Here is a 54,163-nt window from a genome sequence, read left to right on the forward strand (position 1 = left end):
GACTCTTGTGGAAGCAGCTGACCTTCCTCTCAGCAGAGCCCTCTCCCCCTGGTCTCCTACAGCTGCCACGCTCCCAAAAAACCTCCCCATGGCAGCACAGATGAAGTGCTGCCACAACATCCTCCTAACAGGGACCATATTTGAAAGGTGGAGAAGTGATTAGCCAAGATACCAACTGATCATTTCATCTCATGTTGAGGGCAGCCTTAATCCCTACCCTTGGGCAGAAGGAGCTCGGCGAACCGTGGAGGGTCCAGGAGAAGCCCACCCCAACAGCTGCCCAGCTGGCACCAGCCTGGCTGGTGGGGAAGGCAGCAAATGCCACAGAAATCAGTTTGGCTACTCACGGCATTCCTCAGGGCAGACCTTTTCCACCACCATCGTGGTGACTCTGAAATTGTCGGTCCCATGCATCTGAGTCAGAAGTCATCTAACCCTTTCTCAACAGGGTAGAAAGAAAAATTTTAAAAAAAAGTGAAATGCCCACAGATCAGATCTATGCTTAGTGCTTGCCAACAATTGCACGTGTTGCTGATGTTTTGCAAGCATTTGTCCTCTAAAAGGGTGCTGAGGAATGCTGTCTGTTCACAGCCTCAGGCACCCAGGTACTCCAAAGGTAGCAGGATGTCCAGGTCTGGAAGAAGTTTTAGCAAATTTATAATACCAAATAAAATTCCCATGAAGAAGTATTCACAGATTAATTTGCTCTTCACTTTTACTAGTGGTTTCTGCTCTCAGTGCCTCAGTAACTGAAATATTGCCAAAGCTTTTACCACTCAAAACCTTGCTTGGTCTAGAGGCTCAGTATCATCTTATGCCGGTCAAAATCTATCCTGCAGCCCCCCTCTTCTTTATCGGTGTTGGCACAAGGAGAACTGGAAACCATTCTTGCTGATCATTGTATTTTGGGTTTGGGTTCTGTGGAGGTTTTGGCTAGGTCAGTTTTCAAGTACGTGAATGCTCTGCATCTTATCCTCCCCACCCCAGCAGTCACTAGCAGCGGCATGGGGAAAAGAGCAGCAACACACACCTGGAGGTGGGATGCTCCTTTTGGCAGTGACACAAACTGAGAGTTGCAGAGAGTGACCCTGAAACAATGCGGGCTCCTCGAGGAGCGCTTCTGCTTCAGATCTGCCACTCCAGCGCCTACAAAGCCAACAGCAGCTACACCTCAGCGGTCCCACGCCACAGCGCACCGTTACAGCTGCACCCTGCCTGATCTTCTCAATATAATACCTGGCACCTAATTGCTGGAGGCTTTGTGAACTCTCCCTACAGCCAGAAATAGTTTTTACTATTGGAAAATCTCTTTTTCTTCCAAACTCTGCATGTTTGCACCTGTCCTCTCCTCTCTGCCTGGTCTCCTCTTTTTTCAGACCAACAAAAACCCCTTTTTCAGTGGCTGGCCTGGCCCTCCGCAGGCTCTCCCTTACCTTCTCCTGCCCTCAAGGAAGTTGGCAATCACACTCCAAAGCCCACCTTGCTGGAAATAGCTTTCTCCCACACGATGGGTTTTCTTCTGTCATGGCGGAGAAGAACGGGGGAAGGTGGTTTGGACAAGGGCATCATTTCACAGACCATTTTTCTCTAATAGCAAAACTCTTCCCAAACCTCCCATCTCCCAGCCCCTGACCTGCCCAAAGCCCACACTTGCAACCCTCTCATAAATGGAGCAAATGGATGCACCGTTGCAAGGACCAATGCAGAGTGACAGCTGGAAATATCCATTATTCAGTCCTTTCCCGGCCTCACGAGCCTACATCTTGGAGGCAGGAAAGGGAGGGCGATTGCGGGGTGAAGGCTGCTCACGCACGACACCCACTGGGTGCCACAGCCAGGCAGCAAGTCTGTAAGCTGAACAAGATCTCTATATAATCCCACCTATTTGTAAAATTAACATCTTAAACCAAACTTTCTGTTATTGTTTGTGCAAATATTGCTCAGATTCACATTTGTGCAAAACACAGGATGCAGATCTATGACACATGACAAACCCTAGCCAAACAGCTCTCCAAAATCACTGCAGTTTTCCAATGCAGCGGTGTTGATAGCACAGGAAAGCAATTAACTCTTGTAAACTACTTTCCTTATTGACAAAGGTGTGCGGCAGGTAACTTGTTGCCGTTTGCCTTTTTTTTAAAAAAATTTAAAAATATCATATATTCAGGAAAAAGTCAGTTTAAATTACTTTCACTTTTACTTCCTGACTACACAGAAAGATCTCTCCTCACCTGTGGCTGACAAGATGAGGTCACTAATTTGCAAAAGAACAACCTTTAGGCTCCCACAAAAGAGGTGGGATGTGGAAGTGCACTAAATATGGCAGCTCAGGGACTCATCGCAGTCAGCTGCCTTTCTGACATTTTCTAAGGGCACTGGTTGTGCCTGAAGATAGCTTTAGGAAAGCAGATGAGATCCAACCACGTCCCTACTCTTGGTTCCTCCCACTCGTAGCACGCACAGCTGAACCACTTGTGACTCTGCTGAGTTACAACAGCTTATACAGAAAAACTATTTTTAAATAAACCATTAATTTTTGTTTCCATGCTATCAGTCATCCTGAATGTTATCCCACCATCCATCAAGTTTCAAGTATCATGTCCATCATCCAAGCTTTCCCCCATCCATCTCAGTCGGAGCGCACACCACTGGGGCCCTTCTCAGTCGCCAGGAGAAGTGCCAGGCAGCAGAACAACAATTCAAAATAGCCACCAACAACTTCAGCCTGCAGGCTGGGAAGGGGCACGGCCATGCCAGCGGCCACCCCTCTCAAAGCTCCTTTGCCTCACCGCTCACCGCTGGGAGCACCGGCTCTGCAGCCCCGGCGGGACACTGCCGTGCGCCGTTATTCGGCTCACCATGAACTTCCTCGCTGCTAGTGTCACGGCATGGTGGGGATCTCACTTCTGCAGCTGTGATATCCCTGCTTCTCTTGACCTAAACCAAGTGGGGACAGAGCAAAGACAGGGTGTCTTGAGGATGGGCAGACTTGACATAGAAGAACAGGGTGAGGAGAGCTGTCAGCAATGCAACTAGGAAACAAAGCAAAGTTCATTAATTACAAAGCCTCCAGGATGCAGGAGCTTCCTGCCTTTTACTGGAAGGACAGGCCATGATTCCTGTCTTGTGCACCATGATGTAGGTACTTTCACTTTTCCTCCTTCCCCACCCACTCTCCCTTTAGCACATCAGCATCATCCCAGCAGGAATCATGCCTAAGTGACTATATCAAGTTAACTGTATGCTCAGCAGTGCCACTGTCAGCAGCAGCAGGTGTCACTGCATCAGGGTACCCAAGGCAGGTACATCGCAATCCCAGGCTAGAGATAGGTGGAGGTTAAAGTTTAGCACTTTCTGGTGGCAAAACAATAGCCCCTACCAAAAAACTATGCCCCAAAATCCTTCAGGGGTTGATATTGGTTGGCTGCATTACAAAATCTTCTAAAGCTACTACTAAAATTGAAAAAAAAAATTAAAAAAAGATGTACTAAAGTGTAATTTATTCAGTGTAAATTCAAAGGAGATTCTGCCATTCATTACAGGATCATACACTGGGCCTCGCTGCTGTACTCCAATATATAGGCAGGGTAAATCTGGTGCTTCTCAAAAATAACAAAGATGGAAGGGTCTGTCAGATCATCCACGCAGCTGTCATAGAGTCTGTTTGAATTGCCAGGTCTGGGTGGAGGGCGAAGGTATTCGGGGTTTCCTTGAACAAAGTCTCCAACAAGAACGTGAGCTACAAACATGCTGTAGCGACCACTGTGAGAGGAGCAGTACTCGTGGGAATAGCTGGCATCTCTGGCAAAGTAGCTTCCTGGGGACCAGAAAAAGCCACAGGTAAGACAATACATCAGCCAAGGAACAAATATCTGCTGTCAGCACTTTGGCAGCCAGAGATTCAACAACCCCAGGTAGCTCTGCACGCAGGCGTTTCCACATTGGCTTATTTCAAAGCATCGACAGACTCTAGGCACATTTCACCATCAACCTCCCAGTCCCACCTGTCCAAGAGCTTTGCTGAACAGCAGGTACCTGAGGCAAAGAGGAGTGGCTTTAACCCCTCCCGAAAGGGGACTGCTGCTGATGCTGCCTGCAGCGATGCAGATGCACAGAGGTGAGAGTGCCCTAACGGCGGGAGTGCGGGGCTCAGGGACGGTCAGTCACCTTGCACCCACCCACCAGCCTGGCCGGGGTCTGCAGCCCGTGCTGCTACGGCCCCTGCACCCACACTCCTGCACTTGTACCTTTTCCGTATACTGTCCCGTGAGTCCCACAGATCCTCCAGTCGAAGTTCTGCTCACAGATGGCGGGCATGTGGGACGGACTTGTCCCATGGAACAGGAGCCGCTCATCCACCCATTTGGATTTATTGAGCTTCTTCATCTGCTCCTTCTGCCTAGGGACCAAAAAAAAAAAAAAAAAAAAACCAACAAAAAAACCCAAAACCCAAAAAAAAGTGACATGTTACCCTGGTTCAAATGAGGGCAATTTCCCAACTCAACAACTCCTACTTTTGGGTCATGGAGGAACAGTGACACAAACTACTCAGTGGGGTTGTGGCCTGCTTTTCACTTCTGTTGGTACCCTGCTGCACAGCTGGCTCCTTCCAGCAAAACAAAAAGTTCTCAGCATCGCTATGGACTGCGTCACCCACAACTTTATACCACATGAGAGAGTAAAGTGACAAACATCTCTTGACTGGGATTTGGTCAGTTCCCAGGTTATATAAATCCTGAATGCATAAATATGGTTATGAAACTGAGCTGTATGAAGCCACAGTGAAGATTGCATAATCTCTACCCCTATCTTTACCACATAAAAATTCCTTTTTTTTTTTTTTTTAAAAAAAAAGCCACCCATGTGGAAGAGGCTAAGAAACAAAAAGAATAAATTTGAGATACCATAGTTCAGTCATGATGAAAGAAAATAATTTTATTTTTTAATAACACTAGAAAGAACCCCACATACCACCTGTTAGGTTATGTGATAAAAACAGCACAGAGACAACCCCAATAACCTGATCACAGAGAGAGCACCCCCAGCCCCTACCAGGGACCAGGGGACACCCAGCACCATGAGCAAGGGGAAAGGCTCTGGAGCAGCTCATGGACAGAAGTGGGATACCGCCTACAAGAGCATGGGACTCCTTATGGGACAGCGGGGAAGAGCATTTGGGGATTGCACAGGACTTACAATGGGATGTTTAAAGAGGACCTGTAGGTGTAAGGGCATCTGGGTGCAGCAACTGGAATGGGACCTTGGATCACAGGAGCTGCATGTCCACAGCACCAGCAACTGCAGCAAGTGAGGGGGGGGGGGGGTGTGTCAGTGTGTGATCACCAGCCAATATCCAGCTGGACAGCCAGCGAGGAGGGTAGCTGCCCTGGGAGTCAGGTATCGGAGCAGTCATAAGCCTGGACCAGATGCTGGAGAGACCAGATGGTCTGAGCTTGCTTACTGGAGGGACCAGGAGGTCCAGGCCAGCCACTGAAGACACCATGAAGTCTATAGAGATCCATTTGCGTGTGTGTGTGTCTATGCAGAACATAACAGGAGTTAGGCTGAGTGTCTAAGACCAGCTCCTAGAGGGACCCGTACATGTTCGTATGTTCCAGTAACAGGCTTGCATCCCAATCAGCCAGAAGAGGGGAACAGGATGAGCCTGTTGGTGCCATTTATGATTGCATGAGTGCTGGTGCTGTCTGTGTTGGGTTTTGTGGCTATCTGTGTGCGTATTCATACGTTCAGTGTGTACGTGTGTCATTCTGTGTGTGTCCCTCTGGGAACGCTTGCTGAACCTTGCTACCAGCCGGACCCAGGCACAGAGATACGTGGCAGTCTCACCTCTGCTGGGCTGCTGGATTTGGCAACTCTAAATGCAGACTGTGGAGGACAATAGATCAGGAAACGCCAGTCTTCTGCTACCATAAAGATAATGAAATAAAATAAATACAAACCACTGAAAAACTTGCCAAAGTGTTGGATTCTGGATCCTCTGCAGCTGGCGGATGCAGTAATTTTTCATCGTCTTCTTAAAGAGAGTCTTAATTTTTCCGTATTCGTGGGAAGTGTAGCTGAGCTGTACCAACTGAAAATTTTAAAAAAACAAAAATAAGGTATTACTGACAGTAACAACTTCCAGTCCTTCCAAAGGAATCATCAACCTCCTCACAGCAGAGAAAAAGCCCTGCCATTAAAATCACGAGCTTCTCCTGTCTTTCCAGTTAGCCATCCTCTCCCTACCTTCACTCTCATTCCCCATATGGAAGCACAGGCACTGACTGAGGGAAATGAATGCAATCCCATGTGAGCTTCCTTCGGTGGACACACCCCTGCATCCAGATTATTTTTATTTCAGATTAACCTAAAGGTGAAATGCACAGCAGTATTCAGGCTGGAGAAGAGTGAATATCAGTTTCACCTTAATTTGACAGCCCAGCTCCTTCTAGCTCCTTTCCTACAGGGCTAAGCCCTAGTTTTACCACGAGAAATAACATTTTGCCTCAAATCCCCAGAGCAAATACTACAGCACCCCCTTAAGATGCAATTCATCCAGTTAATCAGAGGATCAGGTGCCTTGGGAGAGTGCAAAGGATAAGTCAGACCAGTCATGGCCAAAAGGGCCTTTCTTATCTCACGTGGTACACATAGGGGGTCTCAGAGAGCCTCCCAGGAGATATAGGTCTATTCTGAATGTTAAATTGTCAGTCTTGTTTCACCTCATAGTTGCTTATTTTATAAGACACGTTTAAAAGCTGGAAACATCTCAAGTGCCTTGGGTCATGTTCTCAGAGAAATCACCACAGGACACAGTTTGCCCTACCCGTTGGGGAGCTGGAGAGACCTACCTTGAACCCGACATCAGGCAGTGCAGATTGGTCCCATTGCGGAGGACAGACAAAACACGATAGAGCCATGTTTTGGCTGCAGAAAAGAAAAAGGAGCAAGGCAGTCCATCATACTCCTAACCAAATCCTCCTTCCAGAGATTCAGCCACTGGCTCTATGGCAGCCTTCAGGTATCCCTGGATTTTTATTTTTGTTTTACTTTCCACATAAACATTATCCCTTTCTCCACTTTAGACTTCCACACACATCCTGCATCTCTTGGCAGGTCAAGACACCATTAGAAGAGCTAACAAATGAGACGCTCCTAGCCACGTGGTTTATACGACTGCTCCAGCTAGCCCCTCACAGGTGCTGCCTGAACCTCTAGGAAACTGGAGCGTGAGCCCTCTCCCTCCATGTTCCACATCTCTAAATCGCTGGCCAGACGGGTGGCCTGACCCAGGACCAAGCCTGTCAGGAGGCTGTGGGTGGCCAGTTGTGCCCTGCAGGCACTACTGCACCAGCCAGTGCTCAACATCTTCCAGCACTACCGCCCTCCAGGCATGTATGTTTTAACCCAGGCAATAGAAGCATTAGCATCCATTCAGGAGCTACAGTTTGTTTTGGTTTTGAATCAACCCATCCTTGGTTGAACCAAGCCTTAAATTGAACCCCTGGCTTCAAATGCACTGTCTGTGAGTCTCTGAAGCAAAGGTGGCTCTTTTTAAAACAAAGCAGTAGCACAACTAACTTTTACAGCAGACGTGCTCAAGTTCTATTGAGCTGAACTTCCTTTAAAAAGTCCTCAGATAGGGTATCCCAAATAAGTGCATCCAGTTCACTTCATTTAGAGGGATTTGCTTCTGTGTTTTATTTTATCCTCAGCTTTCCAGGGGACGGCATCTATCCGCTCCACAGTTCTTGGGAGTGTCAGTGCCTTGCTCCTACTCTGTGCACAGCTTATTTAGTATTGTTGGGGCATAAATCAAGGAATAAAAATTCCTGGAACAGTTGTGTCAGCCCTATGTGGCCTTGCTCTTGCAGAGAGAACAAATCTACTCTAGGGGTCTCACAGCTGCCAGAGAATGCCACCAAACATCTCTCCAGCACACTTCACAGAAGCGTTGCATAATTTGCTAATACTGTCACTGCAGAATTTGCCATTAAACCAGTCAGCAAAAGGTATCTAAAAATTAATTTAAGAAATCTAAAATTGAATTCTAGACAGGTAGGATGAACTTCTTAGCAGAAAGGTGCTGTCATCTAGAGACATTATTAAATAATGAATGTATATTACCTTATGTCTTGTCTACCTTGAGAGGGCAGAAACTTTGGCAGTCGGGCAACTTTTCTTTGAGTTTCATAGATCAAATTTGTTTGGACCATGTCTTGAAATAAAAACCACATTGACTCAATAATTAGATAATTTATTGTCCAGGGACACACACTCATGTGTTCAGAAAAAAATAAAAAAAGGAGGTAGCCCTGAATACCACATGGTGATGCTCTCTCTACCACACCCACCCCACTCCGTACTTCAAAACCTTTCCCACTTGTGCTGCTTCTGCTTGGAGATCAGCAAGGACAACCACCTGCTAGCACAGGTTGTGAAGCTCAAAGGCAACCGACCACCAACTGCACCTGCATGTGCATTCACATCCAAGCTGTCGGCCAAAGAAAAACCACATCTGAAGTCAGGCCTACAGCAGGGAAGAGTTTCCAATACGATGGTGGCCATAGATCTAGCTTTCCCGGCAGTGCGAGATTGTTACGTGGTGCTCAGAGGAAAGTCTGCCCTCTCCTCTTGGTCCTATAACAATATCACAGAGCGCATGCTGTGTGACACGGCTAATTATCCATTGTTTCCTCCTTTAAATACCCCTCTCTTTATTCACGCCAGGAAACAGATTTAAAGTTTGGAAAGCTAACAGGAATTTTAAGATGGGTAAATAAATTAGAAACAGAAAAGCATTTCTCATTTTCCCATTCTCTCTCTATGCAACCAGCCCTAAATTTTCCTTCGCTGCACTGTGTGCTTTCTTCCCCCATGACTAGCTTGCAAGATGTCTACCATGGGCTCACTTCTTCACCGTTTGATTTTTCAGTGCTTATCTTTTTTGCTTTCTCATTTCTCCTCTTTAATTGCATGAACCCAAATGCATAAGCCAAGTGCCACGAAGTGTTTACTCTCAGCTCTTACTCTGAATATACAATATTGTCAGAGATTTTTTTTGACTACAGATGCACAAGTCTAGACGCTCGAGCATCTCAAAACTGCAGAGAAATGTACACACTGGTCACGTTCTGCTTGGAGAAAACTTATAGGAGGAAACAGACCCGTTCAAAGAAACCCAGAAAAATAAGGTGAAAACTCCACATGAAGGAGGCTACCTTAAAGCCAGCTACACTGTATAATGAACTTAAAATAAGGGGATGCTTCACCTTCAAAGTTTAACTCATACTTCTGAGATCCTGCTCTGAATAACACAATGCCTTTCTGGTCAGCTAAAAATTTCTTCTCCAGGTCTGCAGATGTTACCGTGGCAGAGCAGTGATCTGGATGCTATAGAAAGAACAAGGGAATTACACCTGTTAGAAACCAGTCTTTGGTTTAGGCGACGCTGTGGGGAAATACCAGTGTTTTCCCAGGCCCCTATCACGGGACACCATTTTGAACTAAGTCTCTAAGACTTCAAGCATTTTGTTCTTCAGCAATGGAGGGGTACCCCACGGAGAACAGCTGCTTGTAACAACAGCAACAAAGCAGCCTTCAGCCTGTGTGGTCAGCTTCAGCCAAGAGACGCCCATCATCTCTGGAAAATGCACTCGCTTTCAAAGGCAGTCCTTTGAAAGCTTTCACAGAGTAGCAGTACTGCTTTAAGGGACAATTAATAAGACAAATCCACCAAGACATCAGAGCAGCACTGCAAGGGCACCCAGCGGCACGTGTGAAACACACCAGCTGCAGAACAACGTGCCCTAAATAACTTTACAAAGATGGCTTAACAAGAGCTTTTGGCACCAACAGCAGCGGGATCTCACCTCTTCCCCATACTCAATCCACTGCCCAGAATCATCGAGCCAATACCAAGCATACTGCATTTCAGGAGCAGACGGATGAGTCAGAAGATACCACAGGTGCAGAAGAGCTGACCAATGCTTGGCTGATTGCTTGGCCCTAATGTCAGAAGAGAAATCCAGATTAAAGCATGGGTCTTTTCCAAAGGTGTCAAACTATGTGATACCCCTGATCTGATCAGAAGTCTAATCACTTCTCAGAAAAGGAGATCCCTCCAGTTGGGAAGTGCAGGTTTGACCCAGAACCGAGGAATTTATGTTTGTATGTTTACGCGTCATTGTAAGCATCACAGAAATGACCCTGACCTCTGTGGCTTGGACCTTGGTCACTGTTTTTCCCTAAAATATATATTTCTAAAATACACATCAAAGAAAAATACAACTCGACACAATAAACTCAGCTCATTACATGGAGGGCAGTGGTGCCACCTGGCTAACAGGAGTGAGATTTGTCTTCTAGGCATTGCGTGACCAGCTGCAGAAGTCAGAATGCCTTCAGAAGGCCCGGATAGCATCACCTTTAGTGTTCAGGAAAGCAAAGCTGCCGCTCACAGGTACTGCACTGGGTGCAGGTACTCAGGTGTTGGCACTGGGGGGGGCTGTGGGGGTGGCCTCTGTGAGAAGAGACCGGGGGCTGGACACAGCCAGCTCAACAGATCTGCTGCAGCACACAGCTGAGCCCATCAGCCAAGCTGGTGGCACCTCTGAGAAAGCTTCCCAGCAGTGAGAAGTGAGCAAAAATGTGAGAAATGGCCCTGCAGACACTCAGGTCAGTGAAGAAGGAGGGGAGGAGATGCTCCAGGTGCTGGAGCAGAGATTCCCCTCCAGCTCATAGAGAAGACCATGGTGAAGCAGATTGTCCCCGCTTCAACTGGTGGTGCAGACACCCACACTGCAGCCCATGGAGGACCCCACGCTGCAGCATGTGGAAATGTCCTGAAGGAAGCTTCAGTCTATGGAGAGGAGCCCATGCCAGAGCAGGCTTACCCTGAAGGACAGCAGCCTGAGGGAAGGAGCCATGCTGGAGCATGGGAAATTTTTGAGGATGATGGAGTGACAGAGGGCAACTCTTATGGACTGAGGCCAATGCTCATTCCCCATTCTGCCTGTGTCACTTCAGAGGACAAGGGGGAGATACAGGAGTCAGGAATGAAGGAGTGAAGTTGAGCCTGGGAAGAAGGGGGGATGAGGGGACAGTGGTGTTCTAATTTGCTCACCATCCAAATCTATTTTAACAGGCAATAAGTTAACTTTCCCCAAGTCAAGTCTGTTTTGCCCATGAGACTAACTGGTAAGTGATCTCCCTGTCTTTATCTCAACCCGTGAACTTTTCCATTTTATTTTCTCCCTTGTCCTGTTGTGGAGAGGGAGTGAGAGCGTGGCTGGGTGGGCATCTGGCAGCCAGCCGAGGTCAAATTCCTTGGAGATGGGGAAAAAAAATTTAAAAAATCACTTACCAGCAAAGTATCTGTTCTGTGCTCTACCCTGGAGACACAGCACCTACAGAGATAAGAAACTGAAACAGGTAGTCACCAATAATTCAAATTCAGAGGATCTTACTTTGCTTGCTGCTGTGCTTCAGTCTCCTTTGAATGTCCCCGTTTTGGACCCAGACAATACTTTTCTACACATCTCATCACTTTGCTGCTCCTACAACATTACCCTATTGCGGAGCACATAGCGCAGCCGAGAGCTGCCCACCTGCCCGCCACGGAGTTTGCAATGGTCTGTGGCTGAGCTACTCAGAGCTGCTTGAAGAATTTAAACACAGTATTCAAAGAAACGGGAAACGATCATTTATCCGGCTCTGACACCCTTCATGCTTTGGCAGGGATTGTGGGCATTCAGAGCAGGCTAATCAATGGGAATCGTTATAGGGAGAGCTCCCTTATAGAGCTGGTTACAGTACAAAGGTCCATAAACAAAGGCTTGGCAGCCCCTGGACTGCCAGAACAAAGAGTGAGGAAGGACCCTAGTCTCCTTCGCAGCCTTAGCTTGTTCCAGCGCTGTCTTCAGACCCTGGTTGCTCTTTATACGCAGTAACACCAGCCAGGCCTATTCCTAGAAAAACACTCCCAATGCATTTTCTCTCGAATCCCATTGCAGAAGATTCATGAGATCCTGCACTCTGGGGAGGTTTTTTTGGATGCGGCTGCTCCTTCTCTCCTCTCTGCACAGCAGCGTGCTGGTGTTGCTGCTGCCGCGGCAGAGGAATTTGAAATTGGTGGGTATCGAGCATAGGATTTGAGGGGGCAGAGGGGAAACAGAGAGGAAAGCGGGGGAGTGGGGTGGGGTGATGTTGCCAGGCACCTTTTCTCCACTGCTCCCCTCATCCCCGTTCCCTCTCTTCCCACTCCACGGATGGATGCTAACCCCTGCCGGCTCCCCTGCTGAGACCCAGGGCTCCCAGTCTGCCCTAACTCCGTGAGCTTTCCAAAATGTCCAGTTGTGCCCTACTTTCACTTTCACTTGACCAGTGTTTCTGCTCCGTGCAGGGATTTTCCACTGACTAACTAACCCCAACTAGAAAGAAACAAAGGTGGAACGCTTAATAAAGCAGACAGAAATATTTCACTTGCAAGACAGGTAGTGTCCTTCACCTTTTGCTGAAGATTTCGCTGTCTGGTCTCATGCAACTGAGAGATACACTGTAAATTTGCTTTTTTTAATATCTCCACAGGAATAGCTTTATACAGAGGAAATTTTATGCCTAAAAAGCAACCTCATGCCACCTTTTCTCTTACACACTTCCTCCTCATGCAGAAGAGTGAATTAACGAAGATACAAACGCTGCTTACGGTATGACTAACGGCAAAGAATTACCCTTCCAGCAGACCTTAAAGCCGAGCCCACAAACCATGAAATCCCCACATTCCTCTGTCTCCCTCCCTGCCCTCCCTCCCAGCTCAGCAGCACCCCAGGAACGCTGTCAGAGCCCGGCACGTGCCATTTCCCCAGCTCCCCTACTCACAGTCCTGCCATCGGGCTGCCCGGCCACCAGCCTGGAAGCTGAGGGCATTAGCCACGTGCCTGCCAGTCGGACAAGCCCTCTGAACCCTTGCTCCACGTGGTAAAGGTCCTCCGGGTGCAGTAAGACCTTCAGAAATAAAACACGACTGGCCTGTGAGAGCTCCTCGTGAACTCCCAACTGCACGCCTGGACCTCTCTCTTGGAGCCTCTCTCCGTGGGACGTCACGGATGCCTCTCCACTAGCCACGGACCCTTAGGAAATGGAGCTGAGTAACTTTTCGTTCTGGTTATTGCACCATACACATGCGCATCTGCCAGGCATGAGCAGAGCAGCCAGGCACAGCTGATGTTTTTGGCAGATCATCAGTAAAATCAACATCCCTACGAACCAGCATAGTTTATCCCTACTGCTTGGTTCCTGCTGTTGCACACGGACACTTCCCTTGCCCTGACTCTTCCCATCCTTCCCGTGGCAAGGGACATTCAGGACCTTCTCCTTTCGAGATTCCTGCCGGGAGCAGCTTCTGCTGAACATCATTCTTTGAAAGCCAAAAGCTGGTATTGCCTTGCAAAGCGAACCCCAAATCTCAATGCAGAAAGCGAGAGCATCTCTCAACACGCTCTCCGTGTTGGTTCTCGCACTGTTCGGGGGGGGGGGGGGTGCAGTACGCAACGCTGCATGGAGTGGCCCAAACCAGTGCAAACCAAGCGAGTATTTGTATTCCTTTTACCTCAAAGTGTGAGCCTCCGCTCTGTTCTTCCCCATGGAAATCAGAGAAGGCTTACGAGCTTTCCAGTCTGACCTCCAGTCTTTCAGTCTAAAAGGCGGAGAGCGTTTCCCAGCAGAGTTCTGAAGCATAAAGCTCAATGACAGCTCAAATAGTACTAACTACATAGACTTTTTCAAAGGCAAACATTTTCATATGATTTCTGTGTGTGTGTGTGTTACACAAATCATGTTCAGTCAAATTGCTCAGAACATTTTTATTTCCTGATGATCTAGTCAGACCAGAGCAGTAGTGGCTAAAACACATAAATCTCTGGTTTAGTATCTGGAAAAGCTGCACTCTGAGGGATTTTTATAGAAACAATTTTAAAGGAAAAAAACCCACAAATGTGATTATGAAGTTGAACTTTGTTTCTTCCCCATCTGGCCTTTTTTGACTGGCTTTTGACCTCCCATATAGTATCTGGCTCTCAGCTCCACAGTTGCACAACTTTTATGCTTCCCTTTGACTGATGAGATTTATAGGATCAGGTTCCACAGGTTCAGTTTTGCACATGTGAATTCTCTAGGAAAACACTTTTCTGTACCGAAGCGAAAAGCTTCAGTAGGCACAAGATATCAGCTCTAGGAAAAACATTCTGGCTCAGTATAAAATGTTTGTGTAGCTTTGCTGGGAGCAGGATACCATCCTCTCTAAAAACAAACAATTCACCACAAACTGGAAACTTCAGCTCACTGTAAGCTGATACCTTCTGAACATCATATTTTTTTTATTTTTATCACTTTTAATTGCAATGTCATCCGTGGAGCTGTTGAACCTCTGATTTCCACTGTCAATCTAACCGTGGTACTACATCTGTCTGCATTTCCAGTATCTGACAGGTCTTTAAGCAGACATCTTATATATATAGCCCTGCGAGATCATTTTCCTGCACAGTCAGCAGAGGCACCCAAGTGTGGTTTCCCTGCATATGTCAAATGATTTATCATTTATAAAGGAACTGTGGTCCAGCAGGTAGGATTACTTATTTTGTCCCTAGGAATTTCAATTCTCGTTCCCTTTTTCTCTTCAGAGGAAACAGATGAAAAAGTGATATTTCACTCTTTCTACGTGTCTATCTGCAGATACACAGCAGCTCTCTTGCAATTTCAGACCACTCCAAGGTTTGATGCATAAGTGCTGATGCTACAGCGTGGGCACGCTGTGCTCACAGGGGTCCTGCAGCACAGGACCAGGCTGGCAGCACCTCATGCTTTTACCTCAAGATGTGGAAAATCCCCCAAACCGGTACCTAAGGGGGTGTACTCAGGCGACGTTGGGGTGATGGGGCTCACTTGGTTCTGCAAGGTCTTCTGCAGGTTGGTTCGCCAGCCACCCAAACCAGGGCCCGGCCACAGGGTGCTGCGGGAAGGTGTGCCAGGGGGTTCAGCTTCTGCGAAGCCTGGCGCGAGGGGAGACCGACGCGTGTCTGCGGGCCCAGAGACATTTCCAGATCTCACTTGAAACCACACTATCATTTCAAGCTGGTACCTTCTCCTGTAGGTTGTGATGGTTTTCCCAGTAAGACTGGATTTCCTGTTGGACAATGTCCAGCAGCTTGTAAATTAAACTGTGGGAGGGGGGAAATGAGCCCTGCAACCCTGCTGCTGCTATCCCAGCTTAACTTAGCACGGGAACGGGAAGCAGTCATAACAAGAATAATAATTCTCAATTGCTTTGGGGAGAAAAAAACAAAAACAAAACAATGAACTTATTTATTTCCAAATCTTGATGGTGAATTTTACAAGTTTTGGTAGGTTACATTTGGTTTGTAAATGGTACTTTGGTTTTACTCTAAGTACCTAAATGCTTGACACAAAAGATTAAAAATGCTCCACGTTCTGCTCTTCCTCTCTCCAGCAGCCATTTAGAGGAGTCTCGGCACACTACTTCCCATCTTTCAGGAAAAAATTAACAATTAAATGATTGGAAATAGCTAATTGCTGTTTTATCTGGACATAACATTGCCACATTAATAATGTAAACCAAAGTACTCCCATAACAGAAACCTTTATTATGTCAATAGTTCAAATGAGCTTTTATGTATGGATTCAGCAAGTCATTTGACCGCAGATTTAAAGTTAAAGCTCTGACATGAAATCTTTCACGTCTTCTTACAGCACCAAAAGATGCACTTATTCAGCAATCTGCCTAAGTCTCATCAGTGGTCTTGTCTAACTAAAGAAGAAATTGTATTTCACTGGAGTGGGGCCAAAATCTGCATTTTCAACTTCAGTGGTAGTACTGGGTGAGGAGAGGGGCTGGGGAGTTGGGGGAGGCTTCAGGATCTACTTTGTCATCTTCTTGTTGATATTTAGCTGTTTTTTTAAAATGTGTTTGTACATTTTGAAATGTCATTTCAGAGAAATAAAATTCAAAATGGAAACATTATTTCAAAGCAAAACCAAACTTATTCTGCTTATATAACAATCAAAGCAAAACATTCTGACCTTACTTTGTTAATATTTGAATTTCAAAGGGGTTTCAAATATCTTCTCATTAACCTGAATCTGCACTTTCTTATCCCCCTGTCTCCTCCTTTCCAATTCATCTACCTTATTTCTAATTTGCTCTTCTTACCCATTTCCCTTCATAATACTTGTCCACAGCGTGGCTACTATAACACTTCAGTTTGAAACCTACATTTGGCTTCCATGTATTGGGCTCTAAGTTTTGCGGCGTGCTCCCTTCCTCTATTTGGCAAGTTAGGAAATTAAAAAATAGTGTGTACATACATATATACACACACATGCTATTTTATTGAGGACTGCTCTAGGCTGCAAAATTAGGATCTTGGTTTTGAAGACACTCTGCAGGCAAAGCAAGCTCATTTCAGAGAACTAGATTGTTCTGTTAAAAAAGAAAAGGGCAGAAACAGATGTGACACGCTCATCCCGACTGGTAAGCTTAGGAACACTTGCGGCAAGGTTTTGGCTCAGGCTCATCCTCATCTGCAGTGATTAAAAGAATAAGAGCACGGCCTGCTTTTGGTAGAGCGAAAGGTATCAGAAACTGAATAAGTAGATTTTATCCTCTCCTGTGAGTTCTGATGGTTTTCTCAGTAAGTCTTGATTTCTTGTTGGACTACTTCCAGCAGTAACTGTAGTTTGTGCGTAAGATAATCTGAAAGGGGGGAAAAGATGAAGAAAGCTTAGTCCGGAGGAAATCTTGAGATATGGCTGAAAATCAGAGAATCAGCCCCGATGGCTGGAGCACTTTATGTTAGCAGATCACTGTATCTGTTTCCTTTCTTGCTGTATGTTTTCTTTTATTCAGTGGTTACTGCTACACCTCAGCACAACATCAAATCAAAAGAAAACAAGACTCTTAACTGAAATTATAAATTAAACTCAAAACTGGGCTCTTGTTTCTGAGCAAATCATTGTGCCACCAAGGCTACACCCAAAGGAAATCTGTGCTGCACATTTCATGGAGAGGAGATGTATTTCATTTACACACCCACATCTGTGCCTATAACCACCCTGGCCTCTTCACCAAACAGATATCTCTCAGGCAGCACCGTCGTCTCCTACCAGTCCTCTCCCCAGCCTTTCAGCAAGGATGTTTGTGTGCGGGGTTACAGTGTCTGCCTGCCAGTCTCTCCATCCTTACTTTTGATCGTGTTGCTCAGTGTCAGCCAAATTTGCCCGAGAGGTGGTGATCTCGAAGATGTGGTAACGTTTAACAGAAATCAGGTCTGGGATGTGAAAGCGACCCTCTCTGTTCCCCCTGTTGATAGACCTCAGCCCTGTCTTTTTTAAAACAAAGCATCAAGCTGGCCATGCCTGGCTGCCAACCACCTGCAGCACAGCCTACCCCTCGTCTCTTTGGCTGCGGAGGTTGTGTCTTGGGAAAGCCATTGAAGGGGTGGCAGGGGTCATGATTTAGGTTTCATGAGGTCTGTTGGTCATGGAGCAATTCGTGTTAGAGATGGGCCCTGGGAACAAACCAACATCCCCACCCCTGAAAGCGTTTATATCTGCAACACAAACTCAAACACATACTTACAAAACGGGCTACGGCAACGACTTGACATTTGCCTGTGGATTATGAGGTAGTAGACTGGAAAACCGCTTAAAACCATGGTGCATCCAATGCTAATGTTCACAGGGTCTGAGTAGAAAGACATTGCCACTGTGAAGAGGCAAATGATGGTAAAAGAGATAGGAATGAACAGGGGAACCTGAGGGGAAAGAACACAGAAGACTCTCAGGCAAAACTGATGGCTGTAGCAAAACTGCCTCCATACATGTCAGGACACAGTGTATTCAGTTCTCCATCTTACAGATGAGAAAAATCATATAGCTGTCCTGCACACTGTTTCTGTACAATCAGTTGCAAATGAGTAGGATGCATAGAACAAAAATTGACTCCTACCACCTTTGGAGCCCAGTGTGCCCTGTGAGGTGCATGCCTCCTGTATTCATGCGCATCACAATATAAACCTCACTTGCAACTGGAAGCCAAGCAGGTGGAGAAGGCACCTGTATCCCACTGCTTGCTCAATGTACTGCTCCTGTGCATGCACGTGTACATATACCTACTTGCCACCTGTGGCAACTGCTGGTGGAAAATCTGAAGCCAAGAGTAGAAGCAGCACTTTGAACCAAACTGTTCTTTGGTTATAACAGTCATGACTCATTTTGACCTGCCTCCAGCTTGCCTGAGACCTATAGTGGCCAAAACAGGATAAACCAGACTCCCCCCCTCCACAGCACCTGCACCAAGAACATGAGCTTCGACGACACCCTGATGAAAGTCCAAAGAAGCACTCAGCACTTCAGCCTTACCCGGTTGGGTGAGCCAATTCATCTGGGTTATTTGGAGAGTAAATTGGAAGACTACAATAAATAATAAAACTATGAAACATTTCCTCAGTCTTTGGATCCAACCTCAGCCAAGTTACTCCTCACCATGGCTGACAGAATGAAGGAGCTGCTGGTCTCACCTAGGGTGACAATCTCTTTTCCGGTAACAGAGATCTTATTTTGGATGCTGACCATGCCGAGCTGGAAGAGATCAGTTGCTCTAGCGATGGCAGCTATCCAGCCACCAAACTTATGCGGTCTTGTTGTCTTTCCAGCCAGAGCATCCCCTGCCAGCCTCTCCTACACACACGCACTCATGCCGCACATCTGCTTGAGATGTGTGTAAGAGGACTGCTTCCTCCTCTTTCCGGTGTTTTCCTTACCGTTTTTAACTCAAAATGCTATAGCTTGGAAGTACCGGCAGAATCACAAGTATTTTATGACTTGTTCTCCGTAAGCTAGTGGCAGAAGACGACCTCTCTCTGGCCACTAGAGCGCAGCACATGCCCACACCACCTGCGCGCAGCCCTTACCTCTTCCAGATCACCGGGCTTCGGGTTTCAAGTGCTTATAAAAACTAGGGGGAGGGGGAGAAATCAACCAAACTGACCAAAAGCCCAGTATTTCCCCTCCCTCTGCCTTTAGGAACCCTTAAAAGCCTAAATCTCTGCCTAAAACAAAATGAGGCAAAATCTCAGCAACTGAAAACATCGCCAGTGCTATCCACAACTGAACTTTTCCTTGAGAAGCTTGGTATAAAAGACAAAGAGAAAACTTATTTAAAATCTGGTTCTGGGTAAGTACACAAGTGTAGCCAGCCGAACTGGGAAGCTTCAAGGTCTCTGCTAAACACGCTGTCTCCAGCAAAGACCAAGAAAAATTACCCCAAACTTCACATCAGGCCTCGCGGTGGGGAGGAGCCCCGGGAGCCTCCGGAAGTGTTTCTGTCCCCTGAGGTTCTCGCTGATCGGCTGCCTGGTGCCTGTGGCCTCGGAGGTCTCCTCTCCTCCCCAGGACCTGGCTAGAGCCACCGTGCAGGTGTGACCAGAGACAGGAACAAATTGTGCACGCCTCAAGCACCGCCCTGGCCGAACACCTTCTGCATGTTATCCGGCAGTGGGAAAGGTGCCCCGAGAACAAGCAAGCTGCTCCAGCACCAACTCCAACTTTCCCAGCCGACATGAAGAGGATCCCAGCACCCAGCAGCATAAAAAGGGCCACCGGAGGGGCCCAGCAGGAGGCTAGGGAAAGGCACAAGAGGACAAAGCGTCCTACACTTTGTGGTACACATGCACACACTGCGCACACCCTCAGGACCTGCAGCAGCAATAGCTGCACACAAGCTGCTTTACACTATACAATATTTTTGTGCCAGCAGATGATTCCCCTTAAGTCAGTTTTGCTCCCAGGATCCCTCCGGCCATGCTCTTTTCCCCCCAAACCTGATATCCTCCTGCTTCTCAGCTAGAGCTCAGACTTACCTACCACTGAAATAACATCCAGGCAAGGGTCCCTCCTTGCAGCCCACGAGAGATGAGCGTGGGAACTGCCTTCTGCACATCTCCCAGTTCCCAGCCCCCTGGAGCAAGCTGCCATCTTACAGATGTGACTGGTGACACCGCGTAGAACCGGCTTTACAGGGTTTACCACATCTCCTGTTCGGGCACATCAACCAATTTCAGGAGCTCCCCACATGCCTTACTGAGCAATAGAGATTAAGACCCCTTAGAGCCTAAAGGCAACCATCGCCATGTAATGCTCTAATTATTAGCAAATAAGAGAGAGAAAGGACAAGCCTGCACATTCCTGGCTGTTAGATACATGCCATGTGTTACCTTGAACGGGCTGCGCAGCTCCGGGTGACGGTGGCGATGGACAATGAGCCCAAGGGTGGCTAATCCTATGAAGAGCCATCGGGAAAAGCTGAAGAAGTTCATTAGATGGTAGATATCTCCGATACACACCATGGCAGTAACCAAAGGGAACTGAGCATTGTGAAGATGAAATACAGTCATTAAAGCCTTACTACGGTCCTTGGACTAGAAAGGTTAATATGGATCACCTCCTCCAGCCCCCCTGCAATCACAGGCAGCTACTTCACAGCCCCAACTTTTCAGAGGTCAGAGAGCTCTACAAAACAGTGTCACAGACTGAAGGCAAAAGGCCTAAATGTGCTATTATGATGTGCTACAGAAAGGAGCAACCCTTTCAAGATCAACAGCATCTTTGATGCTTTATGCCCTAGGCGGGGCAATTAAAACATGCATGATCCAAAAGCCTGCACTGCCGGTACAAAGGCTACCTACAAAGATACCTACTAGGTTTTTAGCAGGTCAGCCAAGCTGCAAGAGGCACTGCAGCACAGTTAGGATGGAGCTGAACCATTGCCAGGGAAAAAAACAAAAACCAAACCAAACCAAACCAACCAACCAACCAAAAAACAACCACACCAAAACTGACAGTATGTCTGCAAATGTTCATTCCCTGCATTTCCACCACATCTGGGATTTTCAGTTTTCCAAATAGCCAAAGCCTGGCAGAAATGTTTTCATAGGACAATATCAAGCAGCAATTGTGGTAGATGGTAGGGACATTACTTTTAAAAAAGGTGTCCAAGGCTATAAGGCAGGGACTTTGAGGTAGTAGGTTTGGATACGACTGCTGGCACAAGGGGACTTAATACTTTGCAGCAATTTCCAGTATTCCACCTTCTTAGGCTGACTTAGTGTCTCAACACCCTTTAAATTTCCTCAGCTTCTCCAGGCTTTGCAAGAAAGCCAAGACTGCAAGAACAGGGCATGTCACACAGCCAGATCTCCTTACCATTAACATGACAGCGGGAAGGGGTGTATGCCTTCGAATGTGGATCATGGAGAAGAGAGGAGGCCACTGTCCTTCCCTTGAAGCCACAAACAGCGTTCTAGGAAAAGACAGGGAGCCCTATGCATTAGCATCCTACATCCAGACTAGAAATGAGAAGATCAGTCACTGGACTGACCCAAGGCATGCCCCCGACCCCCCCCCCAGGTCTCTGTTCAAGGCCACAGTTCTACCTTTAGCTGCATTTTGGGGCATTTAGAAGAAAAACCCAATGTGGAACTCCCATAGCTCTCCCAGGACTAGTTAGTTCAACGCAGCGCAGAGCCCACCAGCAGGACCACTGACAGCATCCCCTTGGGTGGTCCGAGACCTTTGGGCAAGTCCAAAGTGACCGTGAATGAGTTCAGGCTGAAAACAGAAGCAAGAAAGTTTCTTGCCATCAGAGAAGGGGTTAATCTTTCCAGTAGGAAGTGGAGGGGTCACAAAATTCTTTATAAGAGAAGCTGGCCAGTTTGTGAAAGGGGATTGTAAGTCTTGATGCCTATTTTTTTTTTTATATATATAAATATATATATACACACATAAAAATAAAGTGCAATTTCCTCAAATAATAGAGGATTTTCAATCCTTTGGCCAGCTGTTGGACAATATAGTTTGGCGTACTGCCAAGAGGCCAGCTACACACAAGACCAGCTACAAAATGACAGCAGAGAACTGTTTGCCTCCGTCCCTCCTTTGACTCATGAAAGGGCAATTAGGGAGAAGGCATTGCATCCAATTTTATAAATTTAATATCCACAAACCATGCCAGAGCATCAGCTGGGCTGGAGCAGGGCCCAAAGCAGCTGGGGCATGAGTGTAAAAAACTGGTTTTATTACTGTCTCTGTGGTTTTGCAGGGGTGTGGCTGGCCAGCAGCCAGGGAGGCCCCATCGCTGTTTTATACGGCCTTTCCGCAGTGATTATGTTACTGGTGCCAGGATGGGGGAAAGAAAGGCGATAGGGACACGCAGAACCTTGGGGCTGTCCGGAGACTTCTCATCCTCAAGGAAAACCACGATCTAGAGGAGCTAACAGGGGAGGATTCTCCACACCTGTATTTAATACAGGACTTCAGGGTACGTGTGTTGGTTTTGCGTGGCAAGGTTTTGGTAGCGGGGGGGGCTACAGGGGTGGCTTCTGTGAGAAGCTGCTAGAAGCTTCCCCTGTGTCTGATAGAGCCAATGCCAGCCGGCTCCAAGACGGACCCGCCGCTGGCCAAGGCCAAGCCAATCAGCGCCTCTGTGATAACATATTTAAGAAAGACAAAAACAGTTAGAGAGCGCTTTTGCAGCCAGAGAGAGGAGTGAGAAGATGTAAGAACATCTGCAGACACCAAGGTCAGTGAAGAAGGAGGGGGAGGAGGTGCTCCAGGCGCTGGAGCAAGATTCCCCTGCAGCCCGTGGTTTGAAGACCATGGTGAAGCAGGCTGTCCCCCTGCAGCCCATGGAGGGAGGATGAGGGGGTGTAGCGACTCCACCTGCAGCCCATGGAGGACCCCACGCCAGAGCAGGTGGAGACACCTGAAGGAGGCTGTGGCCCCGTGGGAAGCCCGCGCTGGAGCAAGCTCCTGGCAGGACCTGTGGATCCGTGGAGAGAGGAGCCCACACCAGAGCAGGTTTGCTGACAGGACTTGTGACCCCGTGGGGGACCCACGCTGGAGCAGTCTGCTCCTGAAGGTCTGCACCCTGTGGAGGAGACTCACGTTGGAGAAGGTCATGAAGGACTGTCTCCTGTGAGAGGGACCCCGCACTGGAGCAGGGGAACGATGAGAGGAGTCCTCCCCCTGAGGATGAAGAGGCGGCAGAAACACCGCATGATGAACTGACCATAACCCCCACTCCCCGTCCCCCTGTGCTGCTGGGGGGGGCAGAGGTTGAAGCCGGGAGTGAAGTTGAGCCCGGGAAGATGGGAGGGGTGGGGGGAGGTGTTTTTAAGATTTGGTTTTATTTCTCATTCCTCTACTCTGTTTTGCTTAGTAATAAATAAGATGAATTCCCTCTCTAAGTTCGGTCTGTTTTGCTCGTGATGATAATTAGAGAATGATCTCTCCCTGTCCTTATCTCGACCCGTAAGTTTTCTTTCATTGTACCTTTTCTCCCCTGTCTAATGAAAGAGGGGAGTGATAGAGCGGCTCTGGTGGGCACCTGGCCCTCAGCCAGGGTCAACCCACCACAGTACGGGATCAAATAATTCATTAGCTCTCAGACATCCCTTTCATATCAACTGATTTTTCCTTTTGCAATCAAAGCTGTGAAACACAACCGGCTCCAGAGAGTTCGTTCAGCTCCTTGGGACCAGCACAACGTGCTTCTTCATGAGCTCTGCCCTCCTCTCCAGTTTCAAGGTTCCCATAAGGACATGCAGAGTAATAGCCAGTGAAGCTGGCAAGATAATTTTTCCATGGAACAAAGCTTTTCTTATTGCTACAACAAGACATGTTGACCCTCAACTACTGCTTTAGGAATAGCCTGTCCCCGATAACATTTCACTGACCTCAAAGCAAAGACCTCAAGGGAGAGTTTGCCTTTGGCCAGAGATCCTCACAAAGAGGGTCCCTGTGTCCTGCAGCAGAGTGGCTGGGTGAACCCAGTAAAAGAAGACTCGGTCTCACTGAGCAGCTGCCAATGTCAACAAAGCCTCTAGTTCACCAGAAACATTGACATTTCACTTTAAACTGGGGATTTAAACTGAAGGGTGCGGGGAGAAGATAAAAAACTTTGTTTGTGACCAGCCCTAGATATCAAAGTCTAGACCTGGCCAGAAATAGAAAAGGTAGACTCTTAGCCAACAGGGATCATCCTGTAGTTGACATCCTGGGAGTCAAACATCTTATTTTTCCCGCAAGAGTGGCTAAAATGCTATCATGTGGGTGGGCAGTTGCATGGGTTTCTGGTGCTTCCCTCGGATTCAGTAAGCCAAAAGAGTGATAAATTCTTAGGGACGTGACCTTGAAAACGTGAAGATTCCTCCATTCATGGTTCCAAAGCAGGACAGTGCCACAAGGACAGGGACCACGGAGATCAGGCTTTTGAATGCTTGCTGCACAAAGCTCTAGAGGAAGAGCAAGCATGACTTTAGGAACATGTGGTGATCTCTAAACAACATCAGATTCAAAAGAAAGAAAACTTCCTCCATCAAAGGAGTAAAATAAATCTTGCCTTTTCTACTGTCATCTGCAGGTTATTTTTCATTATCTTTTAGGCAAGATTAGAAGTTACTGTTGCCCAATAATCCAGAGAAATGACAAAACAATAAAGCATTTTATAGAAAAACCATCTCTGAAACACTTGCCATGACCACCCCCTTCAGCATAAGCTGACCACACTGAAGAAAGATAACAGCAGGGGTGACAACTCACCACAGCCACAGCAGGAGAAGCCAGAACATCTTGCGTTCCCAGGACGGTGTAATAGGAGACGTTGGTGAGCATGTACCCCACAATTACCGTGATCACAGACACGATGACAGCCAGGGGGATATTTCTATGAGAGGGAAAGAGACACACATAAAGAACAAGCTGTTATCCCTTGTTATGCACAGTACTACTGCAGATTGCATCTGGCGTTGGTTAGGTGAACCCACAAACTTATTTCCTCCCATACTGTGTTTGGGAAAGCCACAGTAGCACAGAGGCTGGTAACCCAAGACGACGTCTTCCCAGCCTTACCGTTCAGGTCTGACCAACTCCTCACGCACAAAGCTGGTCTGAAACCTGCACAGTGGGAAGAGACAAGGAGAGAGTTTGAGCCATCTCTCAGACACCAGTCTGCTGCCCACAACGTGCCCTCCCATCACACATACCAGCCTGAATATGCGAACATGCCTGCGTAAAAAGCCAGGGGCAGCTTATCCAAAACCAGTGACTCTCTGTCAAAAGCGTCCTGGAAGTTTTCAGTGTGGCCTGCAGAAGATATGAACAATAGACACAGAGCAGAGAAACATCGGAGACAGGCTTCCTTACCACGGGATAACACCTTGTACCTCTTGCCCAGACCTGGGAAGAATGCTTATGACTTCCTTGGAGCTAGGCATTCAGATTTGTTTCATTGCTTTAATTTATAGTGCTGTGCTGACCTGTTTACTTCACAAACAGTGACAGAACAAATCTGTCCCCCATCCAGATACAGGAGACATTTCAGGAAGGGCAACGGCGGCAGCTGGTTCTGTTTCAGACAGAGCCTGCTGTGGGAACAGGAGATCGTGGAGATGAGAGGACCCAAGGTGTCCTGTCTTTTCTTCAGGCCCAAAATTAATTCGCCGGGTTGATCCCCCTCTTCCCTCTGCCAGCCCCCTAAGCAGCTGGATGCACAATTCCTCTTTGATGCGGTGCAGCCAGCAAGGCAGCTAATTTGGCTCTCACTGTGCTCCCTCCTGATCCCACTGCCGAAAGCGCTGACCCCAGCCCCACGCTGGCCGGAGCATGGGAACCCAATCCGGGCACGCTCCCTGCCAGCCTGGCCCTGCCAGCCACAGCAACTCGCCTGCAGGAGGAGGATCTGAGCACGCAGAGGGCAAAGCAAATAAAATCTAAAAAAGTAGAGGTGGCTCAGATAAAGATCTCGTTTTACCAACTCCCCCAATTTTCCTGAAATTTCTCTGCTTGAAATAACAAAAAAACCCTAGGATTTTTAATATGAACCATATTTTATCAAACTCAAAAAAAAAAAAAAAAGCGAAGAGAGGGAGAAACGCTTAATGGCCTCTTATTCAAATAAAGACCAATAAAAAAACGCAGTCAAAAGGAGTTGTATTTAAAATATTTTCAAATCTGGGTGGCCCAAAATTTTGGTTCCACATCTATATTCACACACATCTATATTCTCCACATCAAAGTCTCTTTAAAAGTCAAAGCTGTAGAGCTCGCCTCGTTGAGCTTCACCAGGAAAGGGATGAAATGTCTCAGACCACATGGAGGAACTCAGGCCACTTCTATGGAGGTGTCTCTGCAAGGAAGGAGCTCTGCGATGAGATTTGGACATCTGGGTTTGAAACACTGGCCCAGCAAGTCTCTAAACCAAACCTGAGCCAAAGGGAAGGTAATGGCAGAGGAAAGGATAAGAGTGTAACCGAAAAAGTAGAACAAAGCAGAGGAATCAGGCAAGCTGATTTCAAAGTAAAAACTGATTTTTAAGCACAAAAAACAAGTCAAAAAGAAAAGAAATTTGAAGAAAACTAAACCAAAAACATGGGAGTGGGCCTATCAGGGTAGTCTTTTTATGTTCTAAAATGATTGCTGATAAGTGGTGGTGCATAAAAAAGGATTTATTGCCTGAAATACATTAATGACTTATTTACAGCCCCCCATGAGTCACATTAAATACAACCTGTCATATTGGGGTCTCTTGGTGAATTCTCCCTCCAGATGTCAGCAGCACTTATCCCCCTCACAGAAGGGCGGGTGCCAGGGCTCCAGATTGTCACTTGAAGGCATTCCGAATAATAATGGCTCAGGATTTCTAGCTGCAGGGCAGTCCTTCAGCTCAGAAGTGCTGCCAGCCTGAGGGGGTCTTCGCATGTTCAAAGGAGCCACCTCCAGACATCAGAAAAAAACATGAATGTGGAGCCTACTGCCTGTGTTGTTTCCTCCGCAGAGGAAGGTAATAGAGTGAAGAGGAAGCAGGCTCCATCCCCTGAGTGGGAATGCCTTGGGCTTTTCTATAAACTGAGGTTTGGATTAAAGTCAATACTCTTGTATCATTCCCAGAAGATACTACTGGTAGGGGTTTTTCCCCCACTCTGGATGCGAGCGTGCAATCCTGCGCAAGTCCATTGTAAGTTTACTAAGTTACCGCCAATCTCAATTAGGAGGTAAAAAACCATTAGCTTAAGCCACAGAAAGGTTAGAGATGCAGTTACCAGGGTTCATCTGAGATCTGGTAACTCATTACACAGCTGTGACTTGCTCGGGCCACCGCTGGACACTGTCACACATCCCTGATGTCCATCAAATTTGTGCTGCTTTGGAAGGATTTTGAGCTACACTGAAAACAAGCAAGTCTGACACCAAAGAAGGACCATCTGCAGAGGAAGGTGCCTGTACGACCCTGGGTAGGCTCACACAACCTCAGGCACTGAGACTCGCCCAGTCTTGGAAAAAGCGCAGCTGAGCCAGGTGCATCAGCCCAGCGCAATGATGCACCTTAGTGCCAGCTACCCCGGCCTCAGCTCCCAGCTAATTCGCGTCCAGCACGCAGGCAGAGAAAGCTCCTGCCAGCCAAAGGAGTGCCGATAAAAGGGACCGATAAAAGCTGTGACAGGTGGGCATGTCAAGCACCCTCCCTCGGTCACGCAGCAGCACACCTACCCTGGGCCAGCAGCATCATCCCTGGCACGATGATGAGTGCAAGAGCCAGGAGTTTGACAATGGAGAGAGCCGTCTGCAGCCGGGCACTCCAGGTGACGCTCCAGGAATTGAGGGTGAGGACCGTGTCTGGAGAGGAGACCACACTGCTACAGCTGTAGCCCATGTTGAACACACACAGGAAAAAATACAGCAGCACTCGTTGCTCTAGGGACACCGTGGAGAAGGCTGCATCTTTACAGAGGGGATGCTCGGGGTGAAAGACGTCAGAAAGCATTACAGGTGTGGCCCAGTGTATAGCATTTAAAGGGGGAGCTGAGCTACGCTCCTAGGAGCGCCCAGGAGCCTGGTTCCTGTTGGGTGATCCACACCTGCCTGGGGGGAAGGTGTGAGTTTTCAGGGACGTAGGTCTCAGCACCCCCCCTCACAGCAGTCCCTGTGCCAGCACACACCAGCTCGGAGCAGGCAGGACAGCTTCACCAGCTGGGTGCACCAGGCGAGGAGTCCAAAACCTGACCCTTACACCCTCAAACCAGGTGGCATTTGGACAATTGTACATGAACAGTTTCTTCCCCCGTACTTGGCACAATCCCCTTCTTGGAGAATACAGTGGCCCCAAAACAGCACCTTGGATGAGGAAGTTTTGGGTGGTCGAGGGGGTCCCAATCCCACGGTTATCCCAGAAGATAACACCCCGCAAGCACCCCTGGTCTGGGGCAGAGAGGCTCCAAGATTGGCAGTCCTGTGAAAGCTGGTACTTACAGTACCCCAGGAGAGACACAAGCTTCACAGCAGGGACAGGCGCTGCACAGGGGGCGAAGAACGGCTCCAGCATGTAGCGTCCAAACGCCAGAGAAACCACAGCACTGTTGGCAGGCCTGGCGGGGGGGGGAAACCGAGCACAAACTGTAGTCTGCGGACGGCCAAAAAATGGCATGATGAAAAACTGCGCAATACTCGGGAGGGGGGGAATTTTCCCAACCCAGCTTGATCCTGCTCTCCCATGCTGATGGCGCCTTCCCGTAGGGTCTTTTTCATAGGTTTTCTCAGTAAACGGGTTTCAATCACATGCTGCAAGAAGATTTATTCCCAACTTGAAAGCAAAAGTTGAGATTAATCATACTGAGCAATGCAGTGTGGTTCATATGTCCTGCTTCATCTCAGCTTGCATGAAGGACACAGGTTATTGGGAGGGGAGGACTTTCCTTTTAAAGTTAAAAAAGAAGAAATGTACAATATCCTAAAATATTATTTAACCCAGGGCTAAGCCAGAAAGTTGTCTCCACGGGAGAATCTGAAGAAGTTTCACAATGAAAACAGAAGATCTGAAATAAATCTGACATCTATTGTCGGTCTCTAAAAATTACCACGGCTCTTGGAGGATACCAGCTGCCAGGGGAGAAGAGGGATATTCTTCAAGTACAGATCACATTGAACATGTGTAACTATTTCCTCATTATGCCTTCTTCCTTTTATCACTGAAAATCTTTAAAAGTTGTTCAGATTGTTTCTACTCTTTCATTTAAAAACTGCCTACCTGGCACTGTAACTTTTGTTTTTTTAAATTATCACAGCATTGAGCAAAAGACAAACAAACAAAATCTCTTACCTGATAGCAAAAAACTCTGCCCACAGGAATAAGAAACTTGGCAGAGGCCCTAGTGTCTCCAAAATGTAGATATAATGTCCTCCAGACTTGGTGATTCTTGTTCCAAGCTCTGCATAACACAAGGCACCTGGAAAAGTTCAGGTAGAAGTGACCCGATTAAATCATCCCATCTCTTTGCTGTACAACTTTTCCAGGATTGAATGAATCTGTTTAAAATAAGTAGTGAATTAGAGGAAGAAAAAGGGGTTTAGCAGAACCTTTCTTTTCCCTATTTTTGTGTGCTACAGTGTTTTGAATTAAGTTCACTTTTTTGTCAGAATGAAAGAAATTCACTGTTTTCTGGTTAACGGTACAACTTTTCCATGGAAGTTATGTGGAAAGGTGTTTGAAAGAAATGTTGCATGAAACTACAAGAGGTTTTCTTTGGAAAACGTCCTGGAGGTTTGGGTTCTCTTGCTTTTCCTCACAGTTAGACTGGCATAACACTGCTTAAAAGGCAGTTACAGCAGCTTAGCCGACAGGCTGTGGCTGAACTGATCGTTTCAGTCGTGGTTTTGATCACAGACCCACGTTCCTGTGTCTTTATCTTGCATCTTCACACAAATCCCTTCCTTCATTCAAAGACACCGGACAGAGGACCTGGAAGGGCATCTCCTCCGAGAAGGAGGACTTGCCACTGGAGGAAAACACGGCCCTGATGGTGCAGAGCAAGGGAAACGTCCACGTGAGAGGCTCGGTCAGTCTGTTCTCACATGTTCACGTACAAGTGCACCAACAGACCTGGGGACTGCCTGCTCCTGCCTGCACAAGCACCTCTCGCCTCCCTGCCCCTCCACCGGGGCACAACGAGAAACCCTGGGAGAGGTGTGACGGAGAAGACAGCTTAAAACTTTAAAAAGACGGCAAACGGATAGAAACCTTTATGTCTCCGCCTGTGCCAAGAAAATCCCATCTGTGTTTTCTTTTTAGAGCAATTCATCATGACATTTGAACGTGCCTAAGTACAAATCTTAAGCCCTGCCTAGACTGGATTCGCTTGCTAGGTTAAACATCCTTTCTTCACCAAAGGATATCACGAAACCCTTCACTTCTTTGAGCACAACTCTCCTTGCAATGGGGCTGAGTGCTGTTGGGATGTGACACTGTGGGGTAAGACCATCTCTAGCTGTGCTGTCTACTTCTTTGCCCACCCCAGGCAGCTGCAGAGGAACCCAGTGGTGATACAAGATGCCTCCAGGTCCCGTGGCAATTGTGCCATATTCAGGTCATGCCGATGGTGAGGACCTCAATTTTTCCTGCTTCTCTGTTGGCAAATTTGTGCAGAATCCCTGTTCAAAGTCTTGAACATAGGCAGACACCTCCTCTCATTTATCCCAGTGGGACTCTTTACATGCTTCAAGCGTGCATTTAAGTGCTTTGCTGAATTCATGCTATGGGACTCGTGTAAATGCCATACTTGAAAGAAAAAAAAAAGCATAAAAGAAAGCAGGACTTTGTAATGTGCTGCAAAAAAACATGTTGGAGAAATGATCAGGGGAGGTCATCAAACTGATAAAAAGGAAGAACAAACCAATAAATTTGGCTACAAACCACAATAACTTGATTGTGAGAGGCTCCCAAGGCCCTTCCAGAAGAAGCTATCAAAGGATGCAACGGAGAGAGAAACCTCTCCAAGTGCCGAGCTTGGGCTATGTGACCGGCACGTACATTATCATTTATTGCTCTGCTCAGTTAAAAGAAATACCATGGTCACATTATGTTTTAAGATTTTCTTTAAGCAAAATTATATCATTCACCAGCCAACCACACACAGGCTGCATCCCACATGTATGGTAAAGGAGACCTGCACTTAACTGCATATGCAACAATGTGAAATATTGGTACGCATATACTAAGACTAAGAACCACAACTGTTGCCATATTAACAATTGTATGTCCCAATTTCTAAACTTGCATGCTCATGTCACAGTGCCAAGGTGTTTTTTTTTCCACATGGAGTATTTCTCCTTTCTTGTTTTTTTTCTCTAAGTTACTACAGAAGAAGAACTTTAAAGTCACCCACTGAAATAAGCAGCCGATTTCTCCACAGAATTGAGAGATCTTGCAGTTCTCCCGACAGCACCTTCAGAGCATTTCTGAGATGGTGCTTTTATACAGCTAATCAGGAAAACTAAAAGGGATTCATTTTATTCATTGTAACTTTAAGAGCTAAGTTATTTCAGAAGAACTAGGATGAAACTAATCATCAAAAAGTCAACCCTTCGTGAGAAAAGACCGGTATTAATTGCCAGAAACCGAGCCAAGGGTAACGCACAGCAAGCAGGGCTGAACTGATCTGCTCCATTTCTTTGCTCCAAGGCAGCAGCAGACATATCCAAACCATTTCTGACAGACACCCAGACACCCACCCCTGGCTGGTGGATACTCTGCAGCTCCCCAGGCAATCTGCTCTGGTGCTTCTCTCTCCTCACTGACAGAAAGGGGATCCCTCACGGCATGTTAAGACTGGCGCTTCTTGCCCTTTTCACAGTGTCCATGAAAAGCACTGCATAGCCCTGTACTCACAAGTGCCTTTTAGATGCCTACGTCTGTCTTCCACCTTAAGGAGTCAAATCCCCTCATTTTCTCTCAGCTCTCCTGGCAGAGACTGTGCTATCCCCATCTGCAGCCGTTGTCATTGAGCTCACACATAATTTCATATTCACAGACCATAAGTGATGGGATTTGCTTAGTCATCACAGGGGAATAATTTGAACTAAAGACCACTGGTGATCCTTCCCCCTCCAGGCTTGTTAAACCTGTATTTCTGTTGCAATAAGAACTGGGAAATTTTGGTCTATTCTGCCCCCAACCTTTTATACATAAAAATGTGCTGGTTCCCCTCACCTCCCAGGTGCTTAAGCAAAGGCTGACAAAGCTCACCACCACTCACCAAACATTGAGAGGACCCCACAGGCAAACCAGACAACCAGGGAGAAACCCACACTGCCAGAGTTTTTCAGTACTCCTTTTGGGGAAATAAAGATGCCGCTGCCAACCATGCTGCCGATGAGGAGCGAGAAAGCCCTCAGCAAAGTTATCTTTTTCCTCAGAAAGACAGCCTCCCCTTCTTTCTTGTCTTTCCCCATAGCTCTTCTTCTAATCCCAGGGGAAGCTCATGCGTTCAGGAGCTATGGTCTCCCAGGTGTCCTCCAGGCTCACCTGTAAGATGAGGAAAGAGTTCGGGATTCGGGGGTCTTCTTTTCTAGATATGATTTTTTTGTAGAAGCCTGTCAAGATCATTTGAATCTGTTCGCAGCTGTTGGATGCACCAGCCAAACCACAGGTACATATAACACGCTCAGCATCACCTCTCACATCAGTACCGCTCCTGCGAGGGACTGCTAGTGTTTTCTGCCTCTCCTGCCAAGGAGCACAGGTTCTACAGGAACTACGCAGGCACAGGAGCTACAAGTTGTGTGCCACACTTCAGGATACGAATTCCAAATGTGACGTTGATGTCCAGACTGGAACTGGCCAGGTTAGGGTTAATTTAATGGGACATAAGTTAAGGGAACATTGATATCAGCATGCTGGCAGAAAGCAGATTTCAAGTTGCAAACATAATAATCAAGACCTTGAGGATCTCTGAGGTTAAAAAAAAAATGTAGGGTTGTTTTTGAGGAGTAAAGAGGTACACAGATTATTTAAGCTTTTTTAACTTCCTATCCATCCTTGCTGAATGAACAAACCCTGATTTTCTCACTAGGGCTTTGTTTTATCAGTGTTTCTTAATATACTGTCAAGCCTTTCTGCTATCAGAGTATTGAAGAGTCAGGAATAAGCACTGTTTACAACTGCAAGGCAGAGCATAGTCATTAATAATCAGCCATGTCATTTCTTCTATTAATATAAAAACTTTCTTGGTAATAACAGCAGGAGTGAAGTTTTTTCCTAGAAAAGAGGGAACTTCAGACACTCCAGGGATCACACGAGCTGATCTAGATCTAGTTCTCTTGTGCCGCAGTAACCTCCTACTTCACCGTCTTGTCTCTCCAGTCCCTCTCTCAGTGCTAGGCTGGCACCTTACCAGGAAACTCACCTTCTGCTTAGGTAGGTAAGATGAATTCACGTCAGTTACTACAGTCTAATTTGCTGTAGTAAACCTGTTTCTAGTTTTCCTAACAGCAAGGCAGACATTTTACACTGCTAGTTAACCCTGGTATAGCAGACAAGTCTGGAGTCATTTGGCTCCTGTCCCTCCTCCTGCCCCGCATGGGGATGCTCACACACTCGGCTTTAGTGGTTTGGTTTTTTTTCATTTTTCTAACACTGTAAATCACAGTCGTAGTGAATAGTTGCCCCAGCCTCATGGCTGTATACTATTGTAAAGTTACACTGTACATGAAACCATATTTTATGGATTTCTTAAATTTTTAAATAATTGCAGTGCTGTGCTCCAGAGCAGGCAGCAGTCACCTATAGAAGCAAATCTAAGCAGCCAGAAGTTTTCTTGATAGTCTGTATTTTCCATCCATAGATGTAAGCGTCCCCATAAATTTGAGGGGACAATTCTTGTTACAACTCCCCCACAATACCTCTTTAGATGCCCTGTATAAACTAAGGGCTTCTCTCCCTCATCCCCAGCTATTTTCCCACCTAGAAACTGGCAGGAAGAAGCAGGGGTTATCACTTTCTCCGCACACATATGAATAGCACATGCAGAAAGCCCTCTCTCCTGCCAGCAGCGTTAGCTGGTTTCTCTGAGACTGTGCCAAGCCTGCACAAGCATCTTCTCAATCCAACCAGCCAAGTTTAGTTATTGAACCTCTAATGAGTCCTGGAGGACTCTTTAAGGCTCAGATGGGTCACATCAGCCTCATCTGATCCCGCAGAGCTTCTCCTCAGAGTCCCAAAACCTCACAGGGCTGCCAGAGACGGCAGGTCCAGAGGGGCATGGAAAGACCCCCAGGAGCTTTCTGAGCCGTCAGCTGCAGTTCCCTCAGACGTAAATTAATTAGCTCACGTGAAATACCAATATCATCGGGGATTTCTCAGCCGAAAGGAGAACCGCAGAGCATTCATTTGCAATGGTGAAACACAGGGCTCACCGAATTGAAACCGAAGAGAGACATTATGCACAGCTATGTCTAAAATGCTGTTGTGAGATAATTAAAAGGGCACTTATCTGCTTGGCTGGGTTTTAAACAGAGCAGGTGCATTTACAATCCATCAGACTCCCATTTCTCGCTGGGATCCCGAAGCAGCAAAAGACTGGGTCTCTGCAGGCTCTGAAATTACAGAAGGGGGGGGGGGGGGGGGGGGAGGAACAGAAAAAGGAGAGATCAAATCAAATTTACAGACCAGGTTAATGATCCAAAGTAAATACCAAACTCCATACTTCTGTCCACGTGCTTCTTTTTTTTTTTTTTTTTTTTTTTTTTTAAATACTACTGCCCTGCTAAAGTATTTGGAGATAAAACAGTCTAGCCCAGTAAATGTCAGAAATGTGAAATCTATCAGGATTTGTTCCAGACGCTGTTGAAGGAGGGGAGAAAAAAGTAGGAGGGGGGAAGAAAGAGTAACAGAAAGCTATTGAATATCACTTCAAAGAGACACCTAGCAGAGCCCACTGCCTGGAGAGACCATTCCTGCCTGCTCTGCTTTCCAGCTACATTCCAGCACCAGGCACATTAAAATGCAGAGATGTTAATCCTTGTGGCAATGCTTAAGAATATTCACAATGTGCTTAGCACAAAGAAAACACACAAAGCTGCTTTTTATTCACCCTTTTGACTTAAAGAACAGGCTCAAATCCTTCTCGATCCAAAACACGGTACCTTTGCATGAGATCATCAGCCAGCAGGACTGGAGAAAAACAAACCCATTTCACAACTTTTCACACCTGCTGGATCTTTACTCCCTTGTTCTTCATCTTCACTGATTGCTTTGGTATTTTTATTATTTTTAGCTGTTAATCTTACCTCACAGGCAGTGCAGCATGGATGGAGATGAAGGAGACAAGCGTAAAGGGAAAATCATGTTTGTTGTTCATAGTGGTGTCTAGAGGCCCCAGCTGAGAGCGGGACCCATCGTGATCAGCGCACAGGCAAGAGTAGATGTTACTCTGCTGAAAAGCTAGCGATATAAACAAGCAAGTTGGAAAAAACAGAGGGAAGAGAGCATCATTCTCAGCTGGGGAGCTGAGACCTAGAGCAACTAGTGACCTTCCTCCTCCTATCACGCAGGAAGCATGTGGCATCCCTGGGAAACAGCGTACCTCCAGAGTCCCAGTTCAATGACTTGCCCGAAAAAAACCCCACCCCAGCTACTAGGGAATACTCCTAACTATTCACAGCTGTATTTTCTTTGAGTGAGCCTCAATCAATACCATACAGCCAAAACCAGGTTAACCCCTTCCTCTTCATACTGCAACAGAAGCAGGCATCAAACTGTTCTCCACAGTCCCGCTATTAGTTTTTTTTTGATGCCAAAAATGTCACTCCGATTCAATGTCCACCACAAGGCACAAGATCTAACTAAATAAAATCAGCAGTGAATGGGAGCTTTTTTTATTCATGCATGAAAGTAGCATAAATAAGCTTTAATGAGACTGGTGGTGGTCTGTTCTGGGAACTCAATTGGAAAAATCTATTTAGGAGACCTGAGAGATGTTTGTTTATAGACCAAAATGAACACAAGAAACAGGCTGAAAAGACAAGACATGCAGCTCAACTTCTTTTCAGCTTTCTACAGCTGGTTTACCACCCTGGATAAGAAACCAAAAGGGACAGTAGTTAATAAATCAGACTCAGGCTTGCAGCCCAAGATGTAGTAATAAATCCAGGGTGATTGCCTTAGGTGTAAATGTAAGAATAATTTCCATCAGATCCTCTTTCTAAAGAATTTCACCAATTTAGTCTTGCAAGTTGTATATCAAAAGGCTGCCATTTCCTAACATTTCTTTCTTAATGAAAATATTTTTTTAAGCCTTGACAGCAAAATGGTTCTTGGCTCAGGTCACGCTTACCACTTTTATCATCTCATTTGGGCATTTCCAGTCGTACTTTGGACAAGAGTGATTTTTTTTTTTTTCTGGAAAACAGGCAGATGATGTGGTGAGTCTGGACCTCTTGATGATGACCTTTTAACTGAGAACCTAAAAGTGTTGAATTCACACTTTGGCTCTTTGGCTAGAAATTGGACTAAACTGCGCCTGGTTTTCAAGCAGCAAAATTCCTGTTGCTTTTAGAGTTCCTTTCTACCAGGATTTATATCCTACACCAAGTTTAAAATTCTTCATTACACCAGTCTGCCAAAGCAGCCATTACAAGTGGAGATGTTTTAATAATAGTAGTGCACAAGATGTACAGATCATATGATGTCATCTCACTTTTCTAAGCATCTGAGTGTGACTCTCCATCCAACTGCCACAAGAAACTCACACTTCTGTGCATCCAAAACTGATTTTCCATGAATGTTGTGCAGGAACAACATTGGCTCTTTCACGAGCATGTCTTCATTTCATGTTGCCAGTAACACACAAAACACAAATATGGGAGAGACGTGCACCTGATTAAAATAGACTCAACTCCTCTTCTACAGCGCCAGCTATTAAAAAGCTTCAGAAAGGTGCACCAGCATCCCTGTGAAATGAACTAACACGATTTGCCTTTCTTACAAGCAGGAGAAGGGAATACCCCAGGCACTTGCCTCCCTGCCCATCACACCCAAAAGAGGTGCACCCAGAGGACCAGGTACTGGAGCACATAAATCCTAGGAAAAAAAGCCACTTAACAAGGAGACCGTCTTACATAGTAGTGCTTCCTGAGGCCAGCATCTTGGCTCTATAATATCTCTTGTGGGGCACAGTGTAGGGAACTGTCCTTAGAGCTTTGTTCTTCTGTGGACGGCTCTCCAAGTAGCAAGCTGTTTTCACTCTCCAAATCAGACCTCCTCCCTGGAACAAGACAATTTGTCCTATTTGAAACTGTTTTCTTAGCTGCGTAAGACAGAACACAAACAAAAATAAATCTAAACTTTTGTAGCAGAAGAGACCCAACAGAGAAGACTAATGCTGTAGCAAAGAACAGCCAAAATTCCCCCAAATGAGAATTCTTCTTAACCATTTCAAATTAAAAATTAATAACCCCGTAATAGAGCAACATCCCCCCCCCCCCCCCCCCCCCAGCGATTTGTCACACTGCATCAATGCTGCGGTCTGGGGGTTAGCCTGCCTTCAACATGGAGCTGGGCAGTGCCAACGCCCAGCAGCCCTTGCTCTTGCAGGAGAAATTCCTCCATGAACCAGGTCTTTGTTTTACCTCTTGCCCTGGCTGAAAGCTATAAAAGATGTTGCTTCCTAGCCACTGCTCGGTGATTTATCAAAAAGAAGTTCAACAGCTTCAGGTGGCTCCCTGGGGAACAGGGGTCCTCATGATGGTGTAGTGGGTACTAAACTGCCACCCACCCCTGGGGCTGTTGGTCTGTGGAGCCGCTGTGGTGGGGGAGCTTTATCAAGGCCAATATACCCATCGATGTTAGGCCAACGGCACCATCATCCAAAATCACCTGGTGCATTTGCTTTTGAGCAGCAAACTAATCCCAAAGCCTTCCCAGAAATGTTCTGCAAGAACAAGACATGTTTCCTGAATGGAAATAGCAAATGGCCATGCTTATCACCAGCTTTCCTCACAAAGAGGAAATTCTTCACTAAAGCAAGCTATTTTATCCTGCTATGGAGACAGCTCTCTCCAGGTGAAACCCTTTCTCAGTGCTTCTGCTATTGTTGTTAGGTGGTGGGCCCCGTGTGATGGGGGTTCCTGACCTACCCCCGCTTTAACCATCTGGAACTTAATCCTTTCAGAGCTGACCACAGTAATAAAACTCCTCTTTCCACATTGCTTCATATATTACACTAGTTCCCCCCTTAATCTCACTGCAATGCTGCTGATTTATCACCCCAGGCCTCCGGCTCCCCTAAGGCTTGACCAGAGTTCCTGGCTTTGTTCCTTCTCTTCCTGCCTTCAGGGAATTCGAAAGAAAATTTAAACATTAAAAAACCCCCCAACCCTTCACACCTGGATTAGCTACTCACTCTGATTGCTAGTCACTGTCTACATAGCTGTGTAATCCTCAGTATTTTGTGCTAAGTGCCCACTTCAGTACCTGACTTGCGTGCAGCCCAAACTCTGCCCTGAACGTACCTCAGGGTGGGGGGACAATCTTTTTGGCCTGTCTGCTCAGCTGTTACTCATTTATTAAAATACAAGCCAAATATACAATTACACTGGAGGGAACATGTTTCCTTGTTAACTCTTTCTGGCTCTTATTCAGAATTTCTCAGGCTATGAGGATTTATATTTTACTACACAGAATTTCAGATTAATTGCTCACCATTCCCCACGCCTCTGATGGAGGAAAGGGGGACAAGGAGGGTTTTCTCTGACCAGAACCTCTACCTCATCCCCTGTGAGACAATACAGGAATGCACGTCCAGAGCGTCTGGTGGCCCATCCCAGGTAACAGGGAGCAGCACCTCGTAAAAAGATAGCAAACCCTCTGGCCAGAAGGAAAAGGGGACTTATGCTGATCCCTCCCAACACTTACATGGCCTCTCTAGCCCAGCTGTGCCAGCAGCTGCCAGACAAGGGTCTTGGTGAGGCACGGGGGTGGAAGAAGGTTTGGTTAAGGGTGGCAGTTATCGGAGGGGAGAGGAGCATGCTCCATGCTGGGAGCAGCCTGGGCAGAGCTTTAGCCCCTGGTCTGAAAGGAATATCTCCAGTTGTGCACACAAATCCCTCAAAGGTCCTGTTTTGTGCCTGCAGAGAAGCAGAAACACATTACTACATCTCATGGTTTAGAAGAGGTGAGGGAATGAATGTCTGGCACCGGATTCCCCACCCAAGCCCTCGCTGGCTGCAGCCCGTTTTACCTGCAGGAGAAGCTGAAGTGCAGAGACACAGCAGGACTACATGCTGAAGGGCCATTTGGCTCCTGATCACAAGGAGTCTTATCCCAATAACTGCATCTATAGAGCTTGCTATGGGGTGACGTTTGGCACCGTGTCATCACAGGGATGAGTGTGCAGCCCCTGCCAGCTTTCCCAGAGCCTGAAGGATTGCACCAGAAACTAACCAAAAACCCAATTCACATGTTTTTTCAGGTAACATACAGGCCACCTCCCATTTTCAGTTGTATTTAGTGAGAATCAGATTCTAGGAACAAGCATGTCAACAAAACCCGATCAACATGCTCACTGGGAAGGTTAAGTCAACACAAGGGTATGTTTATTCAGTTTTAATGTAAGTACAGTCACAGAAGTATCTGCTGGGAAGGACTCCTGAGTGCCTCTGGTCCTGCCTCCCACAAGAAGCAGAACTGTTGCCAACACTAGCTCAGACCAGCCATGGCTTTGTCTAGCCAAGTCTTAAAACCCCTCAAGGTCAGAGAGACCCTGACCTCTCTGGGTAACCTGTTCCAGTGTTGCACCACTCTCCTCAGGAGAAGTTTCTCCCAATGTCCACCCTGAACATCCCAAGCCACCACTTATGTCTGCCAGACCCAGCTATATCATCTACCACTCCTGAGACCTGCAGGAGCTCAACCTCATGTGTCCCTGCATGGATAAGTTTTGGTGATGGTCCTTGCCACCCCTCCCTCTCCAGCAACCAGGGCTCAACTGGCCCCCAGAGACTCACTTCACTTTTGGCTTCTCTGAAGTCAGTGGACTCACGACAGCTGTGGGCTGTGATAGCTTAAGCACAGATAGCTATGGGTGAGTGAAAGGCACTGAGTGGATATTCCCTTCCAACCTGGAGGCTCCAGCATGTCTCTGATGTCCCCTAAGCCCCACACCCAAATCACCTCCAGTCTAGGAAACTCTGTTTTTTGCTCTTTTTTTTTTCCTTCTTTTTTCTTTTTTTCTTTTTTTCTTTTTCCTTTCTCCCTCTCCTTTTTCCACCCTGGACTTTGAATGTCCCTATGATCTCTTCTTGTCTGCATGATTGCATCATTCATGGCAGGTAAGGTTAGCATGAATAGAAGGAAATACAAACAACACTTCACACAGCATGACGGCAGCTGGGAGAACCTGCGGCCAGCAGAGGTTACAGACCCCAGTCAGGTCTAATAAAGACCTGCATCACTGGAGGGGCAGGAACTACAATTGTGATTATTCACGTTGAAATAGAGGTCACTGCGTCTTCTGCTTCAAAAGCAAATCTGAGTGCTGTGGGGCATCTCAGAAGGAGGTTTCTTTTGTGCATAGCGTTGAGCTCTGGGCCAGGGCAGCCCAGCAAGACTCTACTGCTGGCCGCTCACAGGAAGAAACACCACATGTTTTTTTCCTTGTTGTTGTGGCTCAGCACGGACACAAATTACAAGCAGAGAGAGGAAGGGAGAACCTTCCATCGCAGGATGAGGTCGTAGCCACATGAGGCACTGGGATTTGGGGTCGCTATGGCCAGCACCAAGAAGCTGCCATTCCGCTCCTCTGAATTCCTCTGAATTCAGCTCCTCTCCTGGGTGCCTTAAAGCAATGCTGGTTTGAATATCCCTAGCCCCCATCCTCTCCACACAACTACTCTTTTGCAGTACTTACTGTGTGGGGTAACAATCAAACCTTTGCTCGTTTCTGTCCCCAGCAGACTTGCCACGTAAGACAAGGAGAACAGGGGGATTGTGCAGGGTGACTACTGCTTACCCAGCAGCGGTGTGATGAGGGGGCTGTTACCTGGGGAAGCTCGCTGCTCTGGCAGGGGCTGCGGCACTATCAGCAATGCTGGCTGGCTTGCAGGATCCTCTCTGTAGAGTGAGTGGTTTGTGAGAGGTGCCCCATGCTAGTGAGAACATTGCAAAATTCAGGACATCTGTACAAATTCCAGAATGATGCAGCTGCTCAAATATAATTTTGAAAAATATTACCAATTGAATTGGGAAGGCATTGCAAAACAGCTAAGGAGAAAGAAAATAAACTGGCATGCTGCGACTGATGTAAGCATGTAACAGCCTCCACATGTCACTGGGACCAGCACGATCTGCACCAGTTGAGGCACTGCTTCCAGAGACGGAAAAACACTTCCAAGGGCAGTGACCGCATAGCCGGAGCCAAGCCCTCATTCCCTGTCACAGTGCCGGTGAACCCTGGGGGCCTCCCCTGCCACACAAAGATGGGTTTTCAGGGATACAAGGCCTCTGGTCACAATTGGGCTTCTGCGCTTGTTGAAGCTTGGGACTGAAGCATGATCAGCCAGGATGAGTTAACTACGTGTCAGGAAAACTCCTCAGCCCTGTTAAGAATTGGACCTCCGGGCCACCAAGAGTGCTTGCTTTCAACCAGCAGCGATGCTGAGCATCCCTAGACCTCACCACAACCAGCACGAGCTGCCGGTCCCTGCCAGGGGCTTCCCACCCAGATGCAGCCCCTGCTTACAGCTGACCTAGCCCATCGATGCTGAGCTCTGGAGAGGCACAGGGACAAATGAAGGAGGAGGTGATGGTCAGTGTTGCTTGCTGGACTCACCCATCATGACCAAGGTTGTCAAACAGTCACCCTCTCTGTTCCTGGTTTTGCTTTGGCTGCCACCTGCCAGGCACTCTAACACAAGTTTGGTGCAAAAAGCTGGGAAAAAGTTTCCATTCTAGATCAAACGGTGCATGTCATTCAGTGCCAGACCAGTGGGCCATATGTTGTACAACCGCATAGACATGCAAAACACATCTAGCCTCTTGCTGTACTTCCATAAAGCACATTCAGAAAGAAGATGTAACATATGGCGCATATCAACAGAGAGAAGTGAGTAGGAGCAGTATTAAGGATTATCCCACATGCATTTAACTGGTTCTATTTAACATGTGGCTACTCAGCAGCAGGTACAGAGGATACCAGGCCACTGTATTCAGGCAATTCCTGTAACTATCTCATCCCTCCCCAGCCAACTACTGCTGTTTTAGATGAAGGAAAAGGTTTATTATGGGTTTTTTTCCACCTCCTCCCCTATATTCTTTTTGCTTTATCCTAGGAAATTTAATTTAAAAAGGCACTAGCAGAACTCTACAGATATGCGGCTGACAGAGAAGCAAGCAGCAATTTCAGTCCTAAGACACAGGAAAACCAACATGAGTCTTTCCACAGGTTTCGGTGGGCTTTGGGTTAGACCTTCAGGGCAAGGAAGGAGAGACCACCACAAACCCTTGTGCTTTGTTCATGCCCTCAAGCAGCGAGGAGCCCGGGACACTCGAGGTGAAGCCTTTGGGGGCTTTCCCCATCCCCAGGGAGCAGCATGCTGTGCGGCAGACGGGGCGAGCTCGCAGGCACGTCCGGCACTGGATGTTCCCACCCAAGCGGGATGCCTGCAGATGTTTTTTTCCAGGAGGGCTTGGAGGCAGCTCGGGGATTTTGCTGCTGAATCAGGCATTCTGCGGCGCAGGCAGAGACCTCACCACTGGCGCTGAGCCCTGCAGCTGCACAACACCTGGCACGCGCCGCCGGGGCTGCGGAGCCAACACGGACAAGCTTGGGGCGACGTGGGCTCGCCGCGGACGCTCACTCACTTCCAGCTGATGGCATCACTGGAGGCTTGTGTCTCCTCGGCAGGAAAAGCTGAAAAATAGGCACTGGAGGACAAACCACAGGAAATGCGTCCCTATCTAGAAGAGAAAGGACTTCTTGTACAGCACACGCCGAAGATATCGGAGCACAGAGGAGGGGTGTAGATTTGGCACTCAAGTGCAAACAGTATGTCCCTGCTGTACCACATCACTGGCCTTAAGCATAACTATTTAGGTTATTGGTATAAGGGTACATGTCCCAAAACATGTAATTGTCAGGCTTTTCTGGGAGCTCTTCGAATGCAGTATGTCTCAGTCCTTTCTCCCAGACTGCTTCTACCTGCAGGGAAAGATGGCCTTGTCACCAAAGGTTTCGTTTTCAGCTGCCTCCAACTACTTATCTCTGCAAAGCAAGCAGCCAGGGCCATCTTTCTTCCTGCTTTGCTGTAGAGGTTCTTGAGAGCAAGAACTTGTCTAGTATGAAGATGCACAGACCTTGGCCAAGCTCTATGTGTGCAACAGCAATCCAAACATGTACATTCTCCTCCCTTGTTTCACTTTGATGCGAGTTGTATTACATAGATCTCGGGGCAAGCACAGATACAATGGCCCCTCAGGTTGATGATGTCTCCTGAAAACCCCAGAGCCTGTGGCTGCCCGCTTATGTTTTTAATGCCTGGCCAGAGGGCTGCTGTAGAAAGGGCAGGACCTGTGCAGCCTTGTGGCAGTGTTTTCATTTGCTGTGTTTATGAGGCGTCTCCTCTCTTTTGGCAGCTAGTGGCGGCGGGCAGTTAAAGGCACTTCTGAGTGCAACACCGTGCAAGTGTCTCACTCCAGCTGGCAAGGGCGGGAGAGACAAAAGTAAGAGCAGCAGCTCTGGAAAGAGAAATGAGAGGGGCAAAGACAGGGGAATGGGAGATTAAAACATCAGATCGAAAAGGAACAATAAATCCCTGGTGAGGAATATAACTGGGGGGTAGAGAAGGAACAGATTGCAGCTCAGTAATGAGGCAGACGGCATTTTCTTTGTGATCTGCAAATTCAATTGGATTTTCTGACAGAAAAAGACCCCATGCTATCCAGAAATCTGTTTGATAGATGACGTACCTCCCTCTGCCTTCCGTGGCAATAGCTGCTGTAGCAGACAGGTCTGGCAGAGCCCACCTGGCCCGGCAGTGCAGGCTGAGGTCAGCCAGCTCTCGTGGCCGAGCCCTTGCAGCACCCTGGGGAGAAGGCAGGCAGGACATGGGCAGGGCCATGCCTTCCTAGTGCCTGCTAAAGTGCAATCTCTGAGCTGCACAGGCCTGTCAAAATGGGCAGGGTGCTCTGCTTGGGCCACAGAGCCGAGGTGACAGCCAGGCTCAGTGTCACAGGCAGTGCCCCATTAATGAATGGCTGAGGGTATCTGGCAAAACACCGTCTTGCTGCAAAGGTCCTTGGAGTATTAGGACCGTAGCTCCTCTGTCAGGCAGGAAGGCTCCAGCTGTGCGGTTTCAATCTGTAAGGGCTGCAGAGAGCAACGCAGAGCATTTCAGGATATGACACCCTTGGAGCGGGGACGTTACTACCAGCCATCGGCACTTGTGTTCTGGCAGTGCTGAGGCATTCCTGCAAAACTCTTCCAGGGAAGGAGAGGGAGGAAAGACAGTACGCTGCAGATCCTCGCATCTAGCTCCCACCCCTCGGTTCCCTGTATTTCATTAGACAAATAATAGCTCAGGGTCAATAGCATCACCCTCTTTCCTAGAAATGAAATAACCACAGCCAACTATCAGGTCGCCAAGCTGGGAACCAAGGGATGCAGGCAGAGGTCCCTGCTCTGCAGTCAGCTGCTTTTGGTGTCTTTAGCACAGCATTACTTCTATGATACTAGGCAATAGCGTGTCTTTCCTCTGCTGTGCTTTGGGGAACATAAGCGTATGAAAGATGGGGCAAGAGCTCCCCACCCACACGCTTGGTCTCTTCACTGAAGCCTTGGCAGAAGTACTTGGGAATAAATGGGCAGAGGGGGCCTATTTGTTTTCTTTCCTATGGGATAAAGAGATTACAGTTCTTAGAATTATTTAGACCAATACTTACATTTTGTATTAAAGTCTCCAAAACAACAAAGAGAAATTCAGCATAAACAATAGCTCTGCGCACACAGCACACCTGATGGCCCACACAGAGTTCAGCTCTATGAAGATACAAATCATTGCTAACCTTTCCCAGGAGATGTCCTCTCTCCTACCATTTGCAATGAGGAAGAGCACAGAAACGCAATATTTGGTTACAACAAGATGCAGAGGCTTGGTTTGCTTGGACCGAGTCACATACACACTTGCACCCCAAAAGCCGGGGGACTGCCAGGCCCCAGAGACATCTCTGTGCTTCGCACTAACGTTTGTACTGCTACCCCTCGTGCAATTGGCAGCAATGCCAGACCCAGGACCTCCACGAAGAAGACAAGCCGATGAGAAGAACCTGGCTAAGGAGGAATTCATCAAGTGATGGGTCAGGCCTTCGAGACCCACCCTTCCCATCAGTTGACACAGGCTCTCCTCTACCTGTCCACAAACTTAGCTCACAGCCAGAAACAGCACCGGAGCTTACTTTTACTCTGGAAACAAGCAAAGAGCACAGTGCCAGCACACGAACCAGATCACCACCAGCAGGGCAGCAGCTGCCTGCAGGCAGAAGTCTAAAGACACAGTACTCTAGCTCCTGTTTTGTACAATATATATTCTCTGACACAGCACTACAATACACTGCTTTTTATATGCACATCCATTCCTCTAAATGGCCTCCTTGCTATTGGAAAGACAAAGTTTCTGTAAAGCAGTTAACTAACAAAGATCCCTATTTTTGTCCCTCTTACAGTCCAATTACTCAAACTTGCCAAAATTATCCATGACTTTTCCTACTTTACATAGAAAATCTCTGTAACCAGCTCAAGTTGCCTTTCCCAGTTTTTGCACCAGTAAGCAGCTATGCTCACTTACAGCTACACAGACCCTGGCCTGTTGATCAAAACCAAACACTTCACATGAGCGCCAAACCAGTGAGAGCAGTTAGCTGTCAGAGAGAGGACCAATAGATATGGGACATCCTCAGCCATAAGTGATTTCAAATGAAGATACTTCATTACTAGATAAGCTGTAGGCTCACATGATTGGTAGGGGGACAGCTATAGGACTTACCTAACAGCATTTTACGGTGTGTTACTCGAAACACCAGGCTGGGCAGTCTTCCTTCTGACGCAAAACAAGTCGAGCCCCTGCCGCGTGGAACCATCACAGACTGGTTTTGTATTACCACTGTGCTTGCAAAAGGCATGAATATACTTACATTCTTCTTGATTGCATATCCATTGAGGCTTTATGACCAGTTTTTCAGGGACCATCATATTTAGTTCTTGTATTTTCCTCTCCTATGAAAGTTTGCATCATGCTTTGGACTCAAGCTCACAGATTCTTTACAAGCCACCTCTGGCCTTTCATTTCAGGACATTTGCTTACAGAGGGTGATACGTTTCTGGCTGGTGCTGATATCGCACATATTCTCTGCAAGTCTGCAAGGTCAGGATATTTCTGAAGGAACAACAAAAGGGCAGACACCTTTTAAAATGGATCTCAGATCATCAGTCACTAAGATACTCTGCTTTATCAGTCTTGCATACAAAGGTCTGAGTATCAGTCCTCGTGCTTTGTCGAAGCAATGTTCCTGCCTTGTATGAAGAGACACTTCGAAAGGCATCTCTGTCCCAATTTACTTAAAAAAAAAAAAAAAAAAAAGTGCTCCAGCCATAGAAATGCCATGCAAATCCCTGTGAGCTGATTTTTTTCAGGGAGATTCCTTACCTCTAAAACTGCTGATAGCAAGTCAATATTTAACAGAACAGATGCCACGGAGATACACTTCTGTTTTTGGAAATAAACATGAAGGCCTTATTGAACATGCCCACCCATCCCTGACATGACACAAACTTACTGCATGGCCCTGAGGACCACCGTAAGCTGGATCTTAGCAAGCTGGCTGGATTTATCTGCAGACTGGTGAGGAGACATGGGGGAGAACAACCTAATTGCAATCCTGAAAAAGCTGTATTCATTTCAGGTTCTACATAACCGTTCATCCAAAAGACACCGCAAACTCCAAGGGACAAGTGCAGCAGCAACTTTCTCAAATTACTTCCTGTTAGGAAAAGAAGTTGCAGAGCAGAGGTTTTTCCTAATTTAAAGTAGCATCAACGGTAACAATTCCTCAGCCCAACTGAACAACATGAGCGGTTGAGGCATGGTCTGTTGGGATCCATCTTTTTTCTTCTCTTCACTTTCCTCTAATCTATTAATTGTAGCGGCAGGTTGCAAGATGGATCCAATAAAGAGACATTTGAAGTTTTTCTGTGCTGTGACGCTGAAGTAAAGCCTTTACCCAATGAGCACAGACTCACACAAGAGATCACATTGGATTCTCACTTGTCCTCCCTCAATGGGTGAATGCCTAAAAATTGATGAATGGGCTAAAACCCTTCTGAATGTTTTATTGCATGCACCAACGCTTACAGAGACAAGTGCGCTCTTAGGCTATGGGAACTCTGGCAGTTAGGAAACTCACATCAAAGCAGGGAAGCTGCAGGGAAGATCTAAGGAACAAGAAAAAAGAAAAAAGTTACAAGACGTTACACAAGGAACCCCGGCAGCAAGGTGCATTTGCTATACCATCATCCCCATGATTCCTCATGGGTATCTTCAGCCATTTACGGTAACAGCCAGGACTACAATATCGTTTTTCTGATAGACAGGACTACTAAAAATTTCCAAGCCTACCAAATTAGCACAAAACCCCCCACAAATCCAAGCCAGAAAAACTGTCACAAGTTGGTATTTCTACTTCCCTTCTCTCTCCCCCAGCGTTCTCCCAAAAAGGTTTTTGAGTCAGTCAAAAAACATTGTGGTTTTATTTTAAGGCATTGGCTGTTTTGCTATTTAAGTCCAAGTCACTTTGAAATAAAACCAGAACTGTTTGCATTTTTTCCCCTGAAGAAAAGCACTATCAAAAGCTAATCTCCTTTCACACACAATATAGGTACAAGGAATCTGCATTTTCCCTGCAGAAGAATGCTGTGGGAAAGACACCCCATACACAGCTCCTGAGTTCATGGGAACTGGAGGTAAACTCAAGGACCAGCTGAGACATGCAATAAAAAGATTGGCTTTATTCTATTGTAGGAATATCCCTTTGACTGTGACCCTGCCATTTTAGTCATGGTTTCTCTGGGGTACATCATGACTAACATCTCCCACTGTACATCCCTGACAGCAGAGGAAGTGCTGGCCTCCAAAGGAGTAACTGTGGTGAGTGCAGCCCTTTGTTTTTACCGGATATTTTCAGGGTAGCACAGAAAAAGCAATCACATCTGGGACCATCTCAAGGGGCCATTGGCAAAGAGCCAGAGGCTCCATAGAAGAAGCAGCAGATTGTGGATTTCGATGCCTTGGGCAGGATGTCTGTTTCCACAATGGCTGGGGAAGGAAGGAATATAAAGGGAGATGGTCTGATAAGAACACGGCCATAATAAAAAGACTCTGTTCAGTATTAATTTATTTTAGCAAGAAGAAAGGTGCCCACAGTCACTGGGTTACAGACGTTAGTCTCTTGCCTCAGTGAAATGGGAACTGGTTAGTCTTGAGGCAATGTTAAATACTGGATTTTAAAATGAGTACAGAAATAGAGAACAGAACAGATGTGACAGACAGTGGGTTCTCATTCATCCTGGAGTTTTGCAGAAAGTTGTTAAAATATTTCCTCAGCAATTTCAATGCTGGTGGCCCTGTTCTGCTTTGTCCTGGACAGAGGAAATAGCAGCTGCAAAGTGAAGATCTGTGCTTTCTGAAATCAAGCATCTCTTCCACAATAAAAACTACCAGCCTTTTACTTACAAATTTGTTCTGCCACCCTTGGATAGCTGGGAACATTTGCATTAGCGAGCGGAGTGGAGTTACTGACCTGCTTTACTAAAAGCTTTACTAAAACTTTAAAAAGCACTGTATCATGTGAACACTCTCCCCTTCTGCTTGCCAGCTGGTCTTTGTGCCACCTCGGCTTACTGTTTTACCAAGGGGAAAACAGAGATCTCGGAAGTAAAGTTTGAGGCTGGAATTTCCTGTATAAACGAGGCCATTCACAGCGTGATGGATCATCTTGTTCTCCAACCTCCCAGCATCTGCCCACGGCAGGTTGTCCCACCTGGCCTCTGTTTTGGGTCCCTTTGCCTTTTCCAGATGTAGTTTTATTTTGTGCATTCCTGTGTCAAATGCCAGCACTGAGAGCTCTAACGGGATGGCTGCCCACACCGTACTTGGACTTGAAGTTCCTTCTGTGGTGAAATTCCAACAAGCTTGGAGGCAGGGCGCTAAAGCTGCAGGCTGTATCGTGAGCTCCTCCTGGTGGCCATCAATATTGTATTAACATCCACTCAGCTAAAAAAGAAAAACACAGCTTTTGGACATTTTTCTTTTCTTCTATGCTTAAGAAACACATTTTAAAATGGGAAAAGAAAATAAACCATTTATTCTGAGAGTGATGTACAGGTTTTCATTCCTCACTGCTTGCAGATGTGGCTAAAGGGAATGAACACTTCTTTACTCCTCGCATTGATTTTTTTCAATAAAAATCAAGAGTTTCACATTTTCTTCCTAGCATAAGAAACAACTTTGCTGCAGATTCTACTCTTTCCTATTACCCACAGCCAAAGAAATACATCCTTCCAAACTATTTGTGTCTGTTCAAGACAGCTTTCTCTATGCTGATTCTGCAGGGCAGGAAGAGGGAAGGAGGAAGGAAAGTTATCCATATCATTTTCTGACATTGGGATGGAATAGATAGAATGGGAAATTCTATTCTACTTAAATAGCATGGGTAAAAATATTACAGAAAGGTAAATTATAAATAATCCTGGCTCAAGGCTTTAACCAAATCAGTTTGTTAGGCACTGCACAAGCATCTAACATCCAACAGCTGCTGTCCCAGGAAGGTTACGCTACTAAGAACAGGCAGTAACACCCAAGTGAAACCAAAGGTGGGAAAGAAAACAATGTAAGAGTTTTTGCAAAGACTGTCACTAGCAATGTTCTCCACTCCCCTTCTAGATGGCTGTATGATATTATGGTATTCCAGGGTATCTTCTGATCTCTTCATAACATGAAGTTATATAAATATATGAATATGTAAATAAACAAATAAATGAATTTATATGAATTCTTTTTACACACTCTGCTAGCCAGGTAGCAGAAACAAAATCTTGGTGTCAGATCTGCCTCTGCTCAGAGCCTTGCCGTGAAAAACTGACTGGATGTATGTAGAAATTTTCAGTACCGGGCATCAGACACTTTCTTCAGGGTGGGCTAGTAGAAATCTTTGTTAATCCTGCCCATTTCAGTGCATAGCCAAAATGCCTCATGTCAGAACTACTAAATCCAGCATCTTGCATTAGCAATGCTCATTTTAGAAACATTTTGTCCAGGATATCCTTCTGGTGACTTGGCATGGAATTGTATAATAGCTGATCTACGTAACATCAGAGGATCCACTTTTCCCACTATCTTCAGCATCCCTTCCTTTTTTTTTTTTCCTTTCACTGCTTCTACATGATCACTCTCTTATTCAGCATAAGAAGTGCAGACCATGGGCTTCCAACACCTAGTTTGCTCAGATACTGTCACACAGAGAGAAGCGGATTGCACCAGAGATCAGAGGCACAGCCTGGCCCTCTGTCAGACTGCGTTCTTGTGTAGACAGTATTTGCCTCAGCAGTCAATCCTCACTCCTGGGAAAAGCAAGGATTAAACGAGCTGAATACCCATACACACAAATACGTACCTTTTCTTCTGCGTACCTCCAAGATACCTTATCAACTAATAGTGATGTAGATCCTCTGTTTGAAAGTGATCTGTAAGTCCTTTGCCACGATATCTCCAAGAGAGAAAAGCTGCTTTTTCTGAATTTTACTGTTATGCCTTTTTAATTATTTCCCAGCTATTGATGTTATTGATGATGATCTTGATTAGAAAGCCCTTTGGGCTGTTGAATTTTATCAGCTGTTCACAGGTATGGCAACCTTTGGGCTCGCACCGCATCGTTAATTAACACCTTAAGATACTGTTTGAGGAGACAGGAAAAATCAGCTAGCGACAGTTGCACCCAGAAATGCCCTCAACGATTTGAAAAATTTGATAAATGTAGAAACAGAAGGCCAGAGATGTCTATAGCTTACATACGAGAATTACATCCATGAAAAAGACTAAGTACTTCAATGCAGAAAGGCTGCAAAGTATAGCCAAAAAATTAAGTGGAGGGAAAATATAAAAATCAATATAGCTCCCTAAAATGCCCAGTAAGATTTTGTAGCCTTCAGCTACAAAACCTAAAAATCTATAGAAATAATCCAGTTAAGATTTTTCAGACTTGTGATTTTTAACTTTCATCAAACTTGGTTGCAACAGAATAAAAGCCTAAACACAAGAGAGTAGTAAAATAGGACCAAAAAAAAAAAAAGTAATTTTTTTAAAAAATTAAGAAGATCCTCCAGTTCAGACCTGACAAAAATAGCCAGAATATGGATCCATTATAGTCCAATATTCCTGGCAGCTGATAAAGAAATTCAAGCAGAGAGATCCAAAGATCTTTGATAATTATCAAAGAGGTCACATGGTTTAGATGTTATTATAGAAAAGGAAATGTGTCAGTTCAACCTCCTTTGCTCCTCTTAGTACAGTGAGAGAAACACTGATGATTCAGCGCTGCAGTGATAACCTGGCTTTCCAGGGTAAGCTGCTACATTATTAGGTGACTGAAACATTGGACAAAGCTACATCCCACTCAATTTCATTCAAAGTAGCAGCTGAGGAATGAAACATAGCAAAACGACAATGGTTTAAAAAAAGCTTTTCCAAAATTGCAGAATGGAGAGGTTCACTTTGTATTATGCAAGTAGTGTGAAAGACTGATGTAGAAAAGTAAGATTTTACATAACACTTCAAAATACTCAAACTCAAGCTGACCCCAGGGGCTGCATATGTAAGAAAGTTCACACCATTCCAGGTATCAGCTTGGATACATCCATATTATTTTCTGTCCTGTTTATCACAGAAACATGCTTAACCTCTCCAAACCCAACATCCATGCAAAGGATAGGGAGGCCACCGACTCAGGGAAGCACAGAAGAACCCTTCACAAGCTGGAAGCATTCCTCAGTGGGCAGTGGCTGGGGATAGAGGCCTTCCTCTTAAGACAACCCTGGTGAGACTACTCAGATCTTAGCCTGGCTACTGCTTCTCCCCCCCCTCAGGGGAAAGCAGTGATGCCCATCTTTCGGGGTCCCACCACTTCCACGCTCTTCACCACATGGGCCGGCAGGGTTTGAATTCATGAGGAGAGAGGTACAAAGAACAGCCCCACAGGAGTCAAAATGGGAGAAATCCCTTCTGAAGCCTTTTGCAGGTGCCTGGGTGATGTCTGCAGACTGCTGCTTCAGTCTCCTGAAGGGCACACGTTCTTCTCCTCACTGGCCAATTACTCTGACCCTTGCTGCACCCTTCCCTCACCAGCACACCCAAATGCCCTCATCATGTTAGCAGAACAAAGGTTAAGATATAGCAGCACAATCCAAAGCCTTCCCATTAAATGAATTCCTGCAGAGGAGAAAGCAACTGGCAGGCAGCAGGGAGAATCACCCTGTCTCCTTCCCACAGTAGGCTGGACTGGGAATCTCCAAGACGACAATGGTTTTTTTCCAGAAGAGCACTGGGAGTTTTGAATCATCACAAGTCTTGACCAAGGATCCCAAAAGAGCAAACTACAGCATCACCTGTCAAACCCTTAAAAGTACAGATACATATTTAACGGTGTGTCGCTTCATCAGCTGAGGCATTAATTTAGACCTCATTATGGAGGTATGGATGTTCAGCAGCTGAACTGGTTAGAATTTAAGGGTAGGATTGTAGCCAAGGTGTGCAAATCTAAGCAGATTCTTCCCTAGAAAAAGAAAACAGCGATGCTTCTTGCCAGAAATCAACCCTATTTTGGCCCTAGTACTTGCAGCCATTTCTATCACCTGAGAGTCTAAGCATTTCAAGTATTAAGCCCATTCAGCGCAACTCCTCCACACAGGTGAAACAGTGAAAAATGGAGCATTCCTGCAGCTAAAAAAAGTTACTTCATTTTATACATATGGTTTCCCTTCTATTCTCTACCATTATATACATTTTGATCTGATTAGTCAACACAGCATCTTTAAGATCACAAGTTATACCCTAACTGGTGCTTTAGTGCTTCAGCTAACGACTGGAGGTGCAGGTTCCACAGAACATTTAACAGATCAGAGATTTCTTTTTGTGTTGTTCCCAATCTTTTAGAGTCCTTTTCAGTGAACCCCAATGGTCTGGCACAGAATGATCCCCAGTTTTTTCTTCAAACCATGAACTGTAACATATAATGAGAGCTAGCATCATTGCAGAAAAAAAACCACTACAGAAATCTCTGAATGTCCCAACGAAATGGAAAAGAATCTAAATACAGTATTTTAAAAGTACTGACAGCACTATTCTGTTGTCAATTAAAATGTGTAATAAAAGGATTAGTGAAGACATTTCTTTAATCATAGTTAAGGCAAAAATGCTAGTATTACTGGAATTTGGTAACTGACATTCTATATTAAAATTCTTTGAAATTAGTTGCAACAGAAAACATGGGACAGAACAAATATATCTATGTATGTGTGTGTATACATACACACACACAGAGTTGATATTGTACCTGCCATGGTTGAAGACAGTTTGAATACAGTAAAAAAATACATACAGACCCTGCGGCCTGCTAAAGCATTTCTGACTTCCTCAGTTTTGTAATCTTGTGAATGATCCTCTTTTTGAAGTTGTGTTTTTTTATTGTACTGAACACATTAGCCTCAGGGAATTCTGCCTTATTTCTACATCTCCTCCTAGATACTACCTATGTTATGCACTCAATCCATCCAAATAACATGATTTTTCTCCTCAGTATAGTAAGTGCTATTTAAAATGTACTTTAAAATCAGAAAGCTACTAGTGGCAACATTACTGAAAACAGTCTATAAGGTGCCAGTTCATAGCAGTGGCCCTGTATTGCGAGTACATAAGCAAGGCAAGGTTTGTGTGGAGAGGAAACGTCTTACATCTGAACCACGAGCGCTAAACATCACATTTCCCACTCTCCAAATATGTCAGTTGTTCTAATACGTATCACTTCTTAGAAACCTCACTCAGAGGGGATGCAGAACATGAAATCTCTTTCTGCTTTCTGTACAAACTGAACTCCTTTAAGTGAAATCCTCTTAATATTGAAGAAAACAGATCAACAGAACCGCTTCCTAAAATAATCTCATGTAGCCAC

At 46.3% G+C, this 54,163-nt stretch overlaps 2 protein-coding genes across 7 annotated transcripts; both read right to left on the bottom strand.

Moving 5' to 3' along the window:
* Positions 1–3,483: 3,483 nt before the first annotated feature.
* Positions 3,484–13,017, bottom strand: LOC142602127 (protein mono-ADP-ribosyltransferase PARP12-like). Of its 4 annotated transcripts, none has more exons than XM_075755354.1 (9): positions 12,880–13,017; positions 11,366–11,424; positions 9,873–10,008; positions 9,273–9,393; positions 8,128–8,218; positions 6,852–6,927; positions 5,961–6,091; positions 4,248–4,399; positions 3,484–3,817 (listed from the first exon to the last, which is right to left on the bottom strand). In XM_075755354.1, exons 3-9 carry the CDS (start codon positions 9,930–9,932, stop codon positions 3,537–3,539), a joined length of 912 nt encoding a protein of 303 aa, XP_075611469.1. In that variant the 5' UTR covers positions 9,933–10,008; positions 11,366–11,424; positions 12,880–13,017; the 3' UTR covers positions 3,484–3,536. The 4 variants fall into 4 exon arrangements, with proteins under 4 accessions (XP_075611469.1, XP_075611459.1, XP_075611450.1 ...); XM_075755344.1 differs by having other exon boundaries at positions 11,366–11,408; positions 12,880–12,948; XM_075755335.1 differs by lacking the exon at positions 11,366–11,424 and having other exon boundaries at positions 12,880–13,010.
* Positions 13,018–15,344: 2,327 nt separating this feature from the next.
* On the bottom strand, positions 15,345–41,248 carry LOC104632714 (cystine/glutamate transporter). 3 transcript variants are annotated; one of them, XM_075755325.1, is made up of 14 exons: positions 35,188–35,415; positions 34,388–34,494; positions 32,157–32,425; positions 29,225–29,351; positions 28,378–28,493; positions 27,619–27,744; positions 25,116–25,215; positions 24,982–25,026; positions 24,673–24,796; positions 24,262–24,365; positions 21,277–21,373; positions 20,289–20,438; positions 17,654–17,828; positions 15,345–16,768 (listed from the first exon to the last, which is right to left on the bottom strand). In XM_075755325.1, the coding sequence occupies exons 3-14, from the start codon at positions 32,350–32,352 to the stop codon at positions 16,704–16,706; spliced, it is 1,425 nt and encodes a 474-aa protein (XP_075611440.1). In that variant the 5' UTR covers positions 32,353–32,425; positions 34,388–34,494; positions 35,188–35,415; the 3' UTR covers positions 15,345–16,703. The 3 variants fall into 3 exon arrangements, with proteins under 3 accessions (XP_075611440.1, XP_075611430.1, XP_075611427.1); XM_075755315.1 differs by lacking the exon at positions 35,188–35,415 and adding an exon at positions 40,908–41,248 and having other exon boundaries at positions 32,157–34,494; XM_075755312.1 differs by having other exon boundaries at positions 27,619–27,849; positions 32,157–34,494; positions 35,188–35,834.
* Positions 41,249–54,163: the final 12,915 nt, after the last annotated feature.

The sequence above is a fragment of the Balearica regulorum genome, chromosome 1, assembly GCF_011004875.1.
Source record: "Balearica regulorum gibbericeps isolate bBalReg1 chromosome 1, bBalReg1.pri, whole genome shotgun sequence".
Classification (NCBI taxonomy): domain Eukaryota; kingdom Metazoa; phylum Chordata; class Aves; order Gruiformes; family Gruidae; genus Balearica; species Balearica regulorum.

Bases quoted from the DNA above. Each gene is read 5' to 3' on its own strand.
- LOC142602127 (XM_075755335.1), bottom strand. The intron at 6,928-8,127 runs GTAATATACATT...TCTTTTCTGCAG, and splicing joins CAAGGTAGACAAGACATAAG to CCAAAACATGGCTCTATCGT. The intron at 3,818-4,247 runs GTACAAGTGCAG...TCTGGTCCCCAG, and splicing joins CGGGACAGTATACGGAAAAG to GAAGCTACTTTGCCAGAGAT.
- LOC104632714 (XM_075755312.1), bottom strand. From the start codon at position 32,352: ATGGGGAAAGACAAGAAAGAAGGGGAGGCTGTCTTTCTGAGGAAAAAG. The intron at 25,216-27,618 runs GTAGGTGTGCTG...TATCTTCTGCAG, and splicing joins GATGATGCTGCTGGCCCAGG to GCCACACTGAAAACTTCCAG. The intron at 17,829-20,288 runs GTAACACATGGC...CTTTCCCCTCAG, and splicing joins AGCTGCGCAGCCCGTTCAAG to GTTCCCCTGTTCATTCCTAT.